Source organism: Panicum virgatum, chromosome 1N, assembly GCF_016808335.1.
Source record: "Panicum virgatum strain AP13 chromosome 1N, P.virgatum_v5, whole genome shotgun sequence".
NCBI classification, from domain to species: domain Eukaryota; kingdom Viridiplantae; phylum Streptophyta; class Magnoliopsida; order Poales; family Poaceae; genus Panicum; species Panicum virgatum.
In genome coordinates, this window is record NC_053145.1 from 40,443,838 (window position 1) to 40,514,210 (window position 70,373).

The window sequence follows — 70,373 nt, forward strand, 5'->3', positions numbered from 1 at the left end:
CTACCATGTGAAATTTTTAGGAAGGCATATCAAATGAAAGATACCAATAGTAAAGATAAGATCATGCAATCCTAGAGAGGCATTAAGCTACAATGATGCATGAAGGATATCAAATGAATTGAGATCATCCTTTTACCTTGCTCATTACCTCATATGTAGGGGAGGGGAATTTGGGTCACTAATATTTAAACAATAACTTGGCTTTAATTCAACTTTGCATGATACATCCCTACTCATGCATCCCAAACCTTGCCAAGCCTCCAAATTCCCCGTAGTGCATGTTTGGCGCCTAAGTTTTAGGGATCCAAACCTTTTGAGAGCCATCCATGGTATGAATAATATCCTTGGGCACCCAAATAGGCCGGTTCCATCCATATGTTCTCCACCCCATGACATGAGTTACCACCTTGCCATTCTTCTTCTTTTCAAGTATGTAGTGGTTGCTCTTTTGCTTGTTCTTGTGGGTGGGCTTCGTGTACATGTATGATGCCTTCAAGTTTGGAGATGTGTTTTTCTTGATCTCCTTAGCCTTCTTGTGTCCCTTCTTGCTCTTGTTCAAGTACTTGGGCTTGCCATTTTCTTTGTCCTTTGCTTCGTCCTCTTTCTCCTTGCATTGGTAGGACTTGTGGTCTTCTTTGCAACACTTGAAGCAAGTCACGGTTTCTCCCTTCTCAAACTTCTTCATGCCCGTGAGGGGGTTATCTTGAGAAGGTTGGGCTTGCTCTTGAGTGTACTTTCCTTTGAGCCGCCTCAAGTCCACCATTAGGCTTTCTACCTATTGTTTGAGCTTATCATTTTCCTTAGCAATGAGATCATCACATGTTTCTATAATCACATTCTCATTGCAAGGGGTTAGATCACAAGAGGTAGACGCATCTACCTTGACAATGGGAATAGCATAAGGAATATTGCAAGGAAATGATTTGTCCGATGATGATTCACTTTTAGATTCAAAGCTCTCATATTTTATTTTAAGTTCTTTATGCTCATTGTCTAACAAATTGAATTTGTTTAGCAAGTTCTCATATCTTGAGACAAATGAAGCATGAAGTTTTTCTTTAGCCTTGAGAGCTTTGATTTTTTTATTTTGTTTAGTGAGATGTTCTTGTTTATTATAAAGAAGTGTCATCATCTCACTAGTTTCATCAGTTTCAACATCGGATTCATCATTGGAGGAGGAGTCATAATTTACATCGTTATTACCTAGTGCCATAAGACACATGGGTGGTGGTGATGTCCTCCGAGGGCGATGAGTGGTGTAGCTCTTGGAATTTTTGTTGTTCTTTTTACTTGAGCTTTCACCATCTTTCTTGGGCTTATAAATGGCGGAGAGAGCTTGGGGTTTTGACTTGTTCTTTTTCTTCGCCATCTTCTCCATCCCAATCGCACTCCCTCTAATGAGTGTTTTGTACCCAAGCTCATAGAGCTCATGTAAATGCTCGGCAATCTTGCGGTGGTGGTATAGCACGGTCCTTGGATATTCTTCATCACTTAAACTTGATTCATCATCACTATCTTCCTCATCCTCTTCTTCTTGTTCATTTGAGCTTGATGAGTCTTGTCGCCTTGGTTGGTGTTTGCATGAGTGCTTAGCGGCGAGACTCTTGTGGCTTGAAGAAGAGGTGGACTCTTGCTCCTTCTTCTTTGTCATCCCCATACTATACGCATGGTCGATGATTTGATTGATGACTTGGTTGGGTGTAATCTTGACCAAGTCTTCTTTTTGCAAGAGAGCGTTGATGATGTCATAATCGGGCTTGCGAAGGTTTCGGAGGATCTTGCGGTTAATTTCTTCATCTTTAACTTGATTGAGACCTAAGACATTGATTTCATTGACAAGAGTATTTAATCGTGAATACATGTCATGAGCATTTTCATTGGGAAGTTGCTTAAAGATACTCAGCTCCTCGCCGAGAATATGATATTTTTGATTGGCAACATCCTTTGTGCCCTCATGATTCTCGACAATTTGCTTCTATAGCTTAGGAGCATTTTCATTAGGAAATACACGATTAAACACACTATCACATAGAGAAGACAATAGAATTGATTTTATAATGACATCATATTGTCTCTCGGCCTTAGTCTCATTTTTCTTGACTAATTCGGTGACACGCCAAACATCAAGCCCACGGGTTTGGAGATGTGCTTGCATAAACACTTTCCATCGAGATAAACCCGTGCCATCGAAAAACAGAGCCCTATCGGTACTCATCCCTTCCCCGGACATGATACTCACTCGACGGTGAAGTCGACGGGTCTCCTACGAGCTTTCTCACAAATTTATCAATGGAATTGGCTAATCCTCGTAAGAGGTGTGAGACCAGGCTCTGATACCAATTGTAAGGATCACGGAAGTGTCCGACCCTAGAGGGGGAGGGGGTGAATAGGGTCGCTAATTCGCTTTCTAACCTAGGGCTCAAACTACTTGCATAAGATAAACCTAACACGTCCTACACATGCTAGTTATGACTAATGTTTATCTATACTACTCTCTACTTACCCCAAAAGACTTGCAATCTATAGCCAATTCTAATCAAACTAACTAGGAAAGTGAATGCACGCAAGATAGAGTAAATGCGGAAACGTAATACGGTAAGTAAAGATGTAAGGGAGAAAATACGCAAACTCTCGTGAAGACACCAAGACACACGATTTAACATGGTTCAGTTAGGACACCAAGTCCCTCCCTATGTCCACGGTCACTTGTCCAACAAGAACAAGTGTGATGCCGAATCTCTTCGCTTGATCACATCTTGCGTTCGCCACCAAGGCTTCCGACAAGCAAAGACTAAGTGACGCCAAGTCACCAAGACAAGGTCACCGCCACCGTCTCTCTCGAAGCGTCACCAACGGCACCGTCTTCACTATCGGAGCTTTTCACCAAGAGGGGCCTTCTTCTCCGCACAAACTGTCGTTGCCGTTTCACACCAAGTCGGAGGGTCACACGACGATTACAATGATTTCTTTCCGCAGCAAGGCTTCTCTCAAGCTTGCTCTCTCAAGAGCTAAGCCTAATCAAGCACTAGGCACTCTCACAAGTGTGCTTAAACTTATATGATGTACAATAAAATTTTATGTTGGTTGGAGGTGTTCTTCAAGTGTAGTAGACTTTTTTATCTCTTCAGCAACTCTAGCACACACCAAATGAGGCGTGGGGTGGGATATATATAGCCCAACCCTCCAAAACTAGCCGTTAAGAAAAGCTGACAGATTTCATTAGCACCGGTTAATCCGACGCTCATGAAAATCGTCATCACTGGTTTAACCGGTGAGTGCATTTTCCCAGCCGACTAGTCGTTACTGCTCCAATGGCTACTTGATCAATTGCACCGACGCTCTTGAATTCATCGTCGGTTTAACCGGTGTATGTAAGCTCAGAAACCCCCAAAAACAGAGTCTTTGGACAACTGCACCGACGCTTGTCTTCAGGCATCGTCGGTTCAACCGACGCAAAACCCTAGCCTCAGCTTCTGGGTTTATTGCACCGACGCATTTACTCTGCTCCTCGTCGGTTCATCCGGTGCACTCTGCTAACTGAGTCTTCTCTGAGCTCATTGCACCGGTGAGTGTAATTTGCCTCACGCCGGTTTATCCGGTGAGTGCAAATTACCTCTGTTTTGGTCTTTTCGATCTGATTTCTTCGGGGTTTTGTATCTTTTCATCCCTTGGACCTATAAGTCTGATAATGATCATTTTAACACATATATTAGTCCAAGTATTGTGTGTCATCAATCGCCTAAACATTATATTGAAATATGGCATGAGAGGCCATTTTCGCTACAATTAGAATTGACCTGATGGATTGTCAGATTACACCGTTTTAAGTGCGTGGAAACTAAATTATTTATTAAAATGATAGTTAGTGCACTTCAGCTATTTAGTTTCGACGGGTTTGTACAGGTACGCCCCCCCCCGTGCCTTTTTACCGATACGCGTCGCCTCCTCACGGTTACTCGACGTGGTAGGTAGCGGCCGCTGCAGGATAAACACCGGCCACGGCACCTCTGTCCCGGTTCGTTCCCTTGGGTGGAGGCAGCTGGCCGCGAGGAAAGTGATGCGGAGGCGGATGGAGCTGGCTGCGCGCGGATGCGGCTGACGGCGGGGGCGGAGCGGGTAAGTTCGAGTGTTCTACGCTTGTTGCTTGATCCTTTCCCTAGCTTCCTGCTTCGCCCCTTTCGGGCGGTTAGTTGTCCCTCTGTTGCCTATGTTCGTCCTGCATCGCTTGTGTCCTTCTACCTCCATCTCGGCACTTGTGCTTTGTTTTCCTTTTATATATTCTTGCTTTGTTTATGCTCTTGCGTTCATTTTTGCTTAAAGTTTTGCAAAAGAATTTCTTAATCTCTTTTCTTTCATGCTGTATTTTTTTCTCATTGGTTCATTCCATTTTTTTTTAGAGAAAAGGGTTTCCCCTGTTTCATTTAAAAGAAAGAAACTAGTGGTTCATTCCATTTTCATCGTTGAGAACGTCTTGAGTCCGATATAATTGTATTTGTTACCTCAGCTTGCTTTAATCTTTGTTGTCTGCTATAAAAAACAGCCTTGTTCAAAGACATCCAAAAATACGTGTGTAATATATTTATATTACTTCTTAAGCACTACTATTACTACCATCACATGTTGTTCAGTCGCGCGTATAGGCGCCCGCCAGTCACTAGTCAATACAAAAACTTCCTTGCCTGGACCGATCAGAAAGAGAGAACCGAATCGATGATGAAGAGGAGGGGTGTGGTGGACCGGATCATAAATGAGTGCCTGCTGGGCTACGCTCGCTGAACGGGCCCGTACGATCTTCAACTTTCGTTCGGACACTGTACAGCAAATTAAAGTCCATCCATCAGGCACGTGCATGTAGACGTACTATTGAAGAAGGCACACGACGTCACATAACAACGACGTGAAGCCCAGCTACCGTGCTGCTAGGTAAAGCGGATTAAGTTAAAAGAAAAAAAACCTTCATCGGATGGGCTCACTCCAGGCCCAATGGGCTCAAACGGGCATTAACAGCAAGGATGCATTAGAGCATCTCCAGCAATAGCCCCCCAAATCACAGTCCTCAAATAACTTTTGGGGGCTAGTATCTATCTCATACCCTCCAAATAATATATCCAACTCCAGCAGAAGCTCTCATCCAAGTCTAGAGGGGCTGGTGAGTGAGGCCCACAGATGGAGGGCTCCCTAGAGACCCCCAGGCCTAGGGGGTGGAGGGGGAGATTTGGATGCCTCCCTAGTTTAGGGACTTGAATAGAGGGCCTGCTGGAGTTGCTTTTCTTGATTTCACCATTCAAATTTGGGGTATGGGGTTTGATAGAGAGTCTGCTGGAGTTGCTCTTAGCCCATGTCACATTAAAAAATAATCTTATCATTTAGGAGTATTAAATAAAATCTAATTACAATACTAGTTGCAGAATCCTGAGCTAAACTGCAAAACGAGTCTAATGAGGTATATTAATTTATGATTAGTGGATGTTTACTGTAGCAAAACTATAGTAAATTATGGATTAATTAGGCTCATTAAATTTGGCTCGTGAATTAGCACCATTTATGCAAAAAGTTTTATGAATAAATTTAAATTTAATACTCTTAAATGGTAAGATTCTCTTTGATGTGATAGGGTTAAAGTTTAGCCTCTCATATCCAAATGACAACAGGGCGGATTCGGATCAGGTGGAGTGTCTGGGCACCCAAAACTAAAATTCGAACTTAAAATCCGAACCGCCTAAAAATTGATTTGGATAAAAATCATCTCGAAATCGAAACACGTGGATACCCAAAACTCGATGGATAATTCAAACCCCGAAACTGCATGCGGGTGCAGACGGGCTGGAGACTGAGATCGTGGCTAGTGGAGGGGAGGCCGGGGGCGTCTATATGTCGCTTTAAGCGACTTCAGGCGACAGCATCGCGAAGCATAGGCGGGTAGCGGGCAGGCGCACGCCGCGCGCGCGTCAGCATGGCGCGAGCGGCAACGGAAGCTGGGGGCCGACCCATTAAGCTAATTGGATGTTAGGCCTGCCATTTACTTCAGAAGTGGTATTTATTGGGAAATGTTTTGATAAAAATTGTTTCGAAATGTTCTATACTTCTGAGTTGTTTTCACAGTTCAAAATTCTTTTGTTTTGGCATGCGGATGCGCTTCAAATTGATCGCTTCATTGCACTATATCCAATGAAGCGAAATTGTTTAAGGGTATTTTGTAAATGTTCTGGAAATTTTATTTTCCTAATGTTTCGATAACAGTTCAAATTGTTTAAGGGTGTTTTGTAAACAATTTTAATTGTTTAATACTTTACATATATATTTGTTTTCATAATGCCGCGGTTTTTCAAAAAGTGTTTCGGAACATTTCAAAAGCGTTTAGGAACAATTTCAAAAATATTCCGAAACATTTCAAAAATTGTTCCGCAGTATTTTCAAAAGAGTTCCGGAACATTTCTATATTGTTCCAGAACATTAAGACAGTTCTCAAAAGTGTTTCTTTTTCAAAAGTGTTCCGGAAACATTTTAAAAGTATTCCGAAACATTTTAAAAAGTGTTCTGGAACATTCCAAATTGTTCCGGAACATTTTCAAAAGTGTGCTCCGGAATATTGTCACAAGTGTTTCGGAATATTGTTCCGGAACATTAAGACGGTTTTCAAAAAGTGTTCCGGAATATTTTCAAAAGTGTTCCGAAACAATTCATAAAGTTCCGGAACATTTCTTTAGTGTTCTGGAACATTTTCAAAAGTGTTCCTGAGCATTTTCAAAAGTGTTCTGAAATATTTCAAAAGTATTTCGTAATATTTTCAATAGTGTTCGGGAACATTTCTATAGTGTTCCGAAACATTGTCACAAGTGTTTTGGAACATTGTTCGGAAACATTAAGACGATTTTCAAAAATGTTCTGAAATATTTTCAAAAGTGTTCCCGAACATTTTTCAAAAGTGTCCCGGAACAATTCAAAAAAATGCTTAGGAACATTATTCCGGAACATTAAGACGGTTCTCAAAAGTGTTCCGAAATAATTTCAAAAAGTGTTCCGCAGTATTTTCAAAAGAGATCCGAAAGAACATTAAGACCGGAACTCTTTTGGGAAACATTTTCCAAAAAGTATTCTGGAACATTTTTATAGTGTTTTGGAACATTGTTCCGAAACATTAAGACGATTTTCAAAAATATTATGAAATATTTTCAAAAGTGTTCCCGAATGTTTTTCAAAAGTGTTCCGGAACAATTCAAAAAGTGCTCAGGAACATTGTTCCGGAACATTAAGACGGTTTTCAAAAAGTGTTTCGGAATATTTTCAAAAGTGTTCCGAAAGAATTCAAAAAGTTCCAGAACATTTCTATAGTGTTCCGGAACATTTTCAAAAGTGTTTCAAAAAATTTTAAAAGTGTTTCGCAATATTTTCAAAAGTATTCTGGAACATTTCTATAGTGTTCCGGAACATTGTCACAAGTGTTTTGGAACATTGTTTCGAAATATTAAGACAATTTTCAAAAAAAATCTGGAATATTTTCAAAAGTGTTCCCGAACATTTTTCAAAAGTGTTCCGGAACAATTCAAAAAAGTGCTCAGGAACATTGTTCTGAAACACTAAGATGGTTCTCAAAAGTGTTTCGGGACATTTCAAACTGTGTTCCGGAACAATTCAAAAAGTGTTCTGCATTATTTTCAAAAGAGTTTCGGAATATTTCTATAATGTTTCATTGTCACAAGTGTTTTGGAACATTATTCCGGAACGTTAATATGGTTTTCAAAAAGTCTGTCATAATATTTTCAAAAGTAATCCGTAACAATTCATAAAGTTCCGGAACATTTCTATAGTGTTCCGGAAAGTTTTCAAAAGTGTTCCTGAACTTTTTTCAAAAGTGTTACTGTATGAATGGTTGGCTTAGCTTGCGTGTGCCTGCAGAAGATGATGAATGGTTGCAGAATCAGCCGGTCTGGCCCTGGCTGGCGCTGGCTGGAGCTGGTTATCTCCAGCCCAGCCATTTCAGCTCAGCCGAATAGGCTGTCAGTGTTTGCATAAAAGTACCCAATAAATAGTGTTAAACACTTTATAATGTTTTGAATGATTAAAAGATATTTTTAGGTTTGTTTAGAAATATTTCAGATTGTTTCAAAATATTTCAAATATGGTTGTAAAATATTGCATATATGTTTGGAGAAACATTTCAGAATTGTACCGGAACATTAGAACATTTGGAAAAAGTTCTGAAACATTGAGGACTTTCTTTTGGAACATTTCAGAGTGTTCCGGAACATGCTGATTTGTTTGGGAACATGAAAAGTTTCCAATAAATAGTGTTAAACACTTCATAATGTTTTGAATGATTAAAAAATATTTCAGGTTTGTTTGGATAATATTTCAAATTGTTTCGAAACATTTCATATATGTTTGTAAAACATTTCATATATGTTTGTAAAACATTTCAGAATTGTACAGAAAACATTAGAACATTTGAAAAAGTTCCGAGTAAATGTTATAAACACTTTAAAATGTTCCAGAATTCTAAATGTTGTTTAACACTTCAAGACGCTAAACAGATTGTACAATAGAATAGGGGGAAAGCCTCCGGCGACGTAGCGGCGCAAAAAAGCACGCGCGATGAATAAATGCCCCGTACCTAATGCACGAAGACAAAAGCTAAGACTATGTTTGTTTCCATAAGTTTTTTAGCCCCTATCACATCAAAAGAAATCTTACTATTTAGGAGTACCAAATAAATTTTTTTTATAAAATTTTTTTGACAGATGAGTGCTAATTTGTGATACGAATCTAATAAGCCTAATTAATCTATGATTTGCTACAGTAATGCTACAATAATAATTCATTAATTATGAATTACTATACCTCATTAGATTCGTCTCGCAGTTTAGCCCAGAATTCTACAGTTAGTTTTACAATCAAACTTCATTTAATACTAATAAATATCAAGATTCTTTTTTATCATAGTCTAAAGTTTAGTCCCTGAAACCAAACAACTGCTAAATCAAATTAAAGAAGTAAAATTAGGATTAGGAGAAAGAAATGAGAATCCTAAGTGTCATGGGTCCATTCTAATCTATTAACAAAATTAAAATAATGATAAAATGAGGCCTGCAAATTCTATATCACCACCTGGGTAGAAAATCGAGAACTGAGTAGCTGACGAATTGATATGAGAACATGTGTTGAATTAATGTGAACCGACCTAATAGAAAGTGAAATAATATTAGATGAGACGGATAAAAAAAAGAAAAAATCGATGCCACGTCCAGCGTACAGAACAGTCGAACAACACAGCGAAACTCCGTAGCGACTTTTGCGCTCCTCGGCTTCTGCGACGCGATGGCTGGCAGCCACGCTCGCGATAAATAGAATTGCCCGGGGAGGCCGGCGCTGAGGCCAGCGAGCCTGCCATAAGACTACCCGCACCGGGGGACTGTAAAGCTCCCTCCAGTACCACATACAGTACCGATGCACTGCAGCGGGGTACTTTAAACATCACGCTAACAAACCGTTCGCCTTCGCATCCGTTATATCTGGCGAACACCCAGGGCTCACGCTATCAGCTCCGCGCGGGCCCACCCCAACTACTTCCGCCTCCCCCCTGCTTTGCATCGTGAGGCCCTGCTCCTCTGCTGCCAGAAGCTCGCCACCGGCGAGGCCACCTCCGCGCCGCACGCCGTCAAGCCCAGCCCCGGCCCCGCCGCCTCCACGCTCAACACTCAATACCGGAGACTCGACCGGAGACGGAGGCCACGCCCTCGCTCACCGGAGAGGGAGGCCGCGCACGCGCAGCCCACCAGCGCGCTCGCCGCCGCTGCCTCGCGCTCGCCAGAGAGGGAGGCCGCGCGCGCAGGCCCCCCGCCCACCTCGCGCATCAGCTTGTCGTCCACCTCGCGCTGCCGCCAGAGCCCGGCCTTCCACATCCCCGGCGAGCTCCTGATCAACAAGACGAGCTTTGCCCAGCGAGCGAGCGCGGCGGCCGCGGAGAAAGGCGCCTCCCGCCTCCCGCGTCTACGCGTCGGCGGTAGAGGCCGCGGAGGAGAGCGCAACGGGGCTGGGCCGCGTCGTCCCCGGCGGCGTCGTGGCCGCGGCATAGCGGACCGCGGTGGCGAACGAGCATGGTCGCGGCCGCCACTGCAAGGGCCGGCCTGCCGCGGCCCTGCCCTGCCGCGGCCGGCCTCGCGCCGCCTCCCTGCCGCCCTCCTGCAGCTCGGCCGCGCGCCGGCCTCCGCCCCGCCGCGCACCGCGGAGGGCGAGCGAAACCGCCCCGGAGGAGGCGCGCCCCACCTCCGCGCGTGCGTGCGGGTCGCGACGCGGGCGCTGGGCCGCGGCATGGCCGGCTGGCTGCCGCCCGCGTCCCGCTCCGTGTCGCTCTGGGCCCGCGAATCGGCCGGAGTGCGGGGCCGCCGGGCCGCCTGCGACGTCGAGATCCGCCGGCCGCGGAGCTGCCGTCAGGCCTCCTGAGCGTCGCGCCCCATCGCCAGAGAGGGAGAGGAAAGGACGGTGGTGGGCGGAGGGTACTCGCCGGCGAGGGAGGAGGAAGGGGGCGCCGTGGGGAGGGAGGAAGAAGGGGGCGCGCGGGAAAGAAGCAGATGGCGGGGGGAGAGAGAGAGAGAGAGGAGGGATGTGACTGACATGTTGGTCCCATGAGTAGTTGTTGATATAGAAAAAAATATAGAAGATGAATGAGTACAGCAAAACTGAGTATATAGGTGAAAATCTTGATGACTAAATAAAACTATTTTTTTATAGGACGGATTCAGAGGACGACGCCTGCTGCGCGCGGCCGCCATGCTGGCATGCGATCACGATCGCCGCGCAGGATGCGAGCGGCCTCCGCTCCTGGCTTTGCGTCGGCATGCGGCGCACCGGGCCGTGCGGGAGCAAGAGTACCGAGGTGCAGGACTGGGTGCGGGGGACGAGGGCTGCGCGCAATGATTTTGTATCATGTACGCTGCAATAGCAGGATCCATCGTCGAAAGGCAATTTGCGGGTGGGTGAGATCAATTTCGGCCCAATAACACTTATCATTGCTCGACACTGCGGTATGTTATCTTAATTTTTCTGGATTGCATTTGTTTTAATTAACCGATCTTGCTACTGCATGTTAACATTGACCCATGCTATTTCGCATTGCATTTTTCTATTTTTTCTTTTGGTTTTTATTTTCTTTTCCTTGTACTGCTCTGTATTTATTATTTATTTATATTCCTGTTTCCCACTTTTTCATCCTAAAGCTTATATACAATCAAATGTTCCATGAGGTCGACCTATTTGATAGATTTGTATATTAAATTGTTCCATAACATTGACCGATTTGTTCGCATTGTTAATATTTTGTTCATTGTACATTAGTATTTGTTGTTTATATTTAATTTTTTGTTCATCAAAATAAATATTTGTTCGTCTTGTTAAGGTATTTGTTCCCAAGATCCAAAATTAATTATTTAATGTAAAAATAGTTTTTAGAAAATATCATGAAAACATAGGCAAGTGTGATCTTATTTTGAAGATCTTATCATAAAAACAATGACGCAATTCGAATTTAATTTGGATGCTCGATTTAATCTCTGTAGCTGTTTTAGTTTCAAATTTGCATGCACGTTGGTAACATGGGTGACATCATAATTTGGGTTGCATCAATTCTGCCTTTATCTTACATGCAGTCCATGAAAACAATCAAGTTAATTGGATTGAAAGTGGCCCAATTAACTGAGATCCTGCGGGTGATGGATTGGGATCCCATCACCTCTGGCGATGCCTAACCAGACCCGAGCCTATGTCACCTGTGCACGATGCCGGTGGAGTGTCCATGCAGATGAGGATGGAGAGCCGAGGGGAAATAGGGTAGAAGAATAAGGATTTCAGAGTTATATATACTTAGAGTTGTTAGGTGCGCTTTTAGTGGGCCGAATGTTTCGGGCTCCGATGGAGCTCCATGGGTAAATTTAAAAATCCGCTTCAAATCCACAGTATTTCAGGTATGTGCTGAATGTTTTGGGATCTGATGGAGTTCCACGGGTGAATTTAAGAATCCACTTCAAACTTGTGGTATTTTAGGTATATGTCGAATGTTTCGAGCTCCAATGGAGCTCCATGGATGAATTTAAGAGTCCGCTTCAAACCCAAAATACTTCGGGTACCCAAATTCGTGAATAAAAATAGGAACAAACCGAAACCGAAATCTGTGGATGTTTACTCCGAACCAAACCGCTGCCAACCCTAATTCAATCCTGAAAGATATGATAGGACAGGACAGGACAGGACACAGTAGTTCACCTAGGAAGTGAGCTCCGGTCCTCCATGCAAGATGACAAAAAACTAGAGATAAAGAGGTTTTTGGTTCCGGAGGCTAAACTTTAGATTATATCACATTAAAATAATTTTGATATTTATTAGTATTAAATAAAATCTGATTACAAAACTAACTGCAGAACCTCGGAGCTAACAGCGAGATGAATTTATTGAAGTATATTAATCCATAATTAGCGGATAATTACTGTAGCATCACTGTCGCAAATTATGGATTAATTAGGCTCATTAGATTCCTCTCGCAAATTATTACTCATCTGTCAAAAAGGTTTTAGAAACATATTTTGTTTGATACTTTTAAATGGCAAAATTCTTTTTAATGTAATAGGAGCTAAAAAACTAATGGAAACAAAAGTCAAAGCTGACGCACGCTGTGGCTCTCCCTCGATCGTCTCGTTCTAATTCGCCGCCTTTAAACTTTATCTCGCGACACATTTTACATTGCAGTTGAGTTTGGGTGTGTTTAATTGGTGAAATTTTTTGGATTTGGCTATTATAGCACTTTCATTTTTATTTGGTAATTAGTGTCTAATTTTGAACTAATTAGTCTCAAAAGATTCGTCTCATCATTTACAACTAAACTGTGCAATTGGTTATTTTTTAAACTACATTTAATGCTCCATGCATATGTCTAAAAATTCGATGTGACGGAAAATCTTGAAATTTTTTTAGAACTAAACAGGGACGCTTCATGCGTCTGACAACTCTCTTGGAAGACAACTGTCGCCTGCAGCAACGCAAGCATTGGCAGCAGAAAAAAGCATGTGTAGTAGACACGTTTCGTGTGAGATCTCGTTTAGTTTGGCCCGTAAAATTTTTTAATGTAATTTTAACAAATTTCAAGTATTAGACATAGATTAATCCCAAACTAATTACAAAATTCGTCTGTAAACTACGACATAAATTTATTAAAATTAATTAATCCACCATTAGTACATGTATACTATATTTACTGTAGCAATTTAATATCTAATTATAACCTAATTAGTCTCATTAAATTTATCTCGCAATTTACAAACAAACTATGCGATTTGTTTTATATTTCGTTTAGATTTAATATTTTATGTACGTAAAATTTTCTTTCGATATGATAGTTTGGGAATTTTGAATTTTACAACTAAATAAAGCCTGAACAATTGGGAGATGATAAGATGCGCGTAATACTCGAGAGTCACATCTCATGTGAGTTTGTGCGGTGCGGATATATACAAGCAACAACATTTTCTGTAGACGTGCAGGGCTCACGTTGCTACACTACTGGAGTATGTGCCTGCGTGCCTGCCAATCTTTTTTGTAATGATGGCGCATGGGGGAAGGTTCAGATCGAGGTTAAAAATATCCAAATCCCAACATGCATCCTGCCTCTGTGTCGCTCATCAGGAGCTACTCTAACAGCCCTTGGCTAATTAAAAGGACAAACATATCATCATATACATCACTATGCATTAATCATGATTAGATTGCACTTAGAGTTGATAATACTTTAGGGCTAACCTCTTTCAAAATTATAGAGGCTAACTGTCCATCCCTATAGGCGGACTGTCCTCTGTTCTTCAGCACAATTGACTTTTGTCAACTAGGACAAAGTCAATTCTTTGTTACTCCCCGGATGGTCCGCGCCTCACTCGCGGACGATCTGCTAGTGCATCCCAATGCGTGTCTTGCACGCAAAACTTGTGCACCACGTACCCCTCAGAGGTCCCACATGACAGCCCGAGCTCTCCTTGCACCAGAGCATCCGTTGCTCTCTCTCTCTCCCTCCCCATTAACTCAAACTTCACTCTCTCTCTAACCCCAAGTCATGGAGGAGCTTCACCTTCTTCCCCACCATTGAAGCACCTCTCCCCCTCGCCGGAGCTTCACCGGAGGACACGGGAGATCTGTGGACGTCCTTGAGGACCTCCAAATTTGAATGGCCCTCAAAATATAATGTATACCTTAGGTATAGTAATATAGAAGATTTCAATTTCGATAATTTGCAGCCTAATCCGTAGCAAAAGGAGGTCTAAATTGCACCTAGAAGTCACACGTCGTATTCCTGATCGTCGATCGCCTGATGCCCGACCTTCCACTCAGTGGCTGCGGTGGCACTCAACTCGATCACTGACACCGAAGGCAATATCGGCTCCGCTTTGTCTCCTATCACGTACTGACACTCGTGCCTCGCGGAGACGGAGTGGACTCGCGCCTGGTGGTCACCGTCGCGGTGTCGACTCGCCGCTGCCGGTCACCAGACGTGAGTCGTGAGACGTCCATGGGCTACGACCACTCCTAGATGGCTACGACAACCTAGACGCTGCTGCCGCGCTGCGGCTGCTGCAACCAGCACTTCAGGCTCAGGGCCAAGGCCTCGGCCCTTCGACCTCCGCCCTCACAGTGCGTCTGCAAAGCACCAAGACACCGAGCCAAGCAAGACTATTGTTACGTGTTACTATTATTTAATTTTACTAGCCACTAGGGGCCCATCTTAATATTTCGCACTGGCCCCTGATTTGGCCCTTGGAGACCCATCTTTAACATAAGAGTGATTTTCTTTAAACAAATTTAGACTACTAAGCTATACAATCATTCAAAAATCCAAATCAAACATGTAGCATAATAACAAGCAGACAATTTTCACGACTTAGCCGAGTTTAACACACGACTCGACTAACACAACGCGTCGCAGAACGTGCTATCGTATTATTATAAATGGGTCATTTAGCTTATACCTATGATGGTCAGACGACTTACTCCAGGACAGAATCTATGGAAACAAATTTTGTAGAGGGATATCAAGGCAAGACGAGTAAAAATCTTAGAATTTCAAGGAATATATTAGCAAAATAGTTTCAGCAGACAAGGCTTAGAGAGAAGAAGACTTAAAACTCGACCAGTTCTATCTAGGCTTTCGTCCTACAGTCGATACGGCTCTAATACCACTATGTAACACCCGGTTTATAAAAGGACATAAACCGAGCAATCATATATGTGCCAGGATCAAGTCACACGTATATACAACAGAATGAACAATATATCACAGCACATATCACATATAAAGATATAATAAAGCGAATACGAATGTTATTTATTACATTAATGATAAAAATGTCTGATACAGCGGAATCGAAGTACAAATACGATAAAAACTCTCCGAAGCTGAGCAGGGCGCCACAGGGACGTCGACTGGGAGACGAACGCCTAGAAGTCCTCGTAGTCCTGGTAGCGCTGAGCGAACTCCCTCGCGTCGGCAGGAACTGAGCAGCAGTAGAGTGTCCTCAAGAGGAAAAAGAGTAGAGTAGGCAAGAGTGAGTACACAACTTGTACTCAACAAGTATAACACAAACTATGAGGCTCTAAGGTTGGCTGACTCAACTGCATTAGCTTTTAAGTCTTGGCAAAGTTTTATTAAAGCTAATTACTATAAGTGGATGAATTACCATAAACCCAGTTACATAGTAATTAATCAGAATTAATCATGTTACTACTGAGAACCAAACCAAACCAAGCCACCCGGGGAAACCTGCCTCGTCAAAGGAAGATAACCCCACTAATCAAAAGGAGGATCTGGGCCGCTCATAACCGTGAGCACGGCTAGTATACCAGTTTTACACTCTGCACAGATTGCACATCTTTACCCATAAGTCGTGAGCTACGCTAGTTGTTCATCACACTTCCTTAGGTGAGATGGCTAGCAAACTCACTACGAGGCCGTTACAAAGAATCTCGTTGGTAAGGCGTAACCGCGAAGAGTTAGATCGGCGACGATGGGGCCCACCTCCAGGGGTACAAGCACAGGTGCGCAAACCAAGCATAGACCAAGCCGGAGGAGCAGGGACCATTGAAGTTACTCCAAACCAAAAAGACCTAATTAGTAAGCCAAGACCGTCCCATTCCAGTCTTGTGGTAGCGCTGTTGTCCCAGGTTGTCGCTCTATGAACCGGTCCTTATGGAGAGTGGCCAACCAAGCACTAAGCACCGTGCTGGCCCCCTAAACCATATTTCTAACAAAAACCAATTTTAACGAGACGTGAGCCACTCAAGCCAACACAGAGGGCCACTCTCAGAATTAAGTTGCATATACCATTAATCAAATTAATTAAAAAGGACCATTATGTGTTATAGCGCGGCACCTAGCACAACTAACCAAAATGCAACCCAAAGGATATATATAAAGGATATAAAGTGGCTAGGAAAGTCCTTATAGGCATACAGTTTTAAAATGCAGTATGAAAATGTATTTAAAGTGATAGGTGGTGTTCATGTTATACTTGACTTCCTCGTATTGCTCATGCTGCTGCTCAAACTGCTCAGAAGATGGCTGCTCCGAGTACTGGTACTGGGTCTCCTCAGATGGATCAACGTCTACTCATGAACACATGGCCAAAAACAAGGCACAACAGTAAACATACATGCAAACAATAGCAAAAACTAAGAAACAGTACATCAATACATAAAAATAGCACACCAAACTATTCTAAAACTATTCTATGCATTACCACGATCGTGTGGACATAAAGAACGCCTAAAACGGAGCTAAAACGCAAAATCTATGCAAAAAACAAGTTCCAGGGACCTATTTGTAAGAAAATCGGAGTTCTAGGGGGTTTCTGGGCAAAACCGAGGACTAAAACATAATTAAACTAAAACTCTGGGGTCTAACTCGCAAAAACAATAGACCTGGATGGCGGGTTCTATTCTGAGAAAAGCCAGGGGGTTAACTGCTAAAAACTGGGACAAACCATAATTATTTTTCAATACACTAGGACTGTGGGTTCATTTCAAGAAAACCCAGGGGTTCATTAACAAAAGTGCCAGGGCGAATCGGCAAGATTGGATTTGGGCGCTTGGATCTAGATTGGACGGTTCAGATAAGGTTGGATTTAGATCTAATCTCCAGCGTTGCTTTTGGATTGGACGGTTCAGATTCATCAGGGCGCGGGGCGGCGGCGGAACACGCCGGCGACTCTGTTCCGCGGCGGCGCGGGCCGATGCTCGCCGGAGTGTGGCGTTTCTGGGGTTCCAGGTCTCGGCTTGGCCTGGAATTTGGACCATGGGCATGAGAGCGACATGCGTGACTCACCTGAGGCCACAAAACGATGGATTGGGGCCTGGTCGGAGTTTGCCACGGCGGGGGGCGGCGCTGAGATGTGGGGCTCGTCGGTGAACGAGCGTTCGCGCTCTACTGGGTTCAGGCTGGGGCCGGGAAGTGTCTGCGTGCGTGTGCAGAGCCAAAACAAGGCACGTGCGCGGCGGTGTGACTCTGCAGGGGACTCGCCACGGCGAGGCTGCAGTGCGAGCGGCGGCGGTGCGCCGGCGTTCTGACCTCGGGTGCGGGATACAGGCCTAGCCAATTAGCGTAACAGGTTCAGGGGGATTAGCTGGTGCTCACCGAGGTGCAGGTCGGTCGGGGAAGCCGTGCAGGGGTAGCTGTCGACGGTGGCCGGCGGCGGCGCACGGGTAGAGCTTGGGAAAGGACCGTTGCAGGGCGTCTCCGGGTCTGCAGGTGCGTCGAGGAGATCCGCACAGGTGCTGCAAAGGGGTAGCGGTGTTCAGGGCGACCTAACCGTCACCGGCGGCGAGAAAATTTGAGCGGGCGGCGCACTCACTGGCGGCGGTTCTCCGCGGAATCCCAGCTGCTGCAGGTCGGATTCGAGGGCAAATGCTTCGGCGTGCGTCTGCGCGTCGAGGTGGAACGAAGGTGGGGACTTGCAGGGTCTAAAAGGCGGCGGGGCGGCGAGGTCGCGGCGGCGCAGTTCCTCTGCGTTGCGGAGTGAGGGGAGGCGGCGGCTAGGGTTGCGGCTGGATGCGGTGGCGAAGGTTAGGGTTCCAGGGGGGTGCGGGCTGGGGCGTTTAAAGGGGCGCCGGGTTTCTGGGCGTGGAGCGATGGGATAGCGGTCCCGGCGACCTCGCCGGTAAATCGGGCGTCCGGTGCGCGGGACTGGGAAGGAAAGGGGAGGAAGGGGATGACTAGTGGACCCCACTGGTCAGCGGCGGGTGAGCGCGTGAACTGGAGTAGGATGACGGGCCGTGCGGGTCGAACGGGGTCGCGAAAGATGGGCCTCGCGCGAGCGGGGTTGGGGTCGGGCGCGGTGGAGTGGGCCGCTCGGCGCGGGGTTTGGTTGGGCCGGGATGACCGGGCTGCTGCGCGGGTTGCTGGGCCGAAGGGGAAAGGGGTGTGGGTTGGGCCAAGAAGGGGTAAAGGGCAGGCCGGACTGGGTTTTGGGATTTTTTTTCTCTTTTTCCTTCTCTATTTCTAGTTCAAACTAACACACAACTAGGTGAATTCAAATTCAAATTTGAATTCACAACTAGCACTCAAACAAATAAATTAATGCACCAGCATGAATGCAACACCAACAATTAAACCTAGGGTAAAATTTTAATTACTTGAGGAACAAAATGGGATTATATGCCATACTAAACACAATAAACCTTAGAAATTTAAATAATGCCAATTAAATTTATTATTAAATGCTGAAATTTAAATTAGGGTGTTACAGACCCTACCCCCTTAAAGAAATCTCATCCCCGAGATTTATCTGGGCTGGCTAGCAAAGAGATCTGGATATGTCTTCTTTAGCTCATCTTCTCGCTCCCATGTAGCCTCAGCTTCACTGTGGTGACTCCACTGAACTCTGCACATCTTGATGCGCTTGTTCCGAGTAACCCTTTCTGATGTCTCCAGAATCTTCACCGGATGCTCAGTATAAGTCAGATCTTCCTGCACATCTACTCCATCCAGTGGTGCCTGCTCCTCAGGTACTCGCAGACACTTCTTCCGCTGAGAAATATGGAAGACATCATGAACTCCTGATAGGCTGGTGGGCAACTCCAGGCGATAAGCAACTTCGCCTTTCCTCTCTAGTACCTTGAATGGACCAACATACCGAGGTGCTAACTTCCCCTTGACATTAAACCTGCGGAATCCTCTTATCGGAGACACCTTCAGGTATACATGATCACCAACACTGAAAGTCAGGTCCCTCCGTTTGCCATCTGCATAGCTCTTTTGCCTACTCTGTGCAATCCTCAGATTTTCTCGCACAGCTTGTACCATCTGCTCTGCATCTTCTATAATGTCAGGGCCAAAGAGCTGCTTCTCACCAATCTGATCCCAATAGAGAGGAGTCATGCACTTTCTGCCATACAATGCCTCAAAGGGGAACTTCTTCAGACTGACCTGATAGCTGTTGTTGTATGAAATCTCAGCATACGACAGGCACTTATCCCAACTAGTACCATACTGAATAGCACAGGCTCGCAACATATCTTCCAACACTTGGTTGGTTCTCTCTGTCTGCCCATCTGTCTGAGGATGATAGGCGGTATTGAAACGCAGCTTCGTATCCAACGAATCATGGAGCTGCTCCCAGAACCGTGAAGTGAACTGAGATCCTCTGTATGATATAATCTTCTTGGGCACACCATGCAAGCAGACAATCCGAGAGATGTACAACTCTGCAAGTCTAGCACCGGAGTAAGTAGTGTTCACTGGAATGAAGTGAGCAACCTTCGTCAGACGATCCACTACTACCCATATAGAGTTGTACCCTTTCTGAGTACGAGGCAATCCAACAATGAAGTCCATAGTGATTTTCTCCCATTTTCACTCTGGAATCTTCAAAGGCTGTAACAGACCTGCTGGCCTCTGATGCTCAGCCTTGACACGCTGACAGGTGTCACAAATAGCCATGTACTCTGCCACTGAACGCTTCATCCCATACCACCAGAAACGTTCCTTCAGATCATAGTACATCTTCTCGCTGCCTGGATGAATAGAATAAGCTGTATCATGAGCCTCACTCAGAATCAGCTTCTGGAGATCCTTCACATCTGGCACACATATCCGGTTCTTGTACCACAAGGTACCCTGATCATCTTCTCTGAAATGAGGAGCCTTGCCCTTCTTGAGCAACTCACGGATCTCCTGCAGCTTCTCATCTTCCTTCTGATGCTGCCGGATCTCTGCCTCTAGAGTGGGTACTGCCTCGAATGTCGCACTCGAAGTATGATGCAAGAAACCCAAACTCAACTGCTCAAACTCCTCACATAACTCTGGAGGCATCTGGAAAGCCATGGCCATGTTGACATAGCTTCTTCTGCTCAGAGCATCTACCACAACATTGGCCTTACCCGGATGATAGTGAATCTCCAGGTCATAATCCTTGACCAACTATAACCATCTCCTCTGCCGCATGTTCAGCTCATTCTGCGTGAAAATATACTTGAGACTCTTGTGATCAGTGTAGATATCACACTGCTGCCCATACAAGTAATGCTTCCAAATCTTCAGAGCATGCACAACTGTGGCTAACTCAAGATCATGAGTGGGATAGTTCAGCTCATGCCGACGTAACTGCCGTGAAGCATAAGCAATCACTCTGCCCTCCTGCATCAGAACACAACCAAGACCATCCTTCGAAGTATCACAGTACACCGTGAACCTCTTGCTCTGGTCTGGCAGAGTAAGGACTGGCGCCGTAGTCAACCTCTTCTTCAGCTCATCAAAGGCCATCTGACGCTCATCAGTCCATATGAATGCCACATTCTTCTCTAGCAAGGAAGTCAAAGGCTTCGCGATCTTGGAGAAATTCTCAATGAACCTCCGATAATATCCTGCTAAGGCCAAGAATGACCGGACTTCCTTCACCGTCTGCGGTGTCTCCCACTCGAGCACATCCTTCACCTTACTCGGATCAACTGCAATACCTCCCTTGGAGATGATATGACCGAGGAATGGAACCTCGTTAATCCAGAACTCGCACTTGCTGAACTTAGTATACAGCTGGTGCTCCCTCAATCTCTACAACACGAGTCTCAGATGCTCTTCATGCTCTTCCTCTGTCTTGGAGAAGATCAGAATATCATCAATGAAAATTACCACGAAAACATCCAGATAATCCATGAAAACCATATTCATCAGATGCATGAAGAAAGCCGGGGCATTAGTCAAGCCGAAGGACATGACCGTGTACTCATACAGCCCGTACTTGCAAGTGAACGCCGTCTTCGGAATATCCCCAGGACGGATCCTCAACTGAAAGTAACCCAAACGCAGATCAATCTTCGAGAATATACGAGCACCTCGAAGCAAATCAAAGAGATCCTCAATACGGGGCAGTGGATGCTTGTTCTTGATGGTAACTGCATTCAGCTCCCAATAATCGACACACATTCTCTTCGAGCCATCCTTCTTATCTACTAGCAACAGTGGAAAAGCCCAAGGAGAGAAGCTGCGATGGATATAGCCCTTGGCTAGCAACTCATCAATAGTCTTCTTGACTTCTTCATGCTCTATAGGTGCCATGCGGTAGTGCCGCTTTGCAATAGGAGCAGTGCCAGACAAGAGATCAATAGAAAACTCGATGTCGTGTTCAGGCGGCATACCTGGCAAATCATCCGGAAAGACATCCGGGAATTCAGACACCACTGCGAATACTGTCCGTGGGTCTAGCCTCCATCTGATGAAGAAATCCAGAAGGTTCCACTGCACTGATAGTAACCTCCTGACCACTGGAAGCCGACAATAAGACTGTCCTCTAAGCACAATCTATCCGGACTCCCCCACTTAGCAAGAGTCTCCATCCCCAGAATGACATCGATGCCCTTGGTGTCTAGCACCATCAGATCTGTACTAAACTCTACTCCCCTCAAGGATACACTAACTCTGGGGCAGAAAGTATGAGATCTCATCTGTCCTCCCGGTGAAGATACTAACAGGCACCTCTTTAATGTGCTAGTACGAATACCATGTTGCTCGACAAAAGACTGAGTAATGAAGGAATGCGTAGCACCAGTATCAAAAAGCACTGTAGCTGGATATAAATTAACCATGAATGTACCAATAATCACATTGGGAGCCTCGGCCGCTGACTCGGCCGTCACGTGGTTCACTATGCCCTGAAGTGGCGCCCTGGGCTGAGCTGGGCGCCCCTACTGTCCCGCCTGCGCCTTCCGGGGGCAAGAGTTGGCGTAGTGCCCCGGCTGGCCGCAGTGATAGCAAGTGCGAGGGGGTCCCTGAGCCTGCTGTCCGGCAGGAGGAGCTGCCTGCCATGGAGCCTGGGGTGCTGGCAGAGCTGGTGGAGCAGTACGAGCCGGAGGTGCCGGTAACCTCGGGCCCTGACCTGCCTGCTGCTGCTGTCAAGGCGAGTACTACTGCGGCCTCTACTGGTACTGCTGGGGAGGCTGGTACTGCTGCTGCTGGTACTGCTGGGGTGGCTGGAGGCGAGGGCGGGTGTTGCTGCTGGAAGCAACGGGGACAATCTTCCTCTTCTTGTCCTCCATCTCCAGGTGCTTGCGCTCAGTGTTGAGCGCACTGTCAACCAGATGGTTGAAGTCGTCGAAGCGGTGGTTGAGCAGCGCATACTGGAGGTAGTCCTCAAGACCCTCCATGAAGTGCTTCTGCTTCTTGCGGTCATTCGCAACCTCGGCAGGGGCGTAGCGAGCAAGCTGCAAAAAACAATCATGATACTCCTGCGACCGTCATAGTCCCCTGAAATGAAAAAGACAGATATATACATCGAAGGATTATTTCATGATTCAGAAAGATAGATCAAGGGGGTATTAGCTCAAAAGGAAACTCTGAATGATTATATCTGAGATTACCTGCTTCAGTGCAAGGAACTCCTTCTGCTTCATCTTCATAACGCCCACGGGGATGTTGTGGCTGCGGAACCGCTCCCGGAACTGGAGCCAGTTGTCAGCCTGAAGAGGGTCGGACGTGTGAGAGAACGTCGGCGGGTGACCCCTCAGGAACTCAGCACGCCTGTCGCGGGCCTGTCGCTGAGTGTGAGCCTGCTGAAGTGCCTGAACAGTGTTGTTCAGGGTAGCCATCATCTGCATCTGGAGCTGGAAGTACTGCTCCGGGGTCAGAGGCGGAGGCATCGGGATCCTAGTACTCTGGTTGTTCTGCCCCTGGTTGTTCTGTCCCTGCTAGTCAGAACCACGCCTGGTGTTGACCATCTGATTTTGGACAAAAGATTTCATGAGTAAGGATATTGCAGAAATAAATTCAGATGGATACGATATTTTTCTGCAAGAAAGACTTAGACATGATAAAGTAGACAGGATAGAGTGGACGGTTTTACCCCCAACGATCTAACTCGTTTTATTAATTAGTTAACTTTAACATAAGAGTGATTTTCTTTAAAAAAATTTAGACTACTAAGCTATGCAATCATTCAAAAATCCAAATCAAACATGTAGCATAATAACAAGCAGACAATTTTCACGTCTTAGCCGAGTTTAACACACGACTCGACTAACACAATGCGTCGCAGAACGTGCTATCGTATTATTATAAAGGGGTCATTTAGCTTATACCTATGATGGTCAGACGACTTACTCCAGGACAGAATCTACGGAAACAAATTTTGTAGAGGGATATCAAGGCAAGACGGGTAAAAATCTTAGAATTTCAAGGAATATATTAGCAAAATAGTTTCAGCAGACAAGGCTTAGAGAGAAGAAGACTTAAAACTCGACCAGTTCTATCTAGGCTTTCGTCCTACAGTCAATACGGCTCTGATACCACTCTGTAACACCCGATTTATAAAAGGACATAAACCGAGCAATCATATACGTGCCAGAATCAAGTCACACGTATATACAATAGAATGAACAATATATCACAGCACATATCACGTATAAAGATATAATAAAGCGAATATGAATGTTATTTATTACATTAATAACAAAAATGTCTGATACAGCGGAAGCGAAGTACAAATACGATAAAAACTCTCCGAAGCTGAGCAGGGCGCCACAGGGACGTCGACTGGGAGACGAACGCCTAAAAGTCCTCGTAGTCCTGGTAGCGCTGAGCGAACTCCCTCGCGTCGGCAGGAACTGAGCAGCAGTAGAGTGTCCCCAAGAGGAAAAAGAGTAGAGTAGGCAAGAGTGAGTACACAACTTGTACTCAACAAGTATAACACAAACTATGAGGCTTTAAGGTTGGCTGACTCAACTGCATTAGCTTTTAAGTCTTGGCAAAGTTTTATTAAAGCTAATTACTATAAGTGGATGAATTACCATAAACCCAGTTACATAGTAATTAATCAGAATTAATCATGTTACTACTGAGAACCAAACCAAACCAAGCCACCCGGGGAAACCTGCCTCGTCAAAGGAAGATAACCCCACTAATCAAAATGAGGATCTGGGCCGCTCATAACCGTGAGCACGGCTAGTATACCAGTTTTACACTCTGCAGAGATTGCACATCTTTACCCACAAGTCGTGAGCTACGCTAGTTGTTCATCACACTTCCTTAGGTTAGATGGCTAGCAAACTCACTACGAGGCCGTTACAAAGAATCTTGTTGGTAAGGCGTAACCGCGAAGAGTTAGATCGGCGACGATAGGGCCCACCTCCAGGGGTACAAGCACAAGTGCGCAAACCAAGCACAGACCAAGCCGGAGGAGCAGGGACCATTGAAGCTTACCACCCTTTGCCCCGCAGGTAAGTTACTCCAAACCAAAAAGACCTAATTAGTAAGCCAAGACCATCCCATTCCAGTCTTCTGGTAGCACTGTTGTCCCAGGTTGTCGCTCTATGAACCGGTCCTTATGGAGAGTGGCCAACCAAGCACTAAGCACCGTGCCGGCCCCCTAAACCATGTTTCTAACAAAAACCAATTTTAACGAGATGTGAGCCACTCAAGCCATCACAGAGGGCCACTCTCAGAATTAAGTTGCATATACCATTAATCAAATTAATTAAATAGAACCATTATGTGTTATAGCGCGGCACCTAGCACAACTAACCAAAATACAACCCAAAGGATATATATAAAGGATATAAAGTGGCTAGGAAAGTCCTTATAGGCATACAATATTAAAATGCAGTATGAAAATGTATTTAAAGTGATAGGTGGTGTTCATGTTATACTTGCCTTCCTCGTACTGCTCCTGCTGCTACTCAAACTGCTCAGAAGATGGCTGCTCTGGGTACTGGTACTGGGGCTCCTCAGATGGATCAACGTCTACTCACGAACACATGGCCAAAAATAAGGCACAACAGTAAACATACATGCAAATAGTAGCAAAAACTAAGAAACAGTACATCAATAAATAAAAACAGCACACCAAACTAGTCTAAAACTATTCTACGCGTTACCACGATCGCGTGGACATAAAGAACACCTAAAACGGAGCTAAAACGCAAAATCTAGGCCAAAAACAAGTTCCAGGGACCTATTTGTAAGAAAACCGGAGTTCTAGGGGGTTTCTGTTCAAAACCGAGGACTAAAATGTAATTAAACCAAAACTCTGGGGTCTAACTCGCAAAAACAACAGACCTGGATGGCGGGTTCTATTCTGAGAAAAGCCAGGGGGTTAACTGCTAAAAACTGGGCCAAACCGTAATTATTTTTCAATACACTAGGACTGCGGGTTCATTTCAAGAAAACCCAGGGGCTCTTTAACAAAAGTGCCAAGGCGAACCGGTAAGATTGGATCTGGGCGCTTGGATCTGGATCGGACGGTTCAGATAAGGTTGGATTTAGATCTAATCTCCAGCGTTGCTTTTGGATTGGACGGTTCAGATTCGTCAGGGCGCGGGGCGGCGGCGGAACACGCCGGCGACTCTGTTCCGCTGCGGCTAGGGCCGATGCTCGCCGGAGTGTGGCGCTTCTGGGGTTCCAGGGCTCAGCTTGGCCTGGAATTTGGACCAGGGGCACGAGAGCAACATGCGTGACTCACGTGAGGCCACAAAACGATGGATTGGGGCCTGGTCGGAGTTCGCCACGGCGGGGGGCGGCGCTGAGCTGTGGGGCTCGTCGGCGAACGAGCGTTCGCACTCTACTGGGTTCAGGCTGGGGCCGGGAAGCGTCTGCGTGCGTGTGCAGAGCCAAAACAAGGCACGTGCGCGGCGGTGTGACTCTGCAGGGGACTCGCCACGGCGAGGCTGCAGTGCAAGCGGCGGCGGAGCGCCGGCGACGGCATTCTGACCTCAGGTGCGGGATACAGTCCTAGCCAATTAGCGTAACAGGTTCAGGGGGATTAGCTGGTGCTCACCGAGGTGCAAGTCGGTCGGGGAAGCCGTGCAGGGGTAGCTGTCGACAGTGGCCAGCGGCGGCGCACGGGTAGAGCTCGGGAAAGGACCGTTGCTGGGCGTCTCCGGGTCTGCAGGTGCGTCGAGGAGGTCCGCACGGGTGTTGCAAAGCGGTAGCGGTGTTCTGGGCGACATGAACATCCCCGGCGGCGAGAAAATTTGAGCGGGCGGCACACTCGCCGGCGGCGGTTCTCCGCGGAATCCCAGCTGCTGCAGGTCGGATTCGAGGGCAAATGCTTCGGCGTGCGTCTGCGCGTCGATGTGGAACGAAGGTGGGGACTTACAGGGTCTAAAAGGCGGCGGGGCGGCGAGGCCGCGGCGGTGCAGTTCCGCTGCGCTGCGGAGCGAGGGGAGGCGGCGGCTAGGGTTGCGGCTGGATGCGGTGGCGAAGGTTAGGGTTCCAGGGGGTGCAGGCTGGGGCGTTTAAAGGGGCGCCGGGTTTCTGGGCGTGGTGCGATGGGATAGCGATCCCGGCGACCTCGCCGATAAATCGGGCGTCCGTTGCGCGGGACTGGGAAGGAAAGGAGAGGAAGGGGATGACCAGTGGACCCCACTGGTCAGCGGCGGGTGAGCGCGTGAACTGGAGTAGGGAGACGGGCCGTGCGGGTCGAACGGGGTCGCGGGAGATGGGCCTCGCGCGAGCGGGGTTGGGGTCGGGCGCGGTGGAGTAGGCCGCTCGGCGCGGGGTTTGGTTGGGCCGTGATGACCGGGCTGCTGCGCGGGTTGCTGGGCCGAAGGGGAAAGGGTGTGGGTTGGGCCAAGAAGGGGTAAAGGGCAGGCCGAGCTGGGTTTTGGGGTTTTTTTTCTCTTTTTCCTTCTCTATTTCTAGTTCAAACTAACACACAACTAGGTGAATTCAAATTCAAATTTGAATTCACAACTAGCACTCAAACAAATAAATTAATGCACCAGCATGAATGCAATACCAACAATTAAACCTATGGTAAAATTTTAATTACTTGAGGAACAAAATGGGATTATATGCCATACTAAACACAATAAACCTTAGAAATTTAAATAAAGCAAATTAAATTTATTATTAAATGCTGAAATTTAAATTAGGGTGTTACAGATACCGACGAGCTGCACCACCTCTACTTCATCTTCTTCCTTGGAGCAAGAAATTTCCCCCCAAGATCTTCCCCAACTTGTTCTTCTTCCTCAAGCTTCAAGCAAGAACAACGAGCTCGAGCTTCACCAAGCCCTCTCCACCATCTTGAAGCCCTTGACGGTGTTGCACTTGTCGCCGGTGAGCTCATCCTATCCTCGATCTATTCCCATTGCCCAAGGTTTGGAAGCCATGAAGCCACCTAGAGCACTTTCACCATTGATGACCTAGAGCTTTGAAATCTGAATGCATGTGAGATTTAGTTACCAAAATGTACTCTCCACACTCTTAGGAACCTTTAGGAACTAACCTTATTCCAAATCGTGGCCGGAATTGCCGGCGGCGAACTTGCCGGTGAGCCTCGGTCGTGGTGCAGACAGTTCGCCCCATCAATGCCGAATAGTTCTCTAGTCACACGATCCAACCAATAGCCTTTCTGAACGTCACTAGGTCTCCCAGAAAATTGTGAGGCAGACGGTCTCCCCCCTAGGGGAGGACAATTCACAGTCCATCGACCGGATCTCCGAACCCCTAAGTCCACTGATCGGATCTCCGAACCCCTAAAAGCCGTCCGTGGTCATCCTGCGGACAGTTCGCCAAAACGGTCCGCAGTTCATACGATCGGAGGTTCGAACGTATGTCCGGAGTGTCCGGACATATAACCGGAGTATCCAGGTACCATAAATACGGTCTGCATTTGGCCGTCGGACGATTCATCGAATGGTCCGCTCTTTAGGACTGGACGGTCCGCTTCTCCTACGCTGGACAGTCTGCATTTACCCATATACTACCCTTGCAATTAACCATAGATAATGCACCTATGTACTAAATATCTAGCCTCTTCTATTATAGATTTGCAATGTTTAGCCATAATTTCTCATGTCATTCTCATACTAAATGTCTAACCTCTTCTATCATAGATTTGAAATGTTTAGCCATAATTTCTCATGTCATTGTCATACCATTGTAATCATTCATGGCATATTTATTTATCAAGCATCATTGCACTAGTGTAGAGACCGTGACGCCATAGCAAGAGGAGGGTGAGCACGAGTCGGAGACCTTGGGAGACGACACCCCCGTTGAGAATCAAGACAGACACCTATGTATCTTTTATCCCCTATTTTGGATCAATGAAGCATATGTGTCTTGTTTGTGCATGAGTTACTATATGTATCAATGTTTGTTTAGAACCTATTTGATGCATTACCAATCTTTAGGTGTCACGAATTATATGCTTAGACATGCTTAGCTTGAGTAGAAAACGAGAGGTGGCAAGGTCCCATTGCTCGTGAGCTATAGGATGTATGTTTAATTCTACATGATTAGTCAATGTTGGATAAAATTGAGCAACTATGAAAGATGATTCTGACTTGGGCAAGTATGGTAGAGCTATGTTGGGAGTGGAACTCAAATGGTTAGTCTTGCTTGGGTCGATTAAGGACCGATGTGTAATCGTTTTGATACTTCAATACTTTTTCGTACAAACCACATGATTTATAATAGGATGGTAAGCTAAGTAGCATAAGTCGCACCTTGCCTTGAGCGGATTCGGTGCAGGTTGTGATGGAGTGTGATCGGTGGTTCCGGTGCATTTGTCCTTCCCGACTGTTCGCTCATAGCCATGTATGGGCATGTGAACGGTTGAGACATGAATCAACACTTATCCTTGGCCATGGGCATGGTCGTTGGTCTTGTTCTCGTGTGGGAAAAGTTGTACAACCCTGCAGGGTTTTTGATCAATTGCAATAGCCGCGCTTTCGGTCATTGAGCATGCTCTTGTACTTTGATTTTAACTGAGGAAGTTCATGGAAGATTGAACTCATGATTTATGATCACTTTACTTATGCAATCGTATTGATGTATGATATAGAAATTATAGATTCTATGTCTTTTGCTTATTATAACTTGATCAAAATTTGATGCTTTTATGCAAAATTAATACCATGACATATCCTTGCTACTAACCAAATGCATTCTCCTTGAGATCGGGCAAGTATATACCCATATTGGATAAGTTCTGGGAGTACCCTTTGTACTCATGATGCTCTCGTTAAGTTGATGTAGGTGCATGTTATGCAGCTGGAGGCAGTCTTCGAGTACTTCTACCCGCGGACGGAGGTGCTGGTGAGGAGTAGATGACAAGTGGCTAGAAGAAGGGTATTATCGACATATAGTATTAACCTTCTTATTTTGTACTATCTATGCAATGAGCATGATGCAGAGCTTTGTGCTGCAAAACTCTAAGATTTGATGTTGTGTACTTGAACTTTTTTATGTAACCTAAATTTTGTGTATGAACTTTGTGTATAGATGTGCTTGTGTGTCGGTGTTCACTTGTTGTGCTAGTGAAATGTGTTTAAATCTTTGGTATTGTTCATGACATATTGTTGTGCTAGTGAAATGTGTTTAAATCTTTGGTATTGCTCATGACATATTCCAAGTACTATCGGAATTGATCATTTTAATTGAGTTATCATTGACGATGACTCAATTAAAGGATCAATTTGGCCTGGTTCCTCAAACCTACTATAATTAATCGTTCTGAGATGTTCATTCGTGTTCCGTACTCTTGTTACGGAGATTCGGACCTCAGTTACCTGCATGCATTGTAGAACTTGCATTATGAGCTACGGAAGTGCATGCACCATCATGTGGTGCATGTCGGCTGACACATGTTGACGTGGCTGGACCAGAGTCCACGGATGAAGCAAAGAGAGATGGGTCCCAGTGCTCCCTTCCCACCTTTTGGTTTTGGATGGCAAATCTAGCTAATCTCATAGCGATCAAGCAAGCATTTGCATTGCGCCAACACCAACCACATTTGACTTAAAAAACACCAATCACATTGGAAATTCGCTCGCAATGGCTGGGCTCCACTGCACGCAGGGTATCTGGGTTGCTGGGTATGTATCCAAACAAAGAAACACTGGTCGGTGAGACAATTTGTCACTGAAAGAAATAAACTACTACTCCACATTAACTTCTCGAACTACACAAAGCGTCGGCTTCGGTGACACTTAACCGACCTTGCCGTCACAACATTAACTACTACTTATGCTAAAAAAACATTAACTACTACTTGCTCGATTTCAGTAGTAGTAAAAAAAGAAACTGTTCTTCTTTGCCTTTTGCCATTTCTTCGTTCCGGAGTCCTTTCTTTAGGCTTTCTTTCTGACTTGTCATTTGATTTCAGTATAATTGTAGTAGTATTAACAGCGGTAGAGGGCCCTGCAAGAAACTGTAAAGTATTAGTTAGCAATGAATATTTGGCACACTTCTAAACTGTAGACTGTATAGTACCTCTTCCGGCTCAAGTGTTGTAAGGCCAGTCTCAGTGTACAGTTTTATATCACAGTTACCAAAATTGGGAACTTGATTTTTGTACCGGCTGAATCTTATGGGGTTGAAACTTCTTTCACATCCCATGAAACTCATTCCTTCTCTCTCCTTGTCATGTCATTAAAATTGATAATGTGACATAGAATTTAATGCTATGAAACTCTCATTGCCATGCCTATTAGCTATTCTTCGAACCGTACTAATATAATATAATATACTTCTCCTCCATTCCATAACGTAGACTATTTTAGCAAATCTAGATTACATATTTTTGCACATAACATATGATGCATAACAAAAATTATGCAACTAGATTTGCTAAAAGATCTATAATTTAAAATGAAGGGAGTACAAATGAAAGATATTATTTTGAACTATAAAATATCAAACAGACATATTTTTTCTTTGTTCCTAAAAAACATATTTTCATATAAATTGATGGCCAAAATTATTTGTGAGCAACATGCGCTTGTCCAAATAAAAATTACATCAACTTAGCATGCCGGCCAAGCTTCTTACGAAATTATTTCTGAGATTACAAAACATATTTAAGTAAAAGCAAACAATCCTATAATAAAATCAATACAAGATACGAGTTAGCTTTCATTTGAAACTATTTACAACAGACATCTAGAACCTTGTAAAAATGAAAAAGGACGCATTAAGTACAACAGAGATCAATCTAAAAGTTCGGTGCTTACTCACAAAAGTGGGCAGTGCAGTCTGATTTTAGGACTTTAGGAGTTCCATGTGATTTTTGCATGTCATCTAGTTTTATTAGGTATAAAATCATGTATTTTTCATGGTATGTAAAGACAACCATGTGGGAGTACATTTTGGGTTATGTTAGTTAGTACTCCTCTGTCCAAATTATAGATCGTTTTAATCTTATAGATACTACACAATTCGCTGTGTTCGCTTGGCTGTGGCTGATGACTGGTGCTGATTTATTATGAGAGAATTGTACTGCTGACTGACTGGTAGCTGGTGGCCGGTGCTGATTTAGTATGAGAGAACAGTACTGCTGGCTGGTTGGCTGACAAGCCCAGCGAACACAGCGAATATTTTCTATGCATTTAGACATAATGTACTGTATAACACTAAATATCTAAAAAAGTCGAAGCATCCTATAATTTGGAACCGAGAAATACATTAATAATCAACAGCCGTAACTTTTTCTGCAACGTTCTAAAATTGCTGATGCCACATAAAAATGCTGAAAACTGAACGGAACAAGTAAAATTCAGTGCTTCAACAAAAAAGACATAATTTTTGTTCCAACCATGACCTTGACTCAGATGCAAAAATCTGTCCTTGCTCTCACCCATTTCCAGTTCCACTCCACAAGAAAACAAAAAAAAAGAGAGGGCCAAATTCATAATTAAAAAAGAACTAGTACTAGAAGATGAGACGGGGGAACGGGGTGATTAGTCCCAACTCCCAACGCATTTTCCGTGCGGGCCGGCCGGGCCTGACCAGGGTTCACCTAACCGGTAGGAACCGGTCCGGTTTGACCGGTTACCGGTCAAACCGGTCCGGCCCGGTTTGTGAACCGGCCGGTATCAAACCGGCCATAATTCAAAATTCAAATTTGAATTCAAAAAAATAAAAAATTCTAAAAAATTCCTAAAAATACTACACGGTGCGAAGAATCTAATGATGTAAAATTTTCTCAAAAATTCGTTCATTTAGCCTAGTTTGAGGAATTTTGAAGTAAATTCAAAAAAGAAAAAGAAAAAACACGAAGGCCCATTAAGGCCCATGGTGGTCTGCAAGCTTAGATAGGGTTCGCTGTCACCCGGGGGGGTCGCGCCCCGCACTCACTCCCTATCCGCCCGCAGCCGCTCTCTGTCCGCCACCCCGCCGTCCCCCAGGAGGCGACCGGCGCCTGCGGTCGGTTAGCCGTGCGCTGCGCCCGGTTGGCCGCCCGGTTTGGCCGGCTTACCGGCGCCCCCCCGGATCCGGCGCATACCGGTGCGCGTGGCCGGCTTACCGTCCGGGCGGAGCGGTTTACCGGTCGGTGTCTCCGGTTACCGACCCGACCGGGAGAGAAGGTAAGAGCTCAAAATTTTTTGAGTAGAATGCTTGGTTAGGGCATATTTAGGTGTATGATTTAGAATATTAGATGATTTGTTTTAGGATTTAGGTTACATTTAGGTGTATGGCTGAAAAGTTATAGGTTTTAGGTTAGATTTAGGTGTAGGATTTAGGATTTAGGTAAGATTTAGGTGTAGGATTTAGGATTTTATTTATCTGATTAAGATGTTTTTGTTGTCCATTTATGCAGGTAGAAAATGTCTGGGAGAGATAGAGATGTTGTATGGGAACATGATGAAAATTTTTATCCCGGATGGCGATGCAACTATTGTCGTACGCAGAAAGGAGGAGGTGGTGCAACAAGATTGAAGCAACATTTAGCTCACTGCGGGGCGGGAGGTGGTCCATTGCAGGAATGTGCCACCTGATGTGCGGGACTTCTTTCAGCGTGAGTTGGATAGGGCAAAGAAGGCAACTGCTTACCGGGGCCGAGAGAGGTTGAGACATGGTGTTATCATCAAGCAGTGTAAGCGAATTTCAAATTGGTTACACAATTATGGTCAGTTGAATACAATGATAAGGAACACAATCGGTGGTGAGTTGGTCAAGTGGAATGCCACTCGATTTGGAACCAACTACATTGTAACAGCCCAAGGGAACAGTGGTGGGCCGGTACTGTAGCAGACGGGGGTACTGTAGCTCGGGTACTGTAGCCGAATGGGACAGGGCCTGATGTTGGTTACTGTAGCTCGAGTGCTGTAGCACGTCGGGTACTGTAGCGTCGCAACACTGTTCACCGCGCGGGAATTGTCCCATACTGAAAACCGATTGAGAGCCAGACTAATTTAAATACCGAGTCACGGGGAAGCTAATTAATTCCGGATCGATTCTTTTTGCGCAAAGCGAGGACGAAAGCGCAAGAGGATTAATTAGTAGGTGTGGTTTACTCAACTTGAAGAGTAGATCTTAGCCGTTATCCCGGGCCGGGTCGTTACATATATGTTCCTAGAGAGCATCTATCGGAAACGTGATCGTTTCATGCAGTGGATGACATCTACTGAGTTCCAACACAACAAATGGGCGAATACCGAAGAAGGTAGATATACTCATGCAAGTTTTTCAAGTATGGAGTGGTGGGATGCATTGAAATATATCATCGACACGGTTCAACCAATATACAAGTTCCTTCGCTTCGCTGATCAGGACAAGAAGCCGAACATGTGCGAAGTCGTGATGGCCTACCAGATGAAATTGTTGTTTTCTCTATTCGAATATATTGCTTACATACTCGGTTGCACATGCAGCGTCCTGGTGGATGATGTTCGGATCAAGTACTCCAAAACTGCAGTACCTTGCCATGAGGCTTGTTTCACAATGTTGTTCGTCCAGTGGATGCGAGCGGAACTGGAGTACTTTTGTCTTGCTGCATACAAAGGTTCGCAATCGGTTGTCGCACAAGAAACTTAATAAGCTTGTCTATGTCAACTACAACCTTCGTCTCCGACTTGAGGAGGTCTCCGGCCCACTGATGCGTGAAGAAGGTGATTTCATTGACCAGCTAGCCCATTTTTCTTTCTATGATGAGAATAATCCAGTGCGGGAATGGATGGAATATGGTAGATCTAACCGGGCTCCAGTTCTGGACGAGGATGATGACGACGGCGACATTCCTCTCCCATCCCATATTGTCAGAGATCAAATAAACGTGTCAGATCTACGTGAGGCTACGGGGAATGATTCCATCAGCGATTGGGCACGTCAAAATATAGGTGACACTCACCTAGGGAAGAGAAAGTTGCAGAAGGGGCCTAAGAAGGGTGACCCGAAGCGTCGAAAAGGCAAAAAAACAGCAGCGACACCGAGACTGATGATGGCGAAGGTGAGCGTAGCCTCCGTATCAGGAGTCCGAGGATAGCAGCTCGGCCGATGATGGTGATGATGGTGACAGTGCTGATCCTGATGCTGGAGGTGGTGGTAGTGGTGCTCATGCTGCTGCTGCTGCTGGTAGTGCTGGTGCTCGTGGTGTTCGTTTCACAGGTATACATTGCACATATAAATAGACACATATTTCTGACTATGAGTATTGACTACTAATTATGAAATTTTGTTGATTGCAGGGCAGACTCAGTTCACACATGCTACTCAGGACACCGACCATGGAGTACCGCACTCGCAGAGGAGAACAGGTGGACCGACGGACTATAACAGTCAACAGCACTCTTCTTCCTCCTACAGCGATTCCAGGCACTCTTTTCACTACCCCATTCCTGACATCAGCATGCAGCCACCGACGAGATGGGTGTACGAATGGGAAGACCCCCATTTTTATACTATGTTAGTTCAGGAATGACAGACAACATCGGCGTGGACGGGCCAAACTTGGCAACACTACAAGGCTGAGCTGCTTAGAGTGCGATGTATCGCTTTGATGTCCACCGCCGAATACCAAACCGCGTCCCAAATGGGGGTCTTCCCATTCCTACGTTTAACTTTCATTTCATGTGTATAGGTGTATGACTCCGTATTTGTATGCACGCTTATTACTATTGTATTTGTATGCATGATTATATATTATTGCTTTGGTAGGGTCATTTACATTAAAATGTGCATAGCTAATGCCGAAATTTTCTTTTATTTCACACCGGGGATCTATTTTTTAAGCATCGGAAAACTACTCGAAACCACCGGTATACAGGCCAAACCGGCCGGTAAACCGGAATAACCGGCCGGTATGCCGCTAGGAACCGGACAGTCCAAGTCACCGGTATACCGGTCAAACTGGCCGGTAAACCGGTCTAACCGGCCGGTATACCGGTTAGAACCGCTTCAACGGGGAAATTTGAATTCAAATTCGGGTTTGTCCGATATAAACCAGTTACCGGTCCAATCGGTCCGATAAACCGGAACCGGTGGCCGGCGGTTTAGGTCAACCGGTCGGGAAAAAAAAAACGTGGGCCTGACCCCCCACTGACATGCCGCACCGTCGTCCCCGCTAGCCGCTGGCCCTTGCGGCGCGCGTTACAAGTAGCAGTAGCAGTTACAGCCCAGGGCCAGGCCATCCAAAAGTTACCTGCAGCTCACTCCCAACGGGCGCAAGAACCCAAGAGCCGGAGCCACCACTCACTCACCACTTCCTCACTCACCAGAGGCGTGACTGACTGACTGTCCGACCGAGTGTGTTGAGAGCGCAGCAGAGGGGACGCAGAGGGAGGAGAGCCATGGGCGAGGTAATGCCTGCGGCCGCTTGGTTGCAATGCTCTGGTTCTCTCTGGGAGAGTTGGGGGGCAAAGATCTTGATGTGTGCGGCTGTGTTTGTGTGGTGGTGCAGGAGGAGAAGGCGAAGGAGGCGGTGGCGGCGGCCCCGGCCGATGCAGGCAAGGAGGCGGAGGAGAAGAAGGGCGAGGGGGGAGGAGGGGAGGAGAAGAAGGAGGACGCCCCTCCGCCGCCGCCGGAGGAGGTGGTGATGCGGGTCTTCATGCACTGCGAGGGGTGCGCGCGCAAGGTCAAGAAGAGCCTCAGGGGATTTGATGGTAATGGATTTAGCTCTTCTCTTCTCCGCCGTAATATTGTGCCGTTGTGTTCTTGGTATACTTTTGTTTCTGAACAGAGAATGTTCTCGGGTGTACTATTTGTTGGATTCTTTTCTCTTCCGAGTTTTTTTTAACAGGACATTGACCTTTTAGCTTGTTCTTCTTCCATAGTTACGAAAATGATGTCGAAATCTGCACTTTTTTTTTCGTTTGGGGTTGTTTCTCACTTGTTTTAATTTATTTGAAAACCGGTTGCGTTTTTGGAATTGTTGGGTGATTTCTTCCAGCGCTTTTGGCAGAGCTTTGTAGTACATCTGGTCATTTGAATTTGTTTGCTGTAACGCTTTAAAGGAATGCTTAAGGTCCAGGTGCCTCTTTCACAAGGCCAGTTTGAAAGTTATCTTTTTTTTTTGGTCTGCAGCTCTTTTTTTTTTGTTTGTGCCTTGATTTCTATGACTTCTGCCATTGGGGTTCAAAGTTTGAAATCAAAATATGGAATGCTTGAGCCTGAGCAGTTTTGTTAGCCAAACCATGTGGGTGTTTTAGTTATATTTGAAAAGGTTAGGTGAACAAATGTTTGCTTGGCGGAGACCACTCTGAGTTGCACGTGTGTCCTGTGTTAGTGATGAAACAATTTAGATCCCAGCAACCTTAACGCCCAATCAGGTATCCGACAATGCAAACCACTGCGTCTAGTGTATGTCTCTTTGTCCAGAGTTCAGGTTGTTTCCTTAAGAAAAATGTAATTGCTCTGTCATCAGATGTTATTTGACCAATTATTGTATTCTCAACTGGGGAACTAAAGTTCATGAGGTTGTCTGAAACATATGCAGTCCCCGTCTGTAATTGTTCCACAATTGTGTATTTCCTCTCCGTCAAATGTGTGAGTTCATCAATTGAGCGTCAGGTTCTGAACACTGGTCTTGTGGCATGCAGGCGTGGAAGATGTTAGCGCAGACTCGAAGGCACACAAGGTGGTCGTGAAGGGGAAGACGGCAGCTGCTGTCCCAATGAAGGTGGTGGAGCGTGTGCAGAAGAAGACCGGCCGCAAGGTTGAACTTCTGTCGCCAATGCCACCGGCAGAGGAGGAGAAGAAGGAAGAGGAGAAAAAAGAAGAACCTGCGCCACCAAAACCTGAGGAGAAGAAAGAGGAGGTGAATTATCCTTACCGAGATAGTTCTCGAACACACTGGCATTGGCATTTTTACTTCCAATTTTGTGTAAAGTCATTTTCGCTTGCGTGTACTGTTTTTGTTCTATGATTTGAAACTGAGACATTGATGTTTTGTTTTGTACCAAAGCCTACGGTGCTTTCTGTGGTGCTCAAGGTGCACATGCATTGTGAGGCATGTGCGCAAGTGATCAAGAAGCGAATCCTCAAGATGAAAGGTACAAATTTGTTGCCATATCTGTGTACCATACATGTAGCTTTCTGTTAGTTTACTAAAGTCTTGTTTGTGATGGAAGATATTTTTTATTTTAGCAAGGTATATTATGTTTGTGATGGATGATACTTTATATTTTAGCAACGTGCATTACACTATCATGATTGTACCAATCAAGGATGATAGTCTGCCTGTGAAAACCTGATAACTGCTGTTGCAATATTTGCTTGATATGGGATATGCTTTATTTTCTTCCCCTGTATATTGTGTTTTTACTGAGAGTTATACTGAACATGGGTTAGTTGTAAAAACGTAAAAAAAGAAAAGATTTACTTCTTTAAGTTCACCAAGCAGCACTATTTTTTTAAAATAATAGATGATCTTTACATTAGATCAGTGTAATTTTTGTTGTATATGGTCTATTAACAGTTACTTCAATATAGTATGGGAAAATGTCAAGTAATCTCCCAAATAATTTGGATGTTCTGCAGGAGTGCAATCTGTAGAGGCAGACCTGAAGGCTTCCCAAGTCACTGTGAAGGGTGTCTTCGAGGAGGCCAATCTAGCTGATTATGTGCATAGGCGCACAGGCAAGCACGCCACTATTGTCAAGTCTGAGCCAGTTGCAGCTGGGAGTGCTGGTGATGGCAATGCCAAAGACGACAAGAAGGCAGCAGAAGGCGGTGAGGAGAAGAAGGATGATGGCAACAAGGAGGAAAAGAAGGATGGTGGAGGTGCCGGTGGAGACGGGAAAGATGCAGATAAGCAGAAGGATGATGGCAATGCTGGTGAAGGTGAAGAGAAAGATAAAGATCTAGCAGCCATGTCTAACCTGTATATTCACTACCCAAGATTCAACCACCAGAGCGGATACGGCTATGCCTATCAGTACGCACCTCAGCTCTTCAGCGACGAGAACCCGAATGCCTGCTCTGTGATGTGAGAAGGCCAGGACCATGCGATCCTAAGCGCGAAAATAAGGGGATTGAGCTATCCCCTGATTTTGGAGGCCTATTGCAGATACAGCCCTTGAGGGTAACTGATATTCTCAGCTTCATGAAATTAGTGGGCCGAGCTATTTTGGCTGCAATTCTAAACTTTTCCTTCTCTCTTTGGTTGAACTTTTGTCTGGTACAAAGTAAACTCTGGGTTGTTTATGGACACTATGTTATGTAAGTTAATGGCTAGTAGGTTTTTGTGTTGTACCTTTTGACCCTTGCCTTTTTCCTTTTTTTTGTAAATAAATGTATTATATATGCTAGTTTTGATATAGGTTGTTGCTACTCTGTAGTCTGTTGTCAGGAATAGCTGTGGACTTCCTCAGTTATTTTTCTTTTTGCGAAACTGTCGGTTAATATTGCTAGCGCTGTCATAAAATCCATATATTTTAGTTTCATCCTGATTAACTACATCTGTTTATTAAGGAACATAATGTTGTGTTTCTTGCTTCGTTTCAGTCTGAGCTAATTCAGTGGCGTTTTTCACCTGTGGAGCCACTTGTCAGCATCACCCGGTAGGAAATGGTAGGTAACGTGGCTTCTTCCTGTCTGTAAGCAGGAGAGATTTAACGGGTTGTCGCCATGATCTGTGATACCTACAATTCTCAAGTCCCAGGCTCAATTCTCTGTTCGGTGAAGTAGCATGAGCACAGGAGGGATTAGAAGTTTGACGCCGGCCGCTGGTGGTCTGGTGCTTGTGTGTGGTCAGGGTTCAAAGGTGCTCCAGCTCCGGTATATATAGGAGTGCTTCTCATGTGCATATGGGGCCCGTCCGTCCGTCCAGGGCACCATAATGGCTACAAGCATAGATAGAACCGGTCGATCCCTTTCACCCTTTTGTTTGACAAAAAAAATTAATGAAATCTACACCGTTGATTTTTTTCTTCAACTTTGACTAACATTATTTAATTAATCAATTAGTTAAATAAAGTGAAATGAGTACCTTTACGTCTATTATCAAGAGTCTCTTGAATCTAACTTGAAGATTTGACTATTTGTATAAATATTTATAGAAAAAACGAATAATCAAACAAAGAAAAAAAATCAATAGTGTCATATATTTATGAACGGAGAGAGTAGTAGGTTCACGCGCAGGGATGGTAATGGGTACCTGAAATCCGATGGGTTTTTGCTCCATTAGAGTACGGGTTTGGGTCAACTTTTAGACCCGTGAGTTTATTAATGGGCATAAAGTCCTACCCGTTGGGTTTATGGGCACGGGTTTGTTCCTATAATACCCGAACCCGTGAACCCATGAGTTTTTTAAACCCGATCCAACATAGAGCAATTGTCATTTTATTTTGCGAGTTTATAACGAATTTAACATCCCTTTCCTTCAATTCTTATTTTAGTGAACCCTTAGGTGATGGGTATGGGTGTTGTCGCTTTGCAGTTGTCGTGTTTGTATATGCATGTGATGGATTTATGACTTTGCATGGTGTTATGATCATTTAAATATAGAGCTTGTTAGTGAACATAGATTTCTTACTCATAATACACTACAAATGATGTTTACTATGTTAAACTTATTGATCATAAAAAAATTATAGTAAAGTGTAGACCCACGGGTAATCCGTGGGTACCCGCTAACCCGATGGGTTTGGGTTTGGGCAAAATTTTAAACCCGTCACGGGTATGAGTTTTTTAATGGGTTCAAATATTTTTCATGGGTTTGAGTTTGAGACGGCTAAACCCGATGGGTTTGGACCCGTTGCCATCCCTATTCACGCATGCTAGCATCTCTGCTCAGACGACGACTGATGGATGGTCAGTCAGTCCCGGGCAGGGCACCAGCCAGCCATGTGGCGGCGTGGTTGCCGGAAACGGCTTCCCTCTGAACCCCGGCCGGAAAGCGCGCGGCTCTGCTGCCTGTAAACGCCCGGCAGATGCTCAGGCCTGTGGCTGTGGCGGTTTCGTTCTTTGCCCGGGCGGTGAAAGAGGGAGGGAGGCACGGAGCCATGGAGAACGGAGAGAGGTAGGGAAGGGATAGCTAGCTGCAGTGACTTTCGCTGCAGCCAGGAGGATCGGTGTGTGGTGGTGGTGGCGAGCATCAGAGTCTCGTGATCACCATCCACCCCGCCCCCGCTCCACTGCTCCGCACTCAATGCGGCTATAGTGTGCCGTGTCGAGACCGAGCCCGACCGTACCTCGCTCGCCCGGCCAGAATTACAGGGATAGGCTGGAGTATCTCACTGTTAGTGGGAAGAAGGAGGTGAGTTCATTTAGTAAAGGAGAAAGTCCATTTTATCCATTATTGAGCTTTATTTGTATAGTCCAATAAACCTCCACAAGTGCAAATATTCTTTTAAGAAACTGCAGGAGCTCTGCTATTAAGGAAGTTTATCTATGCATGTTTGCAGTAGTACCCTCATTTTCATTCGAGTTTGAGATTATCTTTTTTTATGTAATATTGTACTACAAGTGGGAAAATATATGGATGTTTCTTGCTTTGAAAAGAAGGGGGAAAAGTCAAAACTTACAAAGATGTGGTCAACTTGGCCCTCGGTTTTGAAGGGTGGTTATATATTTGATGGACAGAGTTGAATAAGCCGATCGTTCACGTGGACGTAACAGTGGTCAGTGGTGGGTTCTGCCATACCCTGGTCTACTCATGGGACACGCTAGGCACGGATGGCATAAGTGGGAGGCTGGACCATCTATCAGCTTGCTGCGGCAGCATGCGCTGGTCCATCTGCACGCTGACGACCAAACAGATGAACGAGTTGCGGCAGTACAGACGACGCAACTGTGTGTGTGTTTGCAATTGCATGTAACGTGAGGATGCATGGATAATTAGAGAGAGGATGCATGTACAGACCTCCAAAGCGGTAGCAAATTTAAGCGCGTTCGATCATGGTGAAACTGGCAGTGATTTACAGAAATGATGCCGCCCTGGTTTCATCTCATCTCCGTCAGGTAGCATCAGGACACGCCATCAGCAATCAGGTCTGTCTCATGACCAGCTTGAGGTCGATCATCCTGGACAGCGACAACAGCGGCCGAGGAAGCTAGCTATGCACCGGCGTGGGCGCGTGGCCGAGGATCGATGCTGCCGAGCGGCGATCCCCGGCCCGATGGGCGGCCGATCGATCGAACTGATGGTGATGGACCACGCGCAGCCAGCACAGCAGCGGTACAGTACAGATCCTCTCGCTCGCTTGCTTTTGTACGTATCGCCGGTCATGTGTGGTCCGCGGGCCGGTCATCCCATCCTCAGTAACTGCAGCGCAGTAAGAGCAACTCTAGTAGAGCTGTTAAATTTGAGTGAACAAATGTTCATTTAGAAGTCTACTTCTAAATTTTGCTCACCCAAACATGAGCCTCCACTCCAGCAGGGCTGAGTAAACAGGCTTCTATTTTTTAACCTGACAACTGAGCCCCACCTGTCATTCTCCGGTTCTCCGCTCTGTGATAGCCGCCGTTCTCGCTTCATGGCGGGGAGATCCCGGCGGCCGCACAGTCTATTGGACAGCTGACGCATCCCAAACCTGGCTACCTCCGGAAGGGCTGGTGAGCTCGACGGAGCTGAAGGACCCGAGGTTCTTGTACGGCCCCGGCGCCCAGCTGCCGCCTCACGTCCGCGGCGGCCCGCCGCCTCATGCCCCACACCCTGTATGCCCTGAACGCGGCCGCGCCGGCCACCACCGCGACGCCAACAGTGAGCAGCGCAGCCTTGCCCCCGCTCACGCAGCCGCCGCCGCTCTGCCCATGCCCGCGCCCTTTCCGCCTCCACCAGGCTCCTAAACTTGAAGTAGCCCTGTACAGCCCGCCGACCTCCCCGCCAGGCGTGCCGCACAGGAACATCAGCGAAGACGGTGGCGGCAGCCTCCCGGCGGCCGCGGCGGCGCCCTCGTCGCCGACCTCGAGGCGCTCGTAGCAGTCGATGGAGAAGAGCAAGAGCAAGAGGGAGAGCGACAGGTGGTGCGCGCGCGCTGCCTGGGCCTACACCAACGCGCCGCCCCCGCACGGCCGAGCCGGTCCAGCGCCGGGCCCAAGCACAAGCGGTAGAGGCGGTGGTACCCGCCGAGCGCGGCGACGACGGCGTGCCGGCAGCCCACAGGCGGCACACGCAGGCTGCCGCCGCCAGCGAGCGCCCATCCAGGCGCACCAGGATCTCCGCCAGAAGGTCCGCGTTGTCGTTGATGTTGTAGCTGCCGCCACCGCCGCCTAGCAGCTAGATGCGCAGCTCCAGCTCCGTCGCCGCCCCGCCCGGCCGCCGCCGCGTGGGCGGCGCAGCAGCTCCCATCCGCCCGTTAGCTCTGGCGCCCACATCTCATCCGTGTCCCGTCAGCTCTGATGGTCGGCTCATGGCTGCCAAGGCTCCGATGGGGGAGGATGGCGGCGAAGAGGAGAAAGGTGGCTCCTTGCGCGGAACAGGGTGCGGGGAGGCCGAAGTGGATAAGGCAGGCTGATAGTAGGGAGCGGCGGCGCCTCTGCCGGCAGGGCCGCGCAGCGGCTAGGGCGGCCGGCGGCGTGGCATCGGCGGGGGCGGGGCGGTGGCGGCGGGGCGGATATCTCGGCGGGGCAGGGCGGGGGCCGCTGAGGATTGGGAGGAAATGGGAAAGAAAAAAAGAAATCAGTGGGGTCCACAGTTGGCAGCCCAAATAGAGGGCCACCAAATTCGGGGGGTGGGGGGAGAAATTTGGAAGGCCTACCAAAATGGTAGCCTATTTGCTCCCCTTGCTGGAGATGAAATTTTTACACCCACTGAGCAAATATGAAGATAGAAATCTATTTATTCATCCTGTTGGAGTTGCTCTAAGATTGTCAAGGATTTACGTGTCGGGCCGGCCGGGCCGGTGTACTCTCCCTCGCCGTGCCAAAGGGCTTCGCCCAATGACAATACAGTCTTCTCAACGCCAACTCATCAGCTAGCTTTGTGCCGGGATACTGATCGAGTACACGCGGCCGCGCCGGTGAATGCATTGATCACTTGCTTCGGTCGCGTCCAACGATAATATAGTCTTTTTAAATACAATGTAGACCTACATTTTCATGTACACGCACGTACGCTCACCTCTTAGCGACATACAGATTGTCATCTACGATAAATAAAACCATAGACTGTGAACGCTTCTTGCTAATTTTGTCGCTATAACTCCTCATCCTCGATTCACCGTTATGATCAGCGGTTTAATCAGGTTTAGTTACGTGGTTGCGGCGAGCAAGATTGCTGCTAAGTCGCGTACACATTGATGAATGCCCTGTGCTCGTCAAATAAAATTAGGCGGTGGAGCAACGTCATACGCCGTGGCAGACAAATATTTTTTAGAATTTGTTTGGGAGCACTCCACTCCACCAAAAACAGCTCCACTTCAAACAAAAAAAGTTTTTCAAAACAGATCAGCCAACTCCACTCCACTTTAAGAAAAAATAGCTCCACTCTAGATTTTTTTGCGAGCTCCTCAAGAAATGCTCCACCAAATAGTGGAGCTGAGTGGAATTATATTTACCCACCATATCACTGGTTAGTGAAAAATAACGATTCGATAACTTATATTCTTGCTGATCAAGTGGTCAAAACAAGGCCGCCTCTTCCTATCCCCCTCTCCGGCGCCTCCACTGCCTTGTTCCGCATCAACTACTCCACCTCGCTCCATAGAGCACAACTCCGCATCTTCGAGCGTCGTCACAGGTTGGGCAGCCCGCGGCACCACGCCCCCGGCCGCTGCCACCGACTGCGTCTGCAAGGGACCGCGCTGACCGGTAGTTGTGGTGGCCTGTCGGCGGCCGCGTCCGAGGGGGCCGGCAGCAACCCGCCCTGGTGCCGCGCTCGATGGGTCCACTGTGGCTCGCTCGCGGGCCGATGCACCCAGCAGGGCCTCTCGCAAACTGCACGGCCTCCTCAACTCGCTACTACTTAGGCGATACGGCATGTGGCGGCCTCGGGCTCCGGCAGCGGGGGAGGCACGGGTGGCGGGGAGGGACGGGCGTCGGGGGAGGGCACCGTTGGGATTGGAAGGTAGGCGGAGATTGAAAGGTAGGAGAAGGATCTGATAACCGAGCCCCACATGGAGGTGAGGAGGGTGGCTGGGCAAGGTGGAGTGGAGCTCTTTCAAACAAGGTGGAACACAAATGAGAGAGTGAAGCTGCTAAGTGGAGTAAAACTTTTTTTTTTGGGAGCGGAGTGCTCCTAATCACCCCCTTGGTTAGCCTGCAAGATCAAATTTACAGGCATGCAGGACGTAAAGGGATTTTGATTTTGTGGTTGGGAGATTTTACGCGCGCACTGTTCTGATGAACGTCGTGCTTGCCGGGCTCGATCGATCATGATGGCGATGATGACGACGCCGCTGCCGACCGGATCGCAAGGACGGCTGCTGTCTGAATGTGAATGGCGCCACGGCGGCTGGGCGTATCGTCTGATCCTGCACGCGCGCGTACCAACAACCAAGGAATTTTATACTTTTATTTGCCCCTGCGAGAGCTTGGTTCCGTAACTAGCTGCCTAGCTCAATGCCCGTGCCGGCGGCGCTAGGCCCGGCCGCGCCGCAGCCCACTGGCTATGGCATACGTAGAAAGGACGACACCGGTTGGGAATTTTCACTGATGATGAGATTCTTTCGGCAGTGCTGTACGTGACGCCGCTTGTGGCGACGACACAAAAGCATGTGATTGTTACTGCTCCACGTACTACCGGTTGGTGATTGTTAACAACAAATAAGTGGTGGGAGTAGATTAGCTTCAACGTCAATTCCAATATGAAAATAGATATGCTTATTGCTTTGCACATACGTGTATATATTCGTGGTTACTTAAGACTTTTTTACATAATGGCAAAGCTAGGAGGTTACTTTAAACTAGGGCTGGATAACGAGCCGGCTCGGCTCGGCTCGGTCCAGCTCGTTATCCTAACGAGCCTGCTCGACTCGGCTCGTTAACGGAACGAGCAAAAAATATGGCTCAGCTCGTTTCAGCTCGGGAGCTAGCTCGGTTAGCTCGCGAGCTGAAACGTGGGAGCCACGCAGAAATGGAAGCCACGCAAAGAGATGAAGCCCGCGATGCCCGACCACTGCCATGCTCCGCCGATGAGGATAGCATGGTCCTCTCCGCCACTGCCTTGCGTGCGCGCTTGCTCCTTGATTCAATGCTGGGCGGACCATGCTGCGTCTCCTCATCCTCCATGGTGAGCCGCCAGCGACAGGTCCTGGGATCCCAGAGTGCCCCTGCGCCACTCGGAGGTGGAGCGGGCGGAGCCGCGCCGGAGGGAGGCGCTGGGCGTAGGGGGCGGCGGTCAGGCGGTGCAACTAGGGCGGCGGTTGGACGGAGGGAGGCGCTTGGCGTAGGGGTGGGGGGCGGTGGTCGGACAGAGGGAGAGGCGGAACCGCGGAGGGAGGCACTGGGCGTAGCCGCATAGGGGTGGGGGCGGTGGTCCGGCGGCACCACCACCAGGGCGGCAGGAAGACTGGAGGAGGTAGGAGGCGTGGGGGGCAGGGGGATCGGAGGGATTAGGGAAACAGAGAGATGTCTAGGGTTGGGTAATTGGGTTAGGCGATGAGTGGGCTTGTAGGGTCATATTGTTTGGGCCTGTTAGCGCGCGCAGCTCGCTAGGCTCGCAAGCCAGCTCGAGCTAGCTCATTATACTAACGAGCAAAACATGCTGCTTGGCTTGTTAGTAAATTCTAACGAGCCGAGCCGAGCCGAGCCAGCCACGAGCTGAGCAAGCTAACGAGTTACAAGCACTTCGTCCAGCCCTACTTTAAACTAACTTCATAATAGCAGAGGTCAACATTTTTATGAAAATATAATAATCTAATGGCTATTATTACTAACAATGGCCAACTCTACAAAATTTGTGGCTAGATGGTTCTGATTTTTTTATCTCTAGAATTTATCTATTTTTCTAGCATACTTTGTGAGGAAAATGATCCTAGCTCCAATTAGTAATAGTAATATCTACAAAGGAAAAAGATGACACGTTATATTAGTACGCCATTCTCTTGCCAAATGTGCTAGCTCCTCGTTAAACTGCCATCAGAATTCAGGCTGAGTTTTTTTTTTAATTTCATTTTCTTCGCTTGATGAATATATTCTTTAATTTTGAACAGTGAAAAATGTTGATAATCCGTCGCATGCAGAGTTGGTGTGTGGTTCGATTCAATCAACGAGGCACCATTTTTTGATGTAGCCACTTTCGTCAAGCAGCACATCATTACTGAATTACCGGTCTAAGCAACCGCCAAAGCAACTGTCACGGACGTCCTGTGTAACGAAACGCTTGCAGTTGTAGGTAGGGCCGATCGAAGCTAGGGTGAACCTCCAGCTGAGCCGAGCGAGGCTCCAATTAATCATGATCTGCATTGAAAGGCGCAGCCACAGAGCCCCAGAAAGCATTTTGGCCCAGGTGAGCAGCAACAGCGCGGCCCATGATTTGACTGGGGGGATCCCATCAGTTCAGAGCCTTTTCTGAGAGTGAGGAGCTGAGACGGGCAAGTGCCCATGCGTGGCACGGCCGAGCTGGCTTTGCAAAAAGATGAGCAGATCGAGATTGGAAGATCTTGCTGAGTTGATGGCCACTTGGCGTGAATGATTGTTTCAGGAACATCCTCCGTTGAGCTACCATACGACTAGTAAGGGATTTTTTTTTTATTTTTAATCATTTTTAATAATATTTTAAATTTAACCTGGTTGTCAATTTATTTTCGCCCAATAGCCCGTTTGGTCGTGCCAATGAGCCTGGCGCGACTGGTAGCCTCTGTCGCGCCAGTGCATGCGGCGCGACAGGGCTGCCATGCTGGCTGCCCGCCCCGACGGTGCACCAGTGGGGCGCCGACGTGGCCAAGGCTGTCGCGCCACATGCACTGGCCTTGTCGCGCCACATGCACTGGCCTTGTCGCGCCAGTGCATGTGGCGCGACAGGCGCTATGTCCTGGGCCCGCGCAGGCCCCCTCCTCCCCCACCCTTCCTTTGTTCCGCCTCCAGCCCGAGCAGAGCGGCTTGCTCAAGCCGCCGCCGGCCATTCGCCCCCCAATCCCCCTAAAATCCGGCGTTTTGTGGAGGGAAAAGTGGGGGAAATCGTTCCCCATCCTTCTCCGAAGGTATTGCCCCTATTTTTTCTTACTTTGACCATATACATTAGTTGTTATTAGTGGTTAAGGGTGATTAGAGTTTGGGTATTGATTTGAGAAATGATGTTGAAATTGATATGTAGTCATGATTAAAGTTTTGGATGACACGTAGATGGTACTCTGCTCGCGATTTGGACGTGAGATAATACGTGCATGCATCGATTAATATGGAATTGTAGTGTTCAGTAGGTGGAAGGATATTATGAAACAAATTCATGGATAATAGGCACCATGAATTTTTTTTGTGTAGTTGTTTTCTTTGTAGGTGGAGTAATTAATTTGTTTCTGTCACGGTCGTATGTTAAAGAAAAATTTAGAGTTTGAGAATATGATGGAGGATGTTGCAATTTTCGATAGTTATCCACCGTTGAAGGATTTGGTAGAACGAGTATTGATTCGAGAAATGGTCTTGTAGTTGACAGTGTACTCATGATTAGAGGTTTAGATGATACATATATGAGTAGTGAAATTTGTTTTTTTGGTGGTCCAATAATGACACCGTCTACAGGTTGATGGCGGAACGCAAACGTAAGGTTGAGATTGTTTATCCTACAGTAAGATGCGAGGATGCCCCAGTCCCTCCAGCACTACCTGTCCCAAATTGTGAATGTGGTATTCCGGCAGAGGTGAAGCAATCTAGGTGGCCGACTACAGCTACTAGAGCGTACTACATGTGTTTTGTTAAGTGGGAAATGCACACCGTGAGTGCCGGAAGAGATACATATTACTGGACAAAGCCGTATATGTTCTTTCAATGGATTGATGGACCAGACAAGTTTGACCCTAGGATTCGGCTTTTCCCTCATGATAAGGATGAGACAAAGCCACTCAGTGAATTCAAGAGGTGGGTGCCTCCTCGACCTAACCCTCCTCCAATGACCAATGAAGAAAAGCAGGCGGCAGCATACTTCCGCGTGGAGAACCCTCCCCTTTGCTACTGTGGACATCCTTGCAAGCTGCAGCATCCCAACCTTGAGCTCCCAAAAAAATTCACCCCATTCTTCCGTTGCAGGCTAACCACTCATGTAAGATTCGGTAGCTCCGGTTCTGAATTGGTTTAGCATAATCTATTATTTAACCAAGTATCTTTGTGTTGCGTATTGTTTTTTTGTCATGCAGGATGGATGGCCATTATGTGACTTCCAGGAGTACATCTACGGCCCCAAGACTCATTGGTACTACACTGAAGAGCAAATTAAAGAATTTGAGAGTGGTAAGGAGAAATGGCCATGTGAGCGGGCTCCAAGACCTCGTTGCAAATGTGGCATTTTGGCTCGAAGGGGTGTCGTTCCAACGGAGTTGGGTTATGGTTGGTATTGTGGCAACTCTTTCGGTCTCTTTTGGGTAAATGACTTTTTTCCCTTCTATGCTTGTTAAATTTTTTGTTTGTCATCTAGTTGGCCAATACATTTGATGTTGTGTAGGAGGGAAGAACCTGTGACTAGGAGACCTTTCCTGGAAGGGAGAATCTTACGATTAAGTTTGGTCGTTCGGCCGAACCGTATAGGACGAGAAGGACCCTTGAAAAAATGGACAAGATAAGGCGTGAGTACAAAGTTTCTCTTCCTGACAAAAGGATACTTTTTGGTCCAGTTGCCCTTGATTTAGTAGCCAAACATGGAAATTTGAGCAAGCTTGGTCTTGAGTGTCAAGAGGAACTCATCACTTTTTGGAGGAAGAACAGAGGCAGGTACTCGGAAGAAAAGATAAGTGCGGCGGTACGTCGTGCATGTGATTTTACGAAGGTTTTCCCTAATGGAATGTGGGAACAACACTTTTAGTGGAAAGAGGCCCTAAGAAGGGGTGTTGACGTTGATGCGGTAAGGTTGAAAGCAAAGGAAGCCAAATTTTCGAAAGAGGCACAATTGGAGGCAATGAAAGCACTTGTGGCTGACTTGGCCGGAGCAGAAGTACGTGTGAGGTCTTCTCAGATTGAGGCAATGAAGGCAGTGGTCCAAGACTTGCCCATCGACACACATGTAGTCGATAACCAAGGGAATAGTGCAGTGCAGAATAAAGGGAAGAGTGGTTCTGACCATGACTACATTCCTGATGATGGAGATGATGACGAGTGGTGGGCAATAAATGCAGCGGAAGTAGAGGTCCTAGTTTCGCAAATTGAGGCAAGGAAAGGAAAAGCTGTAGTCCAAGAAGATGGAGGCGATGATGATTGGGGAGAGCTTTTGATTGAAGGCGACTCTGATTAGGTTGTTTTATTTGTAGTTGTATGGACTCTATGTATGTTTGGATTATGTGTGTGACATACTTTTTTTTATTGCTGGACTATTTATGTGCTTTACCTATTTATGTGGTTGTCATATGTGTATGAGACTTTATTTCTAGTTTCGAACATTGTATGGTTATGAAATTTGGAATTTATTTAGTTTGTATCGTGTTCAATGTAATGATGTGTCATCTCCATTGTTTGAACTAAAATTTTAGGGTGGAAAATAAGATGTTAGATGGATCCGTACATATCAATGCCACAAGAATGCTTTGAAACAACTCGGTCTACCAAATCATTGAACGATGGGGAACTATCGAAAAGTTCAACATCCTCTATCATATTCTCAAACTCTCAATTTTTCTTAACCATACCACCGTGAAAGAACCGAACTAATTCGTCCATTGTCTATACCTTGATCACGTATACAAAGAAATCACCTACACAAACAATTCCACATTGCTTATTATTCATAAAGCAAACCCTCGTTATATGGCCATACACAAGCTATTCTATGCCATAGATAATCTTATTCCCTTAGCATCATACAAACTTCAACTATCTGAGTACCACCTAGCACATTTATTCAAACTCTAATTACATTTTCCACTACTCAATGCTACAAAAAATGTTAAACGATCCATGCAACTACTTCCTCATGTAAAAATCGCGAGCAGAGTACCATCTGAGTACCACCTAAACCTCCAAACATAACTACACTAGCAACTACAACACTATTTCTCACATCAAGATCCTAACCCTAATCAACAAAAAACACTAACAGACTAATGCACAAGGTAAAATGAAGAGCAAATGGGAGCAATACCTTCGGGAGAGGATGGGGATCGATTTCCCCTACTTCTCCCCCCCAAAATCGCCGGATTTTGGGGGGATCTGCCCGGCGGCGGCGGAGGCGACGCGCCTGGGCGGCACTCTGGTTGGGAGCGAGGAGGAAGAGTGGGAAGGTGGGGGAGGAAGGGGGCCTGCGCGGGCCCAGGTGGCACGACAAGTGCATGTGGCGTGACAGAGGTGCCACGTCATTGCCCCCGTCAGCGCAGCCGTGGCGCCGTGCTGCCTTGAGCGCCAGCGTGGCAGCCCTGTCGCGCCACATGCAGTGGCGCGACAGCAGCCAACTGTTGCGCCAGTTGGAGTGGCGCGACCAAACGGGCTATGGACTGAAAATAAACTGCCAACCAGGTTAAATTTAAAATATTAATAAAAAAGGTTAAGAATAAAAAAAATTCCTAGTAAGCATTTCGGAGCCGCAGAATTATAGAACCCACCAGTATCAATTTATGCATGGCACCGTACCGGACAAGCAGACCTCCCACTCCCAAGCAGACACCACCAAATCAAATAGACCAATCCTTTTCTCATTGCCCAATCGCCGTGCTCTGTGGTCGCTAGCTGTCTTGATCAATCATGATAAATATAGGACGATGAACTTAATACAAAAAATGTGAATCTGCGATTCTTGGTAGCACACGATGGGAAATTGACGAATGAGATTGTGTTCTTCCTCCGGTCATGTGCTGTTCTTCTTCTTGCTGTTGATCGTCTTCCCGGTGTTCCACACTATCTCCTCCCCATCTCTAGCGGGCTTAGCTGGTGCATCCGGAGGACCACCACACCACCACTGAGCCAGCCAAAGAAAACCTTGTCTAGAATCATGACAACCCAAGGATATAATGTCCATGTTTTGAGTCGTCTAGACTATAGGAGCTGTGTTATAAATGAAAGGAATTAGGCACGTAGACTTGGAGATAAAGAGAACTTGAGCGTAGGCAGCTACTTTCCACCATCTGAGCTAGGCTCAATTTATTGCTAAAACCTCATACTACTCCTTAATCAACACACTTTATTTAGGACATAGGTTGGGTATGCATTGTTGGAAAGTCCTCGTCATCATGATGAGGCAAATGAGGAGAGTAAATGCTCATTGTGAGCAGCCCCACATATAAGGAAAATATAGACTAAGGTGTGGACCAACCTTGCAAGGGCGGAAGACTTGGTATGGGAAGGTATGGTGGCTGCCCCACCTTGATTTTTCTGAGTCCTCTTCCTAGGTTTTTGAGTCTGCTGTCTGACAGTGACCATCAGGGCTCTGACTCCGACTCTCTGAGCACGAGGAGGATGACACAGAGAGGAAGACGCTGCGTCGAGCGTATTTCACAATGCGAATCGTTACTTGCAACATTGGGCTAACTTTGTGGGCTTTTTTTGGGCCAATTTTGCTTGCTCAATGAGTCCATCTGTACAGCCCACATCACAATGACCCAATGTCTCAGAAACACGAGCAAGGGCCTATTTGGCAGGGCTCCAAAATCAGCTCCAGCTGGAGCCCTGCCAAACGTTCCATTTTGGAGTAGCTCCACGCAAGGAGCTGCACCTAGAGCCCCTTTCGACATCCACTGGAGAGTGTGGAGCCACGAAACGTGGCTCCGCCCGGCTCCCTGGAGCTCCTCCAGGTGGCCTTCCACCTTTGCCACTGCGACCTCGACGCCTCATCCCCAATGAGCAGCGCACGGCCAACGGTGGGAGCGAGGAAGTGGGGCACACAGCCAGCTGGCGGTGGGAAGGAGGAAGGGCGCGGCCAGCCAGCGGCGTGAGTGAGGAAGAGGGGTGTGTGGCCAGCCGCTGGCGGCCGGTGGCCGCAGCATGAACGAGAAGGCCGCGGGTGAGCGGCTTGTGCAGACTGAGGGATGGGATAAGAAGAAGAGAGAGTGTGAGGGAAAAAGAAGGGAGAAACATAAGAAGGGGATGAGGGTAATTTGGACATTTCCACAAAAGGAGCCGGAGCCGAAGCTGTTTTTGGAGGAGCCGGAGCCCTGCCAAAAGGACCTAATTCTGATTGAGGACGAAGTGGCCATGTGCGAGGTGTTCGGCGAGGTGGTGATTGGGCGTTTAGGTGACAGGCGAGGACGCGCGGCCACACGAACTGCCAAGACTAGGGGACGAGCAAAAAAGATCACATCACAGGCTCAAATATCCGGCGATCCTATAGATAATGGAGAAGGTAACTAGTAGTTGGGATGACCAAGGCTAAAAACTGAAGGTGCATACTGCATAGTCGATGCACACACTGTTTTCAATTTAAATTTTACTTTATCATCAATGCAACTCTGCCATACCTCAAATATTTCCGTCCTCCACCACTGCAACATTGGGTACCTTTATCACCTAGTTTGCTGCCTTACAAGAGAAGAAAGAAGCCTATGAAAATATATAGAATGGTGGCTACGAGATTTCAAAATAGAACCTCCAAATCGAGAAGAGATGAGAGGGAAAAAGAAGGTGATTGGACTTCAAGGAAGTAACAGGGATTTGTCCTCAAGGTTGTGAAGGTTCAGATCCACATCCTTGGTGCCTCCAATCTGTTGTTCCACCATTTTTTGGTGGGGTTCCTTTATACTCAAGCTTGCAACCCCAAATCTTGTTGTCATTGTTGTTGAAGATAATGAAATCTTGATGTATGTGAGCCTCTAGTGCTATTTGGAGAGAAACTTATTGTAATCGCACAAGCATATAGTGGAAGAAGATTTGACTAGTTTGGTCCCGTGGTTTTATGTCTAATTTGGGATTTTCCACATTAAATTTGGTATCTCTTGGTTGATGTGATGCTGCTGTGATTTTCTCCATAATATGTGTGATGTATATGTTGCCTTGTGTGAATAGGTTGACATCTTAGCTGATTTTTGCTGCCACTAACCTGCTGTGTTAGTTTAGAGCATCTCCAAGAGGCTCTGTAAAACTCAGAGGATAGATAAAATTTTGGAAAAAGCCCAAAAACTGTGATCCAACAAGCTTGACATCCCACTCGGCGCTCCATCCCGCTCGGCAAATATGGCCCCTGACTCGGCATCTTTCCCGATCTGATGTCTGGGTTAGTTAAGTGTTGTTGGATGTCACCGTTTCCCATGGTTTGTAGATGTAGCCTGCAGGTGGTGACAGCCCTGTTTTGTGCCATCGTAATCCTCCACGTTCGGTTAGGGCCGTAGGAGGTCCATAAAGTACCGTAATGGCTGTACAACTCCTCTATAAATCATAAGCGGTCTCCCGGTAGTACTAGGTTGACTAGAGTTAGGTTAACCATATGCAAAGTGTAAAGTGGTTAGTAATCTGTATAATTAACCTAAGAACATTTAAAACCTGATCTGCTAACTTCTTCCTATCTCCCTACCTTTTTATCTTTATTTGAGCTGAGTATGAACTTGTGTGTCACACTACCTTTACCTAATATTTATCTTACTCTTGTTTATGCACTTGAATATTCCATTGAAATCAGTTATTTGCCTGCCTACACAACTTAGCCACCACCTTTCCTGCGATAATACAAAATGGCACCCCTGAATACTCTCGGGTAAAATGCTTTTCGGTAATTCTGTGCGCTTATGGAATGATCCATAGTTCATGACTAACCTCGTTCCTAGGGATTTCCCCCAAGAAATGTCCCATACATTTCTGGTGCCATTACCGGGGATAGGCCAGCAACCTTGTATCTAGAGAAGACGTTACAAAATACCAACAGTGGCTAGTATCCATGGGGTGTTTGAAGTACCATATCTAAGTCTTGTTGGGAGAAGCAATGCAATGCATCAAATATATTATTGGAGTGACACGTTCCAAGGACAGATTTGCAAACGTAATGGGAATTCTAAGTCACTAGCTCAAGCATGGATTTGCTCAAGAGAAGATGCAATGTTGAAGTCCCAAGGTTGACAAAGTCAAAAGTATGGCAGCTGAAGTGTTTCAGAGCTCAAGTGATTGAACAATGATTTATATTTAATCTTGAGTATAGGTGTGTCGTACTATCAAGAGGGATGCAACATTGGTTAATTGATGACGGTCAAAAACGCTCATAGGTCACCTAAGTGAGAATCTGTGAGAGAAACCCCTGAGAACTAAAGTCTTGACATGGTGGACAAAGTGGATTTTTTCACTTACTTTTATTGTTCTCTAGCCCTACCGATATGATCAGTCAAGGGAACCGGTCTGACCGGTTCATGGGTTAATTTTAGGTGTTTGGCCCTAACCGGTTTGATCAGTTTGGGGGACCGATCTTATCGGTGCCAGGTCTAATGGATAGTTTTAGCCAGATCGGTATGACCGGTTCGTACTGACATGCTCAACGACTAATTTTTAGAAGTGGGGTATTTATAACCAATGGCCCTCTCTTTCGAGACCTGCTGGTTCCCTTGCTATTCTTCTGCTTCCTAAAGCACTCTCTTGACCAGCTAGCTCTCCCCAACACTCTTTGTGATTTGTACTAACTAGATTCGATATTTTTAGTTGGGTTGAGAGATTGAGCGTGTGTGAGCAAAGCAAACCTTGTGAGAACTCAGTTTTGAGCTGCAGAGAGCATCCATTAGCTTGAGCAATTGTTGGTGTCTCTTATGCTCAATCTGAATAGGTATTCTGCAAGCGCACAGAATTCACCAGTGTAGCACTTCACCTTGGAGTATTCTAGGGTATCGTAAAAATTCTCAGGGAAGCACTATGGTAAAGTGTATCGTATATCGAAGTGACAATCTCTGACTAATCCAGCAGGGGTAAGCCAGATAACTGATAAGATAAGTGGCCAGGCTATGACCGTGTGACACACAGGAGATTCTATACCTTAGAGAGGTAGCAGCTGGGAGGACAATGAGCGAGAAAGGACTCCTGAAACACTTCTAAACTACTGAGCTAGCCTCACTAGAACTAATCTAAGCTTCTAGCTTGATGTCGGAACCAGGAGCTTACTTCGGCGACCTAAGTGAAGGGCGCTGACAGGGGTGAGAAGGGGCCCAACATACTTTTGGCAATCCTACTGCTATGATAACACCCGAACGTAGTGGACTACGAGGGACGGACAAGGCTGTCACCACTTGCCGCCTACCACTACGGTACCGTGGGGTGGAACACATTTTCTAGCTAGCACTGAGTTAGACACCATGTCTGCTCTCGGTACTAGGATTTCTCTTGAGGCCTTCAAGAGAAATCCCTCTCAACCTAGTGAACTAACTTGAGTTACACAAGTACGGGCGAGAAAACCCGTAAGACTAACTCCGACAAGCAAGAAAGGGAACTTAAACTGAACTAGAGGTAAAACTTACTCCCGCAGACAAGTACAAGTACTTGAGAAGATAAAACTTGCGGAAAGTAAAGCTGACTCAAGTAAATAAAGAAGATAACTTATATTGAAAATAGTCAAAGGAAAAGATACAAGAGCTTTACCGAGCTCCGATGATGACTCCGGATCCCCGAGACAAGCTCGACGCGACTCTAACTCCCAACTACTAATCTAGTCTAGACTTGAGAAGAGAGAATTGCTTGTTTTGAGTGTGTGTTTACAAGTGAGGGGGAGAGTGGTATTTATAGGCTTCCAAGGTCGGTAGAAGGCCGGTAATTCAGTTGGCGCCAGGTGCACTCAACTGTAGAGGCGGTACTTAACTTCCACACGAAGCCGGGAGCCGAGAGGCTGCAAGGTGGGGCCGGGCGGCCCAACCTAGGCCAGTGAGCCTAGGATTGTGCCACCTAGCCACCGACCTTCTGTGGATGGCCTCTGATCCTTCCTGGATGTCAGTGCTTCGGGTATCTTCCTCAGATTCTGGTATCTTAGGCCGGGCAGCCCGGGGGAGGCCGGGCGACCTGGTCCCAAGGCCTCTCCGCCCTCCGTTTCGCTAACGTTGCACATCAACGCTCCATATTGCCTCTGGACTGGGTGCTTTCCTCATTTGACACTCTTGGCACTAGCAGGTGGGCTTTTGGGTTGATCCTTGTGCCTTCCGGGTCCACCGACAGGATATGACATGTTCACCTTATTCTGGAACCTTATGAACATGTCACATTGCTCCAGTAAAATTATTGGACCCATGTATGTGAAGATGTTCGGCCGGTCGCCACGGAATGTGCCGGGCGGCCGGGATTCTCTCTGATTTCGACCATCTTTGGACATTGGATTCCCGCAAACACAACTCATCCAAAACTTGTGGAACTTATTAGAATCAAATAAAATATGCATAGAACATAGTGCAAAACTCAATTTATTCCTGAGAAGTTGACGGTCAAAACGTGAGATAATGGCCGTCAACACCCCCCCCCCCCAAACTTAAACTTTTGCTCGTCCTCGAGCAAAGCTTACCACTGAGGCTCGGTGGATCAGGAGTTGCGTCAATGTTTGCCCTTTGCTGGTACCCTGTGCACAACATATTACTCTATCCGTATGTACTTCGAGTAAGTTGGCTCATACCTATATGTTCTGGATGATGGGGCTTATTTCACATTTCATCCCTTGTCTTGAGCGGTTGGAGGACTGAACAACCTTCACCGGAATGCTTTCCTTCTTTCCCTATTCAGGTTTGTTCTCGGAGTATTTCTTAGATATGCATATGATTAAAGTTCCCTGAAGGTACTCTCGATCGCTCAAGGTGTATAATCCTCACCAAGGTCGAAACTTGACCAACTTCTTCCTAATCTAAGGCTGATATCTAGAGTTATGGGTAGGAAGAGTGTGGCATACCTCGATTACCTATGTTGCCGAGCCGAAGAGTGGTTCGCAAGAGGTAGGTACTTGATCAAATTCCGATCTTATGGAGTCACAAATGTTCACGGAAGAGTGAGAAATGGACTCACACTTTGGAAATATTTTTGGGTCATTTTATTGGGCTCCTCTTTTGCACTATTTTTGCTAAGGATCATGAGCACTTCTTCTTTTTTCTTCTCTCTTTTTTTTATAGAAGATAATCTTATGTCCTTCTTGATTTCAGAATATTTCAGAGGGAGCTTTTGAAGACATCTTGACCCTTTTTTGGAAATGAATAGGCACATAGTGGAGATTTTGGGCTGAGCTGTGGTGGAAATGTCTGGTGGAAGTGGATGACAATACCCGGAGTAGGTAATTGTGGTACCAAACACTTTGAGGCTAGCAATGAAATGGATACGCAAAGGAGAAAGACCGGCAGATGACAAGTACCCTTTTCTCAAGCGAACTCACCATTCGACAAAGCTCAAAGTAAATCAAGATAGCCTAAGGTAGCTCATGTATGAAATGTCATTATAGCTCTGGATGGGATATGTAAACCAACAGGGAAACCTTATCATATTTTAATATTACTCCGAGAATTTCCCTTACTGAGGTAGGCAGTTTTAATTCCAATGTAGGCTATCTCGAAGCCCACAACAACTTAGACTTAGAAATCATGTTAAATGCTCCCACACAAACAGATTAATTGTGTCTATTATGTGCCAACTAGCTCTAGTACTAGACGAGTAAAAAGCTGTAAACGGGGCACATGCAAAGCTCAAACAAAGCAACTATTCATCATTTCCAAGATATGAGTTTGCACGGATTTACACACATTTATTCTAAGCATGGCAATTCTCTTTATATATATATATATATATATATATATATATATATATATATATATATATATATATATATATATATATATATATATATATATATATATGAACGGAATGAGCGGGTATGACGACTTACCTGGGTATTGACGATCTCTCCCCCAAGCTTTAATAAAGCTCGGGGCTACTGGTCTGGCTGTGATGGGGGGTAGAATGCACCATGGTGCCAATCGTAGGACATGGAGGAAATCATCCCCCAACTCTCCTGTGTGAGACTGGTGTTGTGATCGAGGCTGTGTCCCAACTCCTCCTGACGTAACTCTATGGCGCCTATGCGGACAGTGAGATCCGACAGCCCCCGTGTGAGCGGGTTGTCATACTCAAAGCGTGCTGACGCAGACGGGCCAACCTGTGGGCCATGGGAGGTGCCCATGCCCGAGGGGTAGTAAAACCCCTGGCCGTGCCCAAACCCCGTGCTACCCTCAGGCTGGTACGAGGGCTGGCCACCCTGGTCGTAAAACCCGTAGGCCTCCTCGAAGCTCATGTGAGTGGTGTCTAGGTGAGGCTGTGCTGAGGCATCTGGTGAAGGTGCAGCGTGTGATGGTCCGGCTTCCTGAGAAGCACGGGCCTATCGTGAAACTCCTGGCTGGCGAGAAGTTCCTGCCTGGCGGGATATGCCTGCCTGACGGGAAACTCCTGCCTGCCGTGATGTGCCACCCTCGGCCAACTGTACGTCACACCGAACTCTGCCACGTGTCATAGGACCAGCTGTGCTGTGGCGTGCTGGCTCCTTCTTTTCCATCTGGAGAGTAAGACACTTCACGGAGTAGAGCGAGAGTTTCGGACACGGAAGCTCGAACTCCCTCTCATACCCCGGATAGCACATGAAAACTGAGTTCCCGAGATCTTCACGCACCATGTGCACGTGAACAAAGTGGTCTAGACCAATGAAGGTTCGGTAATCATCCGTCGCGGGTAGATATGTGACTTGTGCATTCTCCAAAACACCGACATACCGCGCAATGCAGGTGACCAGTGAGGTTATGTCGATGGGAGATTTGCACGTGATCATTTTCTGCCAATGTGCGACCATGCCCATGACAGGTGAGTAGTGAATCTTCTTTGCCATAGCATAAAGGCACATGAGCTCCGAGGAACTACATAGCCTGAGGTCTGCTCGGGAAAATACTACCATGGCTAGGTACTTGGCTAGAACCCTAAGAGTTGGATTATGGATGGAGACTATGCTGTTCTTACTACTCACTGGTTCATCTGAGATTTCATTCCACCAAGCACTACAATCATATTTAGTTAATGCATTAACTTCTAATATGCATTTCTTACTGAAGCCTAGTGCATTACTAAAGTCTTTGGGTAGCATTTCAAATAACTCATTGAAAAAAACAGAAGTGGATTTTAGTTTCTTTTCCAATGGTTTCGATATGGAGTGTGGACAGGAACTCCATGGTGAGAAGGTGCGAACCTGGTTCGGTGATGTCGGTGAAGCGTGACCATCCCACGGCGGTGAACACGCGGTTCATGTCCTGGCGGAGTCCCGTCATCATGAGGAATTCTATATCGAACCGCTTGGCGAGGCCGTGCGACTGCTTCTTCAACAGCTCGAGGGCATCCCGCTCATAATCAGTCTGGATGACAATCTGATCGACCGACGTCAGGACTCTGATTTTGAGACGAGGCCTCGGGACTGCTGGAGAGGCAGGGGCTTCCTCCTCTTCTTCCTAGAATTGCGAGGGTCAGCGGATAGAGTCCACTGACATGTCATCCTGGGAACCTGATGACTCTCGCGAACTGCGGGATCGGGATGACGAGCCTAGCTTCTTCACCTTGCCCTTGATGTTCCCCCACAGCGACATGGCTACTGCAAAAGATTAGTATAGAGAATGTGCAGGGAAAAATAATCGGAGGGGGTCAGTGGTTAGTCGTTCTTGTGGGGATCAGTCCGCCACAAACGTTCTTCGTTCAGAGCTTGATTATTCTACAGTAAATATTTTTGTGGTTTTCATTTTTTAGGAGAGGGTTACTACTAATTTTATTGGATTAGTGTCGAGTTAATCTCAGCACTACTACTATTTTTGTGGGGCTAGCACTTGATTTGCTTGGCTTAATTAACTTCTAAGAACTTCATTAAGCAAGAAAACTCAGAGAGGGAAAGAGGGAAAGTGTGCTCGGGAGAGTAACCTGCGTACTCAGAGCGGTGGTGCGACGAACGACGACGACGTGGTGGCCTTTTATAGAGGGGCGCAGGGCCAGGCCGGCCGGCCTGCATGGCGCCGGGTGGCACCTCCCGCGGCCCTCCTTGCTCCACGTCGAAGTATAGCTCGTAGACTTGTAGGTGATCATGCTCCGGTGGGTGACGACGCGACGGGGGCGGTGGAGAGGCGCCGGGCGGCCGTGATTAGGCCGGCCGGCCCGCCCCCCCTCTGCACCACGATCACGTCCACTTTGGCTTGCCTCCCGCGCACTCAAAGCCCCTGGTTCCCTGCTGCCTTCTGGCCAAATGAGAGCATGTGGGGCCGGCCGGCCTAATATTTGGTCGATTTTTTTTATATGCAATGTAACAAAATTTGATGCAAAACAAAAATTTAAATTTTAGTTTAGAAAAGTAAACATGCCATGACTTTAGGAAAGAGAGTTTTATGCATGGAATTTAAACTATCCTATATGCAAATGAAAGGAATGGATACGTACCATGGTTTTCATGGCGATAGCTCGGGTTTTGAATCCGGAGCGGGACTCTCCATACCTCGGGTTCTGTTGCCGTCGCCGGATGGAGTTCCAGACGAGGACACATTTCTCCGGTATTCTTTCTTGGTGGCGGGTTTCGTTTTGATCGCTTTCGCCTCCGATTCCTCGAATTCTCTACGAAGGATTCGTCGCCTTGTGTTCCTGTAGTTATGCACTCTGATCTCCCTATCGATTCTTAGTTGTTCCAAGAGCTCGGCAAGGATATCGATGGTGGGTGTTGATGGCTTTTCCTGTTCTTTCTCAGATTTCTTCCGGTTGAATGATTTGACCTGGGAACATTGTTCTACCTTCGGACGGAAGGTGAACCTCTCCGTCTTCCCATTGATGTTGAGCTGAATTTCTCTGGCTCCGACATCAATGTGTGCGTTTGCAGTACTCAAGAACGGCCTTCCCAGAATGAGGGGCGTCTTGGCGTCGACCTCCATGTCGAGGACGATGAAGTCAACGGGAATAAAGAAGTTCCGGATTTTAACTGGAACATTCTCTGCAATTCCCGCGGGGTAGCGGACTGTCTGTTCTGCTAGCTGCAAGCACATAGCAGTAGGGGCAAGCTCATGATAGTTTAGTTTATCGTAAACTACTTTGGGCATGATGCTGACGCTTACTCCCAGATCACACAGAGCGTGTGAGAAATGTTGACTCCCGATTGAACATGTGATTGTGGGGCATCCTGGATCTTTCTTCTTCTCCAGGAGAAGATCGTGTATAGTTGCGCTACTCTCCTCTGTGAGTTGCACGACCTCGGAGGTGGGCAGGCTTCTCTTGTTACCAAGTATATCTTTGATTTACTTGGCATAGGTTGGTACCTGCATAGCGTCAAGAAGCAGTATATTGACATACAACTTCCGTATTACCTCGACAAACTTGCCGAATTGCTCGTCGGCCACCGGCTTCCTTAACCGTTCCGAAAATGGTAAGGCAGTAGTGTCATGAAACTCCCGTGAAGTTCTAGGGGGTTCCACGGTTTCCTCCTGGGCAGCAGTTGTGTTGGAGTCTTCTGCCACCTCCTGGTCTTCGTCTGCAGCAGAGGTATTGCTGGCGGGTACGGCTTTCCGCCGAAATCCCGCATCTTTAGGGTATGGTGGTTCTTGCGTGGACTTACCTGTCCGTGTAGTTACCGCACTAACACTTTCTTTCGGTGGAACTTCCGGTTGCCCGGGAAGTTTTCCCGAATCATTGTAAGATGAGGCTAGTTGAGCAACTTGAGTTTCTATCATTTTGTTGAAGCTCAACTGATTTTTAATAATAGAGTTTATGCCCTCTAGTTGTCCGGCCAAAGATTCCAAAATTTTATCATTAGCAAGAAATTTCTTACTAATGTTGTCATTAATTTATTTTTGGCCATAAACTAGGTCCTTTAAAGAAGGCTGAAAGTTGTTATTAAAATTCATGCCTTGCTGCTGACTGAAGGGGAGGTTGGGTTTGGAATTCCAACCCCGTTGAGGATGGAAGCCTGAGTTGTTGGAGTTGTTCGCCCCGACAAAATGAGCTTCCTCCTGAGTCACTGGGCAAGAGTTGCCCATGTGTCCAGTTTCTCCACACACCTCGCATGTCATGCGAGAATCCATAACTTGGTTAGCCTCCTGGTGTGGAGACTCCAGTCTCTTCATGAGAAGGTCCATCTTGGCAGCAAGCATATCGATACTGTCGATCCGATGAACTCCCTTGCGGGGCTGTTGCTGCCTTTCACCTTTCCAACTCTGGTTGGAAGCAATCTTCTCTACCAGCGCTTTTGCTTCAGGCGTGCTGAGCGAAAGGAAGGAACCACTAGATGCTGCATCAATGTGATTCTGAGCTGGCGTGTTCAGGCCATTGAAGAAACTCTGAATAATCAGCCATTCCTGCATGCCGTGGTGGGGGCATGCTGCAATGTATTCCTGGAATCTCTCCCAAGGTTTCGGAATGGCTTCATCCGGGAGCTGTTGAAATCCAGAGATTTTACCTCGGAGGGCATTGGTTTTGCCCACTGGAAAATACTTCGTCAGGAATGCATTGGAGCAAGCTTCCCATGTGGTGAAGTCTGCTTTGTTGGTGTAAAACCACATCTTCGCCTTGCCTAGGAAGGAGAATGGGAACAGTCGAAGACGGACGTTATCCATCGTGATACCTCTAGGGTTGATAGTGCTGCTCACTTCCAAGAAATTCTGAAGGTGAGCGTTGGCATCCTCCGATGCCTTTCCACAGAATGGACTCGCTTGAACCATGTTCACCAGTCCCGACTTGAGCTCAAAGCCATTATTGCCTTGGTCATTGTTCAGTCCAGTAGGAATGTGGCTGCTAGACGGGGCCGAGTACTGCCTGAGAGTCTTGGCCATGGGTGGTGCTGAGACTGACAAATAAGGATTCCAAGTGGGTTTCTTCTAGGGTGGGACGATGCGGCGTCTCACAATTCGCCCAATTCTCTGAGGATTTGGATCGAAGTTGGATGGTAGATCAAAACTGGTCATGCACTGCTCTGCATCGAATAATCGAGAGAGAGAGAGAGAGCAATGGTGAGCCCGCTAAAATTAGCGGTGATAAAACAGTAAGGTTTTTCACTCAATTATACGATAACTTTAGCCAATTGCTTTCCCGACAACGGTGCCAGAAATGTTTGTTGGTGTCTCTTATGCTCAATTTGAATAGGTATTCTGCAAGTGCACAAAATTCACCAGTGTAGCACTTCACCTTGGAGTATTCCAGGGTATCGTAAAAATCCTCAGGGAAGCACTATGGTAAAGTGTATCGTATATCGAAGTGACAACCTCTGACTAATCCAGCAGGGGTAAGCCAGATAACTGATAAGATAAGTGGCCAGGCTATGACCGTGTGACACACAGGAGATTCTATACCTTAGAGAGGTAGCAGCTGGGAGGACAACATGATGAGGGCACAACACCTTCGGATACGACCATTGATTATAAGGTGAGATCGTTCCAAATAAATTTGTCATTTGGATTTGAGAATAAATTACTACCTAATAATTTAATTATTGTTAGAAACCATGGAGATGATGAGGAGGACGTTGGGGAGGAGTTTGGAGGCGCGGTGGACGAGTTGGAGGCCCAATCCAAGTCGAGTTCGAGTCTGCTTCGGAGTCCAGGAGTAGCCCGCACCAAAATCAGCGCCCAGGCCGCATACGGAGTCCGTTTTGGATGGTCTTTATATGGATGGAAATATAATTTCAAGGAGCTTCCAATGGAACTGGTTTGAGGCCTAAATTCATTCGGAGTCGACGGGAATTGCCAAAACAATATGACATCCAGAATCTGTCAGGGCGCTACGCCGCCGTCTTTTGGGCTATTGGCTCGTGTACCATGTTGGCCCAAGTGGTGGACGCCCCCTTGGCCTCCTCCAGCCACCCTAGGACCTCCCTTAGGATATAAACTCAGTAGCTGCCACCTTTTAGACTCGGGTTTTGTTTAGTCTTGAGTTTTCCTTCGAGGAACAGACATTGCATCATTGTATCTGTGGCGACAAGTCCTTATACATTGATTCAGGGCCCCCGTTCTTGATCTCCTCCACTGTGTCGATTAGTCCTTTGGAATCGAGTTCTTGAACCCCACTTTGATTTTCGCTTCATTCACATCTGCAATTTCAGATTGCGTGTTTATCCTTTCTTGCTAGTGTTCTTCGATTCGCTTGCAGGAAAAGCCTTCTCGGCGAGGTCAATCAAGTTGTGCTTGGTTGATAACCAGCGGAGTGGTGGTGTAATAGTTGCAGGCTTCGAATTCGTGTCTGATTAGAAGTCGGATCGCCAACGTCACGTACTCCATCAATCGAATCTACCCTACCTCTCGGAAGATCGGGCCGTGTTTACATCAAGTGGTATCAGGATTCAGGTTTACCGTGAGGTATATTTTCGTGTTTCCCTTTAGATTCATCTTGTTCCTTTACCTACAGTCCACAAAAATCCCTAATTTTTTTTTGTTTCCGCTGTCCTATAACCTTTTTGGGCCCCACAATTTTTTTAGTTCAGTTTGCTTTGCTAAATTTTAGTCCCTTGTTGTGTCGTTGTGTTTGTCGTGTCTAGATCTTGTTCGTGGTCTTTAGTGTCAACTCTGGTTTTTAGTTCGCTGGTGCATGTGATTGTTGCACACCATATTTGATTGCTTCAGTTCTGAAAAAAAAGAGAAAAAGGCAAAGAGGTGCTAATAAAAAGGAAAAGAAAAAGCCGCACCAACAAGAAAAAAAAAACAAAGAAAGAAAAGGAAGCAAAGAAAAAAATTCAGAAGTGCTTGCATCCTTTTGTGGTCTCGTGGTGAGTTGTTTTGTTGTTTGCTTGAACTAGGTCCAGGACGGGTTTAGGCCGGCGACATAGACAATCTTGGGACTAATTTTCAGTTTTGCAATTCTGAATTGAAATATTGATATTCCTTGCTACTATATTGTGCCTACCCAAAGCTACACATATACTTCTATCAGCACAGGTTCATCTTGCAACTGTTACACCTAAGCTTGACAACTGATTGTGCCGCCTATTGGTTTTGGTAAGAACACTTGCAAGACGGTGGTAAGCCGCTTGAGATATTGCATTCCACTTTCACCACCACCCAGTAGTTGCTAGTTGATAGGGATAATACTTTTGTGTTGTCTTTCGCTGTCTTCTAACAATGACAGGTTCTTCATATCCACCAACATATGATGGTGTGGGTGCTGATGCATACTTGGAGTGGGAAATTGCTATAGATAATATATTTGCAACTCGTTGCATGTGTCCAAGGAGAAAGGTAAAAAATGCAGCTAGTGTTTTGCGACACTCAGCTTTAGTTTGGTGGGATTCTTTAAGTTCTTCAGATAAACCCCAAACTTGGATAGATATGAAACTTCTTATGCGTGAAATCTTTGTTAATCCACCTCCTGCTTTGAATTCATATAATGAGGTGCAAAACATAGAGGACCAGTCCATTGTTATTTCTCTTGCTACGCCTAATCTTTTGCAAGATAATGTACATAAGCAAGAGGATGAAATGGAAGTTCATGAGGAGCTCACAACTTCGTGTGCAAATTCAGAAACATCACAATACAATGCACCTATTACTCCTGCTGAAAATAATGACATAAGTAATACCCATGATGCTACACTCACGGAAGGTGAGAGTTCTCTAGATGTGCTGAAATTTTCCACCAATCATGCTATGACAGAGAAGCTATTAGTGGAACCAACTCTTGATTTACCTTTGTCACAAGATGATTTGTTTCATATTCCCTATGATAAAGATGACTTACCTGATCATGAACATGAGAGCACTGAACAACATGCTTCTACTGAATTTACAAATTTGATTCATGTTGCTAGTGATATAGATGAGATGAAATTGTTGTCTTCTTTATATACCTTGGGTTACATTGAATTTGATGTTTTGTGTACTCTAAGTAATTTAAAGGAGAAACTTTTTATGTGTGCTGATTTGCCATGGTTGTCTAGACATATATATCATGTTATTTGCAAATATAACATCAAAGGACAATATTTGATACATCGGGTTTATATTTGTGCAAATCTGAATTCTTCTTTTATTGTCCAATATTGTAATCACCTAAGTGGATCCGATACTATTGATATTCATACGCGATCTATTCCTATACTGCCTTTTGTTAGTACTAATCTTTTGCAGGAGAGTATTGACAAAGATCATGTGGATTCGGATCAAGGAGCCTACAGGATCAGTTTCGAGTACAATTGGCGCCGAGGACGGCTTTTCTTTCAAGAAGGGGAGGATGATGAGGGCACGACACCTTCGGATACGACCATTGATTATAAGGTGAGATCGTTCCAAATAAATTTGTCATTTGGATTTAAGAATAAATTACTACATAATAATTTAATTATTGTTAGAAACCATGGAGATGATGAGGAGGACGTTGGGGAGGAGTTTGGAGGCGTGGTGGACGAGTTGGAGGCCCAATCCAAGTCGAGTTCGAGTCTGCTTCGGAGTCCAGGAGTAGCCCGCACCAAAATCAATGCCCAGGCCACATACGGAGTCCGTTTTGGATGGTCTTTATATGGATGGAAATATAATTTCAAGAAGCTTCCAATGGAACTGGTTTGAGGCCTAAATTCATTCGGAGTCGACGGGAATCGCCAAAACAATATGACGTCCAGAATCTGTCAGGGTGCTGCGCCGCCGTCTTTTGGGCTATTGGCCCGTGTACCATGTTGGCCCAAGTGGTGGACGCCCCCTTGGCCTCCTCCAGCAACCCTAGGACCTCCCTTAGGATATAAACTCAGTAGCCGCCACCTTTTAGACTCGGGTTTTGTTTAGTCTTGAGTTTTCCTTCGAGGAACAGACATTGCATCGTTGTATCTGTGGCAACAAGTCCTTATACATTGATCTAGGGCCCCCGTTCTTGATCTCCTCCACTGTGTCGATTAGTCCTTTGGAATCGAGTTCTTGAACCCCACTTTGATTTTCGCTTCATTCACATCTGCAATTTCAGATTGCGTGTTTATCCTTTCTTGCTAGTGTTCTTCGATTCGCTTGCAGGAAAAGCCTTCTAGGCGAGATCAATCAAGTTATGCTTGGTTGATAACCAGCGGAGCGGTGGTGTAATAGTTGCAGGCTTCGAATTCGTGTCTGATTAGAAGTCGGATCGCCAACATCACGTACTCCATCAATCGAATCTACCCTACCTCTCGAAAGATCGGGCCGCGTTTACATCACAACAAGCGAGAAAGGACTCCTGAAACACTTCTAAACTACTGAGCTAGCCTCACTAGAACTAATCTAAGCTTCTAGCTTGATGTCGGAACCAGGAGCTTACTTTGGTGGCCTAAGCGGTGGACTACGAGGGACGGACAAGGCTGTCACCACTTGCCGCTTACCACTGCGGTACCGTGGGGTGGAACACACTTTCTAGCTAGCACTGAGTCAGACACCACGTCTGCTCTCGGTACTAGGATTTCTCTTGAGGCCTTCAAGAGTAATCCACCTCAACCTAGTGAACTAACTTGAGTTACACTAGTACGGGCGAGAAAACCCGTAAGACTAACTCCGACAAGCAAGAAAGGGAACTTAAACTGAACTAGAGGTAAAACTTACTCCCGCAGATAAGTACAAGTACTTGAGAAGATAAAATTTGCAGAAAGTAAAGCTGGCTCAAGTAAATAAAGAAGATAACTTATATTGAAAATAGTCAAAGGAAAAGATATAAGAGCTTTACCGAGCTCTGATGACGACTCCGGATCCTCGAGACAAGCTCGAATCGACTCTAACTCCCAACTACTAACCTACTATAGACTTGAGAAGAGAGAATTTCTCCTTTTGAGTGTGTGTTTACAAGTGAGGGGGAGAGTGGTATTTATAGGATTCCAAGGTCGGTAGAAGGCCGGTAATTCCGTTGGCACCAGGTGCACGCAACTGTAGAGGCGGTGCTTAACTTCCACACGAAGTCGGGAGCTGAGAGGCTGCAAGGTGGGGCCGGGCGGCCCAACCTAGGCTGGCCGGCCTAGGATTGTGCCACCTGGCCACCGACCTTCTGTGGATGGCCTCTGATCCCTCCTGGACGTCGGTGCTTCGGGTACCTTCCTCAGATTCTGGTATCTTAGGCCGGGCGGCCTGGTCCCGAGGCCTCTCAGCCCTCCGTTCCACCGACGTTGCACATCAACGCTCCACATTGCCTCTGGACTGGGTGCTTTCCTCATTTGACGCTCTTGGCACTAGCATGTGGGCTTTTGGGTTGATCCTTGTGCCTTCCGGGTCCACCAATAGGATATGACATGTTCACCTTGTTCTGGAACCTTATGAACATGTCACATTGCTCCAATAAAATTATTGGACCCATGTAAGTGGAGGTGTCATGCCGGTCGGCACGGAATGTGCCGGGCGGCCGGGATTCTCTCTGATTTCGATCATCTTTGGACATTGGATTCCTGCAAACACAACTCATCCAAAACTTGTGGAACTTATTAGAATCAAATAAAATATGCATGGAACATAGTGCAAAACTCAATTTATTCCCAAGAAGTTGACGGTCAAAACGTGAGATAATGGCCGTCAACAGCAATTGAGATCAACATCAAGAAAGCTTTGTGGCATTTGTTATTCTTGGAGGCTTTCCTCCTAGATGGTTAGTCGTCGTCGGCTAGCTCCAAACGGTGTGGAGAGCTGCGGCAAGTTTATGTGGGCGTGTTCTTGCCCTCTTGGTGGAAAGGATCAAGATAGTGGAAACGAGAAAAGGTTGAAAGAGACCGAGCTCAAGGGATCGAGTTGAAAGAGAGTCACGCCCAACGAGGTCCTCAAAGGAGACATATGATTCACAGTGGTGCAAATGAAATTCAGGAAGCAAATACTTGTGTCTCCATTGTGGTTTGCCTCACTACTAGTTGCTCTAGCTTTGTTTGTGCTTTCGCTTCGATCTACTTTGGTGTGTTGTTTCTGTGAGTGCAGGGACTTGAGATATACTTCATGTCATCTACAGAAGCACTACACCAAGTTGTATTTGTGCTAGAGCTCAAGGAGGGGAATACTATGATTGGTGAGCACGTTCTGTAGCAGACTGGTCTGACCAATCACCCCAACCGGTCTGGATCGGTTGCCTATTTTGTTTAGCTATCTAAATGTTAGAGCAGTCTGATTGGTCTGCCTGACCGGTCTAACCGGTCATTGTGCTGACATCTATTTTTAAGTGTGGTAAATTGCAAAATTTTTTGAAATGCTTATTCATCCCCCCTCTAGGCGACATCCAAGGTCATTTCAACCAGTCATCGTCAAGAAAGTAGAGTGGGCGACGCTGGACAGGCATGGGTGAGCAGCGAGCTCAGCTCTCGGGCCAGCAGTGAAGGGGAGGACGCCGCCGGTGCCGAGAGGGAGGACTCGGATGTAGCTCGCAAAGAAGGAGATGGATAAGGGGCCCACATGTCAGCGGGAGAAGGGATGGAATGTAGGAGGGGATGAATGAACAAACTGCTGGATTTCCCATCCTTTGGATAGCTAAAGACTAGCTAAATAGAATTTGGCTAGTGTGATTTGGAGAGCTCTTTTTGATGCTCTTAGTTATCCCAAATTCCTAACATGCATGACGTGCACGCCACAACACCTTTTTGCCATTCTTCTTATACGGTGCTGTTAGAGTATCTCCAAAAGACTCTCTAAATCAGACTATGCAAATTCTCATTTAGCTAGTTATTTAGTTTGGATTCCCTCTCTTTATCTCTTCTTCCTCCAACAGACTAGCTAAATATCTCTCTTCATATCTAACTCTCTTTTCTCCTCTCCTCTCTCTAAGTCACTGATGAGTGGGCCCACAATGTTATCTACCTCCTCCCGCT

The 70,373-nt window shown here is 46.4% G+C and overlaps 1 protein-coding gene, 1 non-coding gene and 1 pseudogene across 2 annotated transcripts; 2 read left to right on the top strand and 1 right to left on the bottom strand.

Moving 5' to 3' along the window:
• The first annotated feature begins 35,849 nt into the window (after positions 1-35,849).
• Positions 35,850-39,056, top strand: LOC120655834 (heavy metal-associated isoprenylated plant protein 7-like). Its single transcript, XM_039933798.1, has 5 exons — positions 35,850-36,036; positions 36,138-36,339; positions 37,276-37,493; positions 37,641-37,728; positions 38,216-39,056. Exons 1-5 carry the CDS (start codon positions 36,028-36,030, stop codon positions 38,665-38,667), a joined length of 969 nt encoding a protein of 322 aa, XP_039789732.1. The 5' UTR covers positions 35,850-36,027; the 3' UTR covers positions 38,668-39,056.
• A 3,158-nt stretch (positions 39,057-42,214) lies between these two features.
• LOC120653526 lies at positions 42,215-42,968 on the bottom strand (annotated as a pseudogene).
• Positions 42,969-62,968: 20,000 nt separating this feature from the next.
• On the top strand, positions 62,969-63,075 carry LOC120657766. The gene has a single exon (XR_005668305.1). It is a non-coding gene; the product is annotated as a small nucleolar RNA R71 (small nucleolar RNA).
• Positions 63,076-70,373: the final 7,298 nt, after the last annotated feature.

Excerpts from the sequence above, each read along its gene's own strand:
- LOC120655834 (XM_039933798.1), top strand. Across the intron at positions 36,340-37,275 it reads GAGCCTCAGGGGATTTGATG|GCGTGGAAGATGTTAGCGCA; the intron begins GTAATGGATTTA and ends TGTGGCATGCAG. Across the intron at positions 37,494-37,640 it reads CTGAGGAGAAGAAAGAGGAG|CCTACGGTGCTTTCTGTGGT; the intron begins GTGAATTATCCT and ends TTTGTACCAAAG.